The following is a 72089-nucleotide window of genomic DNA, read 5'->3' as shown; positions in this document are numbered from 1 at the left end:
GAGGTCGATAAACGTTCAAGTACAAGCAATCCTCTGAGCCAAAGCTGGGAGAAGCAGGCTGAATGTAGTCCTTTTGTACGCAATCTGGCTTCGGGACTTTTGCTTTAAGTGTTCCATTCCAAGGTTTGGCTTCTTCTGGATTCTTTAATACATTTTCAAACATTACATTATTTCAATTGCTTAAATGTTCTTTGTGTAAAAGCTTCTCTCCCACTTACACTAAATCTTAAATCACCAATTGGTGGTTGGGCGTATGGTATGCCCAAGAAAGCTTCGAATAGTTGAGTTTCAAAGCCACGCATATATTTGCCAAGTACACAATTCGACTCATCGAGACAAACTTTTGGTAATAGTGCTCGTATTGGACCAATATTTGAGCAGTATAGGAAAAATACGAACAACAAGATGTTTCGCTTCATAACGGATTGGTTAATGTTTGAATTTAACTCAATACTTTTATACTCTTGCGGAAGTAATTAACGAAAGGGTGCATGTAAATGTTAAGTATGTGTGTATGTACATATATCGTCATTATAGATAATTTAAATTTATGCAGTTGCATTGCACAATATAGCAGATAAGGATATACAAATAATATATGTAGTTCTGCTGGAAGAACTTTTGCTTAACCTGTTAATTGCTGCTTAATTACACTTTTCTTAATATTGAATATACCTTGAATGGAGGGATATATAATATTTTCGGTGTCCAAATAAAAATAGTTTTTTAGCAAACACCGAACCCGAAACAGAGAGAGCCTTCTCTGAAATGCGATGCAAATAATAATTGGGATACGAAAGGAAATTGTATAACAAAAACAAGTTGTCTGCATTCAAACAACACGTTAATTGAAATATTGGACCACTTGTAATATAATTGTTTGTTATATCAAACTAATGGGAGCTCCATGTAAACAAAAACTCACCATCGTGTATCGTGTACGTGTGGAAATGAAAAATTTTGGATGTTCCGTAAAAATGTGTCAGCTGATTGCTCTTGTTGTTTTTGCTGTTACAGCAGCATAAACAATCCTCATACATACCTATACTGGGAATGCTGCTGAAGTGACAGTCCTTGGCTGGAACTGATTGCTCTCTCACAATACATTTCACATACATACATCTCACTGCCGAACAGTACATTTTGAAACCAATAACAAAATAAACTTATATATAATTTAAATTTTTATGGAAATAATTTACAAACAATCGATAAATTTAATTTGTTAATAGCTGCATAAAGTTGCCGGCCCTTAGGGGTCGTAAGGCGGGAGCCCCAATATGTGTGTTTTGCGTTATAGTCACCTCCAGCGAGAAGCTGCTTCCTAGGGTTAAGAAAACCTTTTCGTACTCTTCTGATTTAACTGCATGCTTGGGCGGACTATATATTGCTGAGATTATAATTGGGCCTTTCCAATCTTCAACAGTAATATTAGTCGCTTGAATAGCTTCCGCGCAGTAGGAGTTAATTAAATTGTGTTTAATGGTATTTTTAATTAGAATGGCTGATCCAACATGTGCTTTTCTGTCGGGGTGCAATGTGTGATAGAGTTTATAATTTGGGATTTGAAAATAGTTCTTCTCTGTGAAATGAGTTTCCGATATTAGAAGAGTATCGATATTCTGGGTATTGAGCAGTGCTGTAATCTCAAGTACGTGTTTAGATATCCCTTTAGCGTTCCATAATATGATATTTATGGGATCGAAGATTTGGAGTTTTTAGTCGTGAGGGAAGCAATTAAGGTCATCATTGACGTCATCTGCTGCATAAATTGTTTTAGGAAGACAATCAAATCTTTCATTTCAGTTGGAGCTCCAGATGTGTTTTCTTTAAGGTGTGGAGTTGGGTTATTTGCGCTTGGGATATTTGTCGTGTTTTTATAGCTTGTGCATATGCGAGTGTATTGTAATTCGGTAGTTGAGTAGCTGGATTGGGGCGAGGATTGAATTCCTGCTGTTGGAAGATAGGCGCTGGATTGAGTTCTTTTTTTCTCAGAGGTGATTTTTTATTTTTTGCAAATTTTTGTAAATTATACAGCCCTTATAATTTGCTGGGTGAGTTCTTTCACATAATGTGCATTTTACGTCCTCTGATCTGGTCTTGCGCAAGCAGTTTGCAGAGGCATAGAGGCGCATTTAATACACACTGGCTTCCTGTGGCAATACGTTTTAGAATGTCCGTACTGTTGGCAATTCGCGCATTGCAGAATATCACGAGCCGGGCGTGGGGGCTCGAAGACAACTCTAGTATGGAGCAGATGTTGTATTTCGTGCGTTTTTTAAAGGTGGTTTTAAAATTAATAAAAAAGATGTTCAAAGTATTTATTAATAAATAATATATTTTTCTTCATTATTTACAATGTCTTCCCAACATTTAGGCAAATTTTTAATTCCCTGCTCAAACAATTTTTTGTCCTTGGAGCCAAAATACGCTTCGATATCCCTTTTTATAGCTTATTTTGAAGAGTAGTTCTTGTTACTCATATGGGATTGAAGGTGATAATCACGAGGAAAAGGTGATAATCACAAGGTGCAATATCCGGAGAGTATGGTGGATGCGGCATTAGCTCCCATCCGAGCTCGTTCAGCTTACCTAACGTTTGTCTTGCGGTATGAGGTCTTGCGTTGTCGTGGTGAGACAAAACTTTGCGTCTATTCACTAAAGACGGTCGATTTTTGCAAAGTGCCTCATTCAGGTTTGATAGCTGATGGGAACAATAATCAGCAGTTATCGTCTGGTTTGGTTCCAGAAGTTCATAATAGACAATACCGGCCATGTCCCACCAAATAGATAGGAGAATCTTCTTGGGGTGAAGGCCATCTCTAGGGGTCGGTTCTGGTGTTTCATCTTTATCTAACCATTGGCGTTTGCGAATAGTATTATTGTTAAGGACCCATTTTTCATCACCAGTAGCGATGCGGTTCAAAAAACTTTAATTTTCAAGCCGTTGCAGCAGCTGAGAACACACATTCACTCTCTGCCTGAGGTTGGCGACGGAAAGTCTAAGCGAAACCCATTTTCCCAGCTGTGAAACCTTTCCTAAGTGAACTAGGTGCCTATGAACTGTTCCATGCGATGAATTTAACCTCTGAGCTATCATATCGACTGTCAAATTGGCTCAGCTTCCACGAGTTCGAGCAAGGCGTCGGAGTTAAAGACTTCAGAACGACCCGCGCGCGGGGCATCCTCCACGTCGCAGTTACCACTTCGGAATTTTGAAAACCTTTTTTGCGCGCTCCTTACACTCACGGTATCCTCTCCGTGAACACTGTTTATTTCTGCAGCAACAGTTGTTGCTTTTTACCACTTTTATAAAAAAAAAATACAAAATATGCCTCTTATACGCGTTCGAAGATTCCATTTTATTTTTTAACAACAGGTACTTCTATCCGTGATTAAAATCACTTGTTGAACGCAATATCAAAGAAAATACAGGGTGGCTGATGAATTTTGCTACATTAAGAAACTCAAATAACTTTTTTTTTAGTGTATGGAATTAATTTATTTTTTTTTCCAAGTTGAAGGTCATTAAATTTTATTAAATGTAGCTTAACTAGTTTCAAAAATAATCGAATTTAAATGCCCCCCAACGAAATTCGGAGTTTCTTGAAATCAGTTTATTGGGAAATTTTCGTCGCAACTCTGTCATAACAGTCTGGGCTATGTGAGACGTTGCCCCATCTTGTTGAAACCACACAGAGTTGAAAGGAATTCTCTTTCGGCGTAGTTCTGGATAAAAACATTCTTTCAGCATTTTCAAATAACGGTCTCCAGTAACCGTAACGGTGTGACCATTTTCTTCAAAAAAATAAGGCCCGACAATACAGCGTGAAGAAACCGCACACCACACTGTCACGCGAAGAGGATGCAATTCCGTCTCGTGGAGTATCTGTGGGTTAGAAGTACTCCATATTCGACAATTTTGTTTGTTCACATTGCCGTTTAAATCGAAATGGGCCTCATCAGACATGAAAAGGCAGTTTAACATGTTTTGGTCTTCTTCCACCATTTGCAGGATCTTTTGGCAAAATTCCAAGCGAATCGGCAAGTCTGCTGCATTCAGTTTGTTAACCATTTGAATTTTGTAGGGAAATAAGTCTAAATCTTTGTGCATTACTGTTTGCAAAGACTGTCGGCTGACACCAAGTTGAGCAGATAAGCTTCTTGTTGAAACCCTTGGATTGCTTTGTATAGCTGCAGCTACAGCAGCGGATTGTATCGCGCAAATTGCGTATAACTTGCTGTAATATTCCTGCAATCGCAGAAAACGGAGCAAAACTTTTACATTCGACCGAATTTGGCGCGCTTTTTTCGGTCTTGGTTAGTTCGGCAGCTTCCATTGAGATGATTGAGCTTTGGTTTACACGTCATAGGCATAAACCCACGATCTGTCACCAGTTATGACCCTCTGGAGCAAATTTGGGACGTCGCGGACAGAGTCCAACATCTCATTAGCAATGTTCATGCGATGCTGCTTTTGGTCGAAACTGAGCAGTTTTGGTACGAATTTTGCGGCGATCCGTCTCATGCCTAAATCGTTGAAAAAAAAATCGAATGGCACGAGCCAAGCGATATGTCTAGGTCCTCAGCAACTTCTCTAACGGTGATTCGACTATTGGCCAATACCATTTTCTTCACTGCATCAATTTTTTCGTCCGTTGTTGAAGTGGTCGGGTATCCGGCACGCTTTTCGTTGTACACATCGTCTCGGCCTTCTGAGAACATTTTGTACCACCGATAAACGTTGCTTTGGTCCAAAGTAGCTTCTCCGTATGACACAGTCAACACTCGGAATGCATCCGCCCACTTAATTTCGTTTTTCACACAACATTTCTTACAGGTACTTTGATCCATCTTTTTGAATAGGTAAAAATCGAACACGAGCCGAAACACGTGCAAGCAAAGCAGCTGTCAACAATTAACGGAACATTCAAAATGGCTGAACTCGTCGGCATGAGTGAGAGACATGAGTACCAACATATTGCCACACAAAAATCGAAATTCGAATATACGTAACCTGCGAAAATTCAAAATTCGCGATCCTTTTTGAACGCACCTCGTATGCTTCTGGGGAGAAAGCCTAGATTTTTACATGTTCATTATTTACAAGTTTTAGGTCGAATGAGTCTGGGGCTGATTCTGTTACCAATATTTAATAAGGGGAGAGATATTTGTAACTCTATCAACAAATATTCGTGGCGGCTTAGGAAGTTTTGGAATAATTGGCTCATTTTCTTCGATTTCCAGGGCAGAAAACCTATTAGCCAATATTGGTAAATTTTGGCTTGCTTTTGAGAATTTTTCGGCTTGCTTGGGCTTTTTCTTGGCCTCTGCTTCGATTGGACCATTTTCCATTCCTTACCTTTGGGTTCAGTTGAAGGGGTTCGGGGAAAAATATTACCATTTTGTTGGCTATAAACATAGATGTTTGAGCTGTTGTAGCAATTGCTCGATTTGATGCTGTATATTTTGTTGCTGGGCATCTTTCTGCTGATTCCCAAGGTTATCAAAATTGTTGGGTGAATTTACATTGGGTGAGATGCATTGTGGCAGTAGTTGCTGTTGCTGATGTTGTTGTTTTTGCAATTGTTGTCGCTGTTGTTGCTGTTTCTGTAGTTGTTGTATATACTGTCAAAACCGATTTTTAGTTAGATATTAGATTCTAATATTTTAGTTTGATACCTTTAACCGGCCACTCTAATTAACTATAATATGCAGGAGCTTACAAAACATTTGCATATTTTTAGGCCGAGCAGTTTAATGTAAGAATATATGAATTCAGAAAGTAATTTTGTGACTGAACTGCTTTCTTCTTTGTTTATTTAATTATTTATTTTGTTGTTGTTGTATATGCTTTACTTCGAAAAAAATGTTTGTTTATTCGCTATTGTCACCAAACTTCACATACTACCGTATGAGGATTTTCTCACCATTCAGATTAGCACAATATAAATATATTGTATATATATATATAATTGGCGCGTGCACCCTTTTTGGGGGTTTGGCCGAGCTCCTCCTCGTATTTGTGGTGTGCGCCTTGATGTTGTTCCACAAATGGAGGGACCTACAGTTTCAAGCCGACTCCGAATGGCTGATATTTTGAGGAGATATTATGAGGAGCTTTTTCATGGCAGAAATACACTCGGAGGTTTGCCATTGCCTGCCGAGGGGCGACCGCTATTAGAAAAATGTTTTTCTTAATTTTGGTGTTTTCACCGAGATTCGAGCCAACAAACTTAGTGAAATGTTCACTTTAGACACACCGATTTTAAAATGTTTAATTATTTGCTTAATTGTTCACTTGCTCGACGTTTAAGGTTGCCGTTCATAAAAAAAAATTAAAAACGATATTTAACTTTTTTAGGCTTTTTATTTAACTTCTTTTACATATAAAATGAAAAACATTTTTTTTTTATTTTAATTATTTTTTGAAAGTGGCGCTGAAGCTGACCTTCCCGAAAAATTGGACCTAGACGGTGTGGTCCATTTTGGCTCTTCTGTTTATTTCAAACACAAAAACCAAAAAAATTATTAATCAGTATGACTGTAGCTATGTCCCGTATAACAAAATGGCGCGGGTTTGAATATGACACTCTAAAAATCAGGGTTTTTTCAGTTAATTTATTATACAAATAAAAAAAAAATAATTTAAATAATAATATGATTTTATTACGGGCGAGAGACATATTACAATTTCAAACGATTCGGTTGAATAGCTGTTTTTTTTGACAACGCTAGGCTGAAAAAAGTCGTTTCGACATAAATGAGTTTAAAGTTTGAGATACAGGAGCGCGTAAACCTAGTTAATGGACAGTAGAAACTATAAAATTAGGAAGTTCCGCATGAAAATTTAACAGTATATTCTTAAAATACTATAGTACTTTCGAAATATCGAAAAAACAAAAAATCGATTTTTTGAAATTTCTAAACCACCGCGTACCGTCAATTGTATATATATATACATATATGTATATATATATTTATATATATGTATGTATATACAGTCTGTGACAGAAGAAAGCAACCGGTTTTTTCTTGTGACTTCAAGATATATTTCGTTCTGCTTTTTGCTGCTTAATAGTCCCACTCAGGGGCTAGGACGCCAGTGCTAACTCACGCGAAGCGTTTTGAGGCGGTATTTTTATGCACGCATTCTCTGTTACTACGCCAAGCAGGATCAGTTCTTGCTTAAAAGGGAATATATGTGAGTATCAACACCATCGCACCTCAAATGAAGGAGGCGGTAGCATCATCAAAACCACTGCTCTCAGAAAAACACATTGATAAACAACAAAACAAGAAAATGGCGTCACAGTATTGGACTGGCCTTCCCAGTCCCCAGACGCCAACCCCATTGATAATATGTGGGGAACTATGAAAACGCATCTTGCCGGAAGGCCAGTCCATGATTTAAAGCTACCCGTGCGTTAAGTTCGCAAAATCTAGTCCTGTTTGTCGATGAGCTACGCAGAAAAGCTGGTTCAAAGCATGAAGAAGATGCTGGGCTAAACTCGACAACGATGAAGACTACATGGCTTATCGTCTCTTCCTCATCTAGAGAGCTTCTGCAGAAGTCATGTTCTGCACGTCTGGGCGTGTCTGCCTATTAGGCAGTGTCCCGTTATAACGAAAATTTGTGTGCTAAAACTATGTTTATTTTGACTTCGCAGAGGTTCTGTGCGTTTAGCATTAAGGGATGGCCACAATAGTTGGGCGATTCTGCAGGTAGTTTCGCTCGCTGCTCTTGTAATTTCCTCAGCAAGTCTTTTAAGTCTATTTGACTATGTCATTGTCTGTGAACTCATAAGTCAACTTGGTGCCGAAGGTTGGAACATTGCAACGACAATTATAGACAGGAGTGTATAGTTCACCAGTCTGGGAAGCTTCGAAGCATCTAGCCTAGGTAGGATATTTACCGTGGCCGCAGCCTGTGCTTGACCATTTACTTAAGAGGTTCAATCTTATTGCCGCAATGCAAGTGATATACGTTCTGCTCAAATATGAACGAGACGTTATCAATAAAACGGTCCGCGGATGACATATGGCAAAAATAAATTTTTTGTTTTTTGGTAGGACTGTTATAAGCTTACATGGCAAATTTCAGCGTGATATGTCACATAGTTTGTTTTCTGTGCTACTGTAAACAAGTCAATTTCGAGTGTGTTCTTCGAATTTAACGATGGAAATTCAAGTTGAACAAAGAATTTGTTTGAAATTTTGTTATTCCAACAAAATTTCGGCTTCAGACGCCTTAAAAATGTTGCAGACAACCTATGGGGACTCTGCTCTATCGCGTGCACGTGTTTTCCAGTGGTACAAATCGTTCAAAGAGGGCCGTACATCGGTTGAAAACTTGCCTCATGAACGTCGTCCAGCAACATCACTAAACGACGAAAACATCGGAAAAGTAAAGGAAATTGTGCTTGAAAATCGCACAAATCGCAAAATCGGTTAACGCTGAATATTATTTAGACTTTTAAAGCGTTTGCGGGTGAACATTCGTCTTAAAAGGAAGGAATTGTGGGACAACAAGTCATGGTTCTTGCATCACGATAATGCACCAGCTCACACATCACGTCTTGTTCGCGATTTTTTGAACAAAAATAATGTTGATATCGTTTCGCAAGCACCGTTATTCGCCTGATATGGCTCCATGTGACTTTTTCCTGTTTCCCAAGCTCAAGTTGCCGCTCCGTGGAAAACATTTTGAGACAATTGAAGTCATAAAAGAGAATTCGAAGAACACACTCGAGCTTGACTTGTTTACAGTAGCACAGAAAACAAACTATGTGACATATCACGCTGAAATTTGCCATGTAAGCTTATAACAGTCCTACCAAAAAACAAAAAATTTATTTTTGCCAAATGTCATCCGCGGATCGTTTTATTGATAACGTCTCGTTCATATTTGAGCAGAAGTATGTATGTATCTTACCTGCAGATCCACTGGAAGTAGGTTACGAAATTACCCTATGTTGAATTGAAATGGCCTCCCCAATCTCCAGGCTATACAACCTAAATATTTAATTCAGTAGAATTAGAATGAGACTTCGGATATTGAGGCATAAATTATTACACCGTATTACAGTTCGCATTGGAGCTGGGTATTGGCGTTGTTGAAAGGTTTTGGATCTAAAGTAGGGATAGTTTCTTTTCAATCAAAAATAAAAACAACTATTATATTGCTCCTTCAGCAAATGCTGAAGCACTTCTATGCTTTCGTGCACATTGGTGTGCGTAATAAGCCTTGCGAGTGATCCAGCACAAATAAATAAAATCTGGTATGCTCAGGCAACATTCACTCAATCCACTGGTTCCGCCATAACAACTTTTCAAAAATTCCCAGCTTTCATTTGAGCTTAATAAAAAAAAGTCCAAAATGTAGAGATGAAAAAAGAAATTTGTTTGCCAAAACAAATTTTCGATTTTGTTTTTAATTCTTTTATTTGAAAACACGGAAAAAATTCATTAAAAATTTTCAAAAATAAAAAAGACTTGACCAAAAAAATTTAAAATTTTGAACCCCTAATCTCGATGACCTTTCGATATTTCTTCCGCCTCCCATGTGCACAATTTATGCTACTCTATACGGCTGCTGTAGCTGACAATATATCTATATTTTTTTTCATTCGACTGCTATAGTATTTTACCATTCATATATAGTATTGTATATACATATATAGAATTTGTGCGTACACCCTTTTTGGGTGTTGGTCCGAGCTCCTCCTCCTATTTGTGGCGTGCGTCTTGATGTTGTTCCACAAATGGAGGGACCTACAGTTTCAAGCCGACTCCGAACGGCAGATATTTTTATGAGGAGCTTTTTCATGGCAGAAATACACTCGGACGTTTGCCATTGCTTGCCGAGGAGCGACCGCCATTAGGAAAATCTTTTTCTTATTTTTGGTGTTTCACCGAGATTCGAACCTACGTACTCTCTGTGACCTGAAAATGTGTAATAATATTTTGATGGAATATTTTGTCCCAATGGCCCAATGGGTAATTTTGGCGTTTATTTTTAAAAATCTACAAAATATGTAGTTTAGAGGGCCGATGGAGGGTTAAAATGCTCCACAAAAATATTCCCCGGAAAAATTAGAAAATTAATTAATTTGTTTCTAACATTATTATACTATAAAGCTATGCTATGCAAAAGTATCGCATGATAATCTCAATAAGCCCCAATAAATGTTCAAAAACTGCTTAAAGTTTTGAGTAGTTTTGAAGTTGCCAACATACTTTGAAATTTGTTTAGCTATGGACTATGTACTCATAGAACAAGCAATGTAAGAGTATGCAATGAAATTACACGTGCTTATGACCCAGATTCAGTCGCTTGTGTCCGGTGGCAGACGCTTAATAATGCGATTGTTGTTGCTAAAGTGGGTGGAGTAAACGAAATTGATACTCTTTTCTCTTCTTTACATGCAAACATCCATGTATGTCTGTATTTTTTTATAGATATACATATGCATCTATGTATACGTACGCATACACCTAAAAGAGCGACATTGAAAATATTCAAGCGCACACGCGCATGCAAACGCGCACGTGAAAAGGGCAATAAGCGTACAAGGCGCTGCAAAATTATCTGCAAGGAGACATTGAATTTTTATGAAAAAAAATTAACCGAAAATATTTACCATAGGTTCAATGCAAATGAATAAGCGGTTCAACAACGAATTGTTATTCAGAAAATTAAAGAAAATAAAAATGTACGCGTAAGTATGCACACACCAACATACCATATGTGGTTTAAGTAATTGGTGCATCTGCTTGATGCGGCGATCATTCCGGTTCATTTTCAAGGACAAGTCTGCTGATGCACTGTTTTTAATTTGTAAGTATGGATGTATTTATTTACGCACTGTGGAAAGCAAGCACGAAAACTGCCTAATAGATATTCGAGATGAGCAACTAATAGGCCCATCACTAAGTGTCCGTTGCGGTAACGAATTTGACGAATGTGACAGCTCTATAAATGCTGGTCGTACACACGACAGACGGGTCTAAGCTATACTGCGTTTAGACATTTATTTCAATTTATGATATGAAAATCTTACGGATTAAATTGCATAATTTCTTAAAAGTAACATAGTCTAAATCATAAAGATTAGATTACAAGTCACTTGATACTGAGCCTAAGAATAAAACGATTGAAGCATTGACTTAAAAGCGAATCTTGATAATGAAAATTCAATGTCAACGCTCTTTGAGAAGTTAGTAAACTCCGAAAGTCCTTTAAAGATTGGAGCTAACTAATAAATAATTAACTCTAGCTGTGAAAACTTAATGTATCCACAAACTAGGTCGAAGTGAAACATTAGAAACTGAAAGATTCTTCTTCTTTCTAATGACTGTAACTTTATTAGTTGACAGCGAGTAGGATAAGATGGAAACGGGTCGGGAAAAATGAGAGGCTGGAGAGCAAAACGAAGGTACTTTCCTAGATTATTCAAATCAGTCTGCAAATAGACGACATCAGACGGATAAGTTATTCTAAGCAACAATTTAAGATCATCGGCGTGAAGTAGATATCTGGAATATTTGAAACAAGCACCAATATCAATGATGAATAGGATGAATAAAAAAGAGCCCAGGATGTTTGCTTGTGGAACACCAGATTAAGCGATAAATTCTTTGTATTTCGTATTTTCAATTTCAATAAATAGAGTTGTATCAGTAAGGTAAGAAAGAATAATAGGATTAAAGCCAATATTTTCGAGAAACCGGCTTAAACACTTTTAAACACTGAGACACAATAATCTGACAACACAATAATCTCACAAAAAAAAACAACACTAAAGTGGTAACAGTAGAACGGTGACAAACGAAACTGTGTTGATGGGAATCAACTATGTATTTGGCGCTTACACCATTTTTGGGTGTTAGGCCGAGCTACTCCTCCTATTTGTTGCATGCGCCTTGATGTTGTTCCACAAATGGAGGGACCTACAGTTTTAAGCCGACTCCGATCGGCAGATATTTTTTATGAGGAGCTTTTTCAAGGTAGAAATACACTCGCAGGCTTGCCATTGCCTGTTGAGGGGCGACCGCTATTAGAAAACACTTTTTCTTCATTTTGGTGTTTCACCGAGATTTGAATATACATACGTTCTCTCTGAATTCCGAATGGTAGTCACGAACCAACTCACTCGGCTACGGCGCCGGAATAGTTTATCTTTAACTAACTTTATAAAAAGTTTAGAGCAGACTGTTAATTTTGAGATAGACCTAAATATTAGAGATATTATATCATTTCTGCATGTCGACTTAACAAGCGGAGTGATCAATGTCCCCTTCCAAATTCATAAATACAGCAGAAGAAAGAGAAAGAAGGAATGATTTCAATAGTAGAATACAATTTGAAGGATTACACTTTTTGAGGAAATATGTGCAAAGCTTATCAATATCGTATTTGAGAGACGACTTTATGAAGGAAATTGCGATGGTAATATTGGTTCCGATATATGAAGCTTTTGAATTGGACAGCTAGTAAAAGCAGTTTCAATGGAATTATCGTCGTCCTAGAAATTGGATTTAAAGAAATCCGAGAGAGACCGAGAAGCTTCATTAATGTTGGTACATTTGAACACCCTCTTTTTGAGCGAAATTCCGAAAAGCTCTGTTATTATTATTAAGCTCAAATTCGAACCGAGTGACGTATTGGTTGTAGATAAATTTTCCAAATGGTACAAACATTTTGCTTTAAAACTATTGCCAATTTTGTGAGCATTTTATAATTTGTGATATTTGTTCGTTTTTTTTATTAAGTTTTAAATTGAGTTATTGACTTTGGTGTTCACACTTGGCTTTTTGTCAATGTAATCGGGTAATCGGCAAATCATGAGGTCTGTTACCTGGAAGGAACTCCTGAGTCTACACTTATGTATATGATAACCTCAATTAGTAGTTTTACATTTGCAGCTTTCTCGAGTATTGATAGCGTGCAAAGCTTATTACTACACTTCAAAGGATAGTTGGTGTGTGTTGCTCTGGAGCTTTCATTTCAATGGGCGCATTGGGGACCAACATACATGCACATACAGGGTGATCAGACTGGAGGTACTTTTTCCAATAGGGTCTTTTTGACGGGTCAAATTTTCCAAATCGTCCAAATCGTCATAATTTTAGTCGTTGGGCTCTTGAAATACTCGCCGAATTTGTTTCAGTGATGAGTTCCACTTTTGGATTAATAGCTACGTCAGTAAGTCAAATTGCTGTATTTGGGCTGAAGACCAACCTAAAGCCGTTCAAGAACAGCCATTACATCCATTGAAAACAACCATTTGGAGCGGCCTATGGGCTGGGGGAATCATCGGCTCATATTTCTTCAAAGAGGCTGGCGCCAATGTAACAGTGGATGGCGAATGCTATTGCGCTATGATAAACGACTTTTTGATGCCGACTTTTTGATTGAAGCCCTTGATCGCCACAGCATTTGGTTCCACCAAGATGGCGCTACTTGCCATACATCCTATGAAACAATGGATTTGCTGCGTTGTCGTTTCGGGGAACAATTTATGTCTCGTATCGTACCAGTGGATCGTGTGATATCACACCTTTGGACTATTTGTAAGTGTATGCAAAGTCTAAATGCTTTGTGGATAAACCAGTTTGGATTGAGGCACATTACTAAAGTTATTCACGAGATATCGACTGAGTCATTTAAAATAGGTCTTTACAGATGCCCGAATAACGGCGTGTTTCGGCCAACATTTTAGAGGAATTAGTTTAAAAAATTAATGTCATGAATGGTTCTACACAAAAATAATAAGGATTGCCCAACAATTTGAGTTTTCGTTGTTTTATTTCAGTTTAAAATCCGACACCTCTAAATTAATCACCCTTTACATACTTCAGAGCAATGTCCCACCATTGCCTTAAATGATGTAATGCGACAACGTTGAGTTCCTTTAGGTTCCATGGTGGCTTGATTCGCATATCAATAACCTATTTGAATGAAGCTTTCAAAGCTCTCTCTAAGGTCGGAACTACTTCAATTTCGAAGCTAGTACTAATATGCTCCACTTGCTTGTTTATTGTATATGCTTGTTTGTGTCCAAGTTTTTGCCGTTTACCTTTTCAGTTTTTATGCTACTTCCGGACATCCTCTCAGATGCTTCTCATTGGCTGTACAGGGTTGTATGATTTTAGAAAAATAGTTTTCTATTTCACAAATAAGTTTCTTACAATCGGAGAACAAAATAGGTGGAAAATGAAGAAATATAAATGAGCGATGAGTATACAATAGTATTTTGGACAGTGTCGTCAATTCATCTAAAAATTGGTTTACTTGTGGGCTTAATGGCCGGTTGAACCGCACACAAGATCGTACGGTAAATAAGGAGTATGACCTTGATGTTGTGCGCTGAAGTGCACCGAAGTTATGCGCGCGGAGCAATATGAAAAAAACACCCGGAATTGTGTATGGCTTTTGCATCATGATAATGCACCTGCTCACTCATCTTTGCTTGTGAGAGATTATTTGGCCAAAACAACACCGCTATCATACCTCTGCCACCGTATTCGCCTGATTTAGCCCCCTGCGACTTTTTCCTGTTCTCAAGATTGATTGATTGAAGAGGCCAATGAAAAGACAAAGATTGAGGAGATAAACACCAACTCGCTGCGAGAGCTCAAGACGTACAAAAAAATGCATATCAGAACTGCTTCGAGGATTGGAAAAACGCTGCCACAAGTGCATTATAATATCTGAGAGCGACTACTTTGAAGGAGATAAAATATAAATTGATGAGTAAATAAATCTTTATTTTTGAGAAAAATGAAAATTCACCTTATTTTTTGAACACACCTCGTATATATGTATAAGTATGCATGTACTTGTCTATTACGCCCGTTTGCAAACTTATCTCTTAAAAATTCTGAACACAAAATAATTCTTTTACCCAAACTATTTTCTGAAAAAGTATATTTTGTTCAAAAAAATTAAAAATGTTAAAATGACTAAACCCATCTTCGGTTTAACTTTACTTCATCCTCACTTGAAAAAGCTCTATGTCAAAATTTCAAAATTAAATAAGTTAATAATAATTTATTTTCAACAATTAATAAATCTCAAAATGACTAATTTTTTTGTACGAAACGTACTTCTTATTATACACCACACGAAAAAATTGTGAGAGCAAGATGATTATGATCATTTCCACTAAAGAAATAATGGAAAATGCCCCAATACCGTTTCGTTGATTGTATGTTCAAACCGTATTTCATAACAGAAATTATTGCGCATTTACTGCTGGTATTTTAGTAACGCGCAAATTATTATTCTGTGCTTTTAATTTAAAAGTGCACAGTATAAGTTATTGCGCTAAAATTATTATTTTATAAGTGCTTTTAATCTCTTTATCTAATATAGTTCTCTTATTTCTGTGTCAGTTTAGAAACAAAAGTTATAAATATATTATAAATAATTTAATACCCATGATTATACAGCTTTGTACATATAAATATTTATCCTGCTGTCTCAAGTATAAAGAAATGATTTTAAATAAATTTTCATAAGTACTCTTTAGAGTTTAAATAATAGTTTGTGTATTTTATAATACAACTTTTGAACCTGAATTCTTTGAATTAGAAATGAAGAAAATTGAGTCATCATAGTTATTTTAAATTATTCCCACTGACAACATATCAATGTTATAGTCGTACGCCCTAAAAGTTTTACGTACCCATTGTGAATATATGATTAACTTTTTAAAATAAATGAATTAAAAAATAAGAACTAACTAACTAAATCAAAAATAAGCAAAACTTGTTTTGTATTACCTCCATTTGAAAGAAAAATGCTGATGTTCCAAGAAAAGTAGTAGAAAACCAAAACTAAGCGCTAGAGATGTTCGGAAACCAAACGATTTGGTATAAATAAATCAAACAACTCTGTTGAAATAAAAAAAAAAACACTCTTGATTTGGAGATTTATCAAAATATTGTATTATAAAAAACTTAATCGAATTGATGCTTCGGCGGCTTCAGCAAGTTATAATCAAAGGAGGATCCAACACAAATTACAAAGATCCAAATTATAAACTCACTCCAAGAATTCTCTTTGTTTATTTTAAATAAAATAAATAAAATTAGTCTTATACTTTTCTCGTTTTATGGATTTTACTTTTCTTAGTAATTAATTTAAGTTTCGCGAAATGTGTGCTTATTTCTTGACATTTTTAAAACATTTATCTTCAAAAGTTTAAATATTCAAAACATAAATCGATAATAAAAATATTAGAAATTTAGTTGGTCTTATAATTTTTCCGTATGGCGAACTTAAGCTTTCAAAAAACCAATCTTTAGAAGAAGTGCCGACAATGTCCAAAATACTTGGACCACTTGACACGGAATCGTACAAATAGAAGAAGAAATAGAACCAGAGTTATTCAATATTTCATTCGAACTTAATAAATACTAAACAAAGAGGCCATTCATATGGAATTATGTAGTCTCTATTATAATACTAATTAATTAAAAAAATAAAATAATTAATTAATAATAATTAATTTAAAAAATAAAATATTGTAATTAATTATTATTTTTTCAAATTTACATAAAAAATTTGTGTACGCTTCTATCTGACTCATATTCATATGGTCGGATCATAATATTACGACGTAAAGGACTTACTGAAGGCTCACCAATTTATTACTGATAGGAATATTAAATGACACTCCTTATTTTATTTGAACCACCAGAATTGCTGATTTTGCTTTTGACCATCAAATTGGAAATTCTTGTAATGCAGAGCAGGGTGATTAAATGCGTTATTAAAAAAGAAATAACCCGAAAAACATTTTTTAGATGTGTTATCGATTCTCATCTTTATATACAATAGTAAAAAATGGGTTCGGCTATTTCAACCAGAAGAGAGACCTGCGAAAACTGCCACTGCCAGCCCTCACCCTCGCAAAGGGATAGTAGTGACCTAAGACAATGTCTTGGCTGATGGAATTTAATTAATTTATAGCAGATAACAGAAGAGCTTCAGATTAGCATGGAAGGAATTGGAGGGATTTGACAAGATTTGCACATGAGAAAATCTAGTGCGCGTTGGGTAGCGCGCATGTGATGATTGAAAAGTGTACATTACTTAGATTTTGAGGGATAACTATAAAGGTACGGAATGCGCTAAATTCGGGCACTACAGTCTAGTGAATTTTCAAATTTAAGGAAGGAGTTAAGGGAACGGCGATTTTCTGACAACAGTGAGATGATAATCCAGAATATTTTTAATAAATATGATTTAAAGAATATTTTTTAGTAGCAGGAAGGCCACTATTTCACTTGAAGAATATTATATTGAAAAATAAATAATATGAAACCATAATTTTCATTCACCAAGTACTTTAGGTCGCGAACTTATCAGCCGTTGGTTTTTGAGCGATGACAGTCCACTTGGTCACTCACCGTTAAACATGTGCATATGTATCCAAATCCATGATCAGAAAATACAGGGAATGTTTAAATAAAACAACACAAAGTTAAATTTCAGGCAAATTTATTTTATCTCCTTCAAAATATGACCCGTCTGAAGCAACACACATGTGCCAACGTTTAACCCAGTCCTTCATGCACTCCTGGTAGGCCGACGAGGGGATGGCCTTCAGCTCCTTCGTCGCATTTTCTTCGACTGAAACCTCGTTTCACAAAGTGGTAACTTCAACTTGTGAAACAAAAAAGAGTCGCGCGGGGCCATATCAGATGAATACGGTGCTTGCATGATGACATTTAATTGGTGTTTGGTCAAATAATCCAGCACAATTTGGGATCGGTGCGATGGCGCATTATCATAATGCAAAATCCAAGAATTGTTTGCCTACATTTCCGGCCGTTTGAGACGTACAGCATCTCTCAAACGCTTCGATACGGATAAATAATATTCATTATTGACTGTCTGGCCCGAGGGAAGGTACTCATGGTACTCGAAGAAAACAGTCAACATCACCTTCCCGGTACTTTTTGATCATAGGGTATGTATGTATGTATTTAATTCAAAATTTTGCAGAATATTTTTCATTAATGCAAAGATAAATGTTATCGGTGTTTAGCCCAATAACAATTGCGAGGTACTTAAATATACGCAACACGTGCAGTGATAAAATTCCCATCAATCGAAAATTAAATTTTTAAAACGCAAATACAGGGGTGGTCAAGTAATTAACACATCCTCAGAAACTGGAAGAATATTACCTACATTTCGATAGCAAAGATTTCTTTAATAAAGACTTTAGTTCATTATTATTATGCTGAAAAAAGAAGTTCCGCGAATTAATCAATAAAACACAAAATATTTAATATTCATTCAAATTTATGGTATTCACTTCAAGGTAGGCCTCTTCTGAAATAATTTTCCACACCTATTTTCTGGAATCAAGTTTAGTTCTAGCCGGAAATTTCTTTAATGTCTTCGACTAATTGAAACGGATGTCTCGCAGCGGGGATTTGACTATTGAAAAGAGAAAAAAAAAACAGCCAGATCCATTTCAACTGATTCGAGACTTGTCTGATGATATTTGTTGAGTTCTCGCTCGAAGCCTTGTAAGGTAATGCGCAATCGATGATTTTGCATTGTAAAACCCCACATAAAACATTATTGCGGTCTGACATTTTTTCCGTTTTTCCTAACGTCTTAAATTGCGTTTTTAAATTATCAACTTACGGTGTACGAGGGTTGCTCTTTATATTTTGCAACACTACATGTGATGAACTTTAATTATTATGTTGTTGCATAAACATTCCCCATACATATATGGAGGTATCTAAGATTGATGGAACTCCAAATTTTGTGGATCTTTACGTGAAACAAGATGCCGCCTATGGTAAAACTTCAAAGACAGAACTGCGATGGCTTTGACACCGAAGGGAACCCGCAACATCTTTAAGATTGCATTAAATTTCGCGCTTCCAACAGCAAAAATTAAAGAATTGACAAATGTTGGAGCTTGCAAATTCGCCTTTTGAAGGGCTTTGGTAAAAGCCCCGCATCTGCATAAAAAATTACAAAACCCAACCGCCTTTAAATAAATTTCGCAAAGCATGCCACCTCGATTTTGTAAGGGATCACATGGCTTGGAGTTCTGTTACAAATAAGCTTTTTCATGGCATTACATATGGCAGTATACTCTGAGGGTTGCGAACAGTAATCACACATCAACCAATTCGGCTACTGCGGCCGCTGAGCAGTGCTTACTGATTGTAAATTTGATCTCTTCCTTTGTATCTCGTCGGCAGTGCGCTTTGCAGTCAATTTGCTTAAGAACTTTGCCACATTTAATTAAAATATTCGAATAGGTACTTTTACACTGTCAAATTGCAGCTTGGTTATTAGAGTATAACGTGAAAAACTGTACTGAAATGTATTCTCATAAAAAACTCGCGTAGTTCGAAGAAGTCAAACCATACGAACCGTCCGTTTCTAAAGAAGATTCGGTCACCAAAAGTTTAACACAATAAAGTGACACTGGTTGGGTCTGGAATCTCTTCGTTATATTATATGACTTCTCTTTATATATCTATTATTTATATTTTAATTTTTTCACCTATCTTTAATGAAAAAATCAATGCTAAAATCTTGTTTGCTTTTAAAGTCCTCTATTTTATGACTTATTACAAAAATGTATGTGTCTAGTGGGGTGAGGTCGCAATCATACAAAAGCAGCAATAATTATAAGTATATTCAAAAACTAAATTCTTAATAAAGCTTTTGGAATGGGTCTACATACGCACTTATGGACGAAATAAACGATCTCCCCAAAAGTCAAGTTATATCTTATATTTATATAATAATGAAGTAAAACACGTCTTCTTTAGTCAAAGAACTTTATTTCACTCTCATCTTTACAAAAACTCTTCTTAACTTAAAGCTTAACTAATATTTTACATTTAATGAGAATGGGAGAAAGTAAAGCTAGCAATGAATGTAGGAATGCATGTTGTGTGTATGTTGAGTGCGTGAGTAAGCGTGTGGGTGTAGAGTGTGAGAAAGTATGTTGTTGGTTTACATAAGAGTTAGCATAAGTAATTAAATATAAGAGTAAGATTAAGTTAGAATTAAGAGTAGGTATGATATAGGAATAGGTGATCATGTAACTAAGTATAGTAGTATGTAACATTATAACAGCTGTGCCAGCTCAGTATTAGCGTCAGAGAAAAATAAAATGTCGTTGCTTCAGCATCAAATAGAGGTTTTCAGACACGTCCGACATAGAGCCGTTTTTTACCATCAGTTCTACCTCAGCATCCGTTACGTGTCCGTTCCGTGATTTTTTTATACGTCGGCAATGATATGTTTGTGATATAATTTTCACTTACAAGCTGACATTATTGCCTTGGAAGTTCACTGAAAGTACAGGGCAAACTGCGGATGTGTACGAAATATCGGGAACAATTTCTCTCCTGACATGACTGTAAGTTGCAATATGACTCCCTCGGCGCTTCAGTGAGGTGGGGTCTCGTTTTCAAAACACGCCAAGCATGAGACAAGTGAATAATCGATAGATTCACGCTGGATCGAGTTTTTAGTGCATCCTTAACGAGTGACTCTCAAGTTCGATCGAATAGCGTCATCAAATTTTGTGTTTAATTACATGACGTAAAACAGCGTCGTGTTGATTCCCCAACCCTTTCACAGTCCTGACTTGGTTGCAGAAAGACTTTTTCGTTTTTCTAAAAGTAGGATGCTCTCGCAAAGGTGACCCCAGATGTCGCCAAAGAAGCTTGCACATGTCGAATCTTCAGGTCGTTGAAAAGCCGCTACCAAAAGTGGCTAGGCGAATTTTAAGGTGAAAGAAAATCAAGGTTTTGTGGCAATATCTGAAATAAATATATTTTTCTGAATTTGTCTCCATACAAACTCTTAACGCGAACTGTATTTCAGGTTTGGCGTGCGGAACGTAAATTTTGGAAATAAATTTTCACACTGAACCGATATAGGGTTTCATATGGTAATTTTCAAGGGTAAAGTGAACAGAAATGTCAAAAATTATATCGTAAAAATCTTCTCTTTCGTTAGAAATATACATTTTATTAAAACATTCATAGCGATGTGCAACTTCGTATTCTTTGATATTTATCAAATGGTTCGAAAATATTTATTTAATTGTGCTTTATGGATAGTGAAAGCCTGTGTGGGCGCATAAAAGGTACTGACTGGGCCCCTTAAGGTGCTAACACACAATTAGTTAGCCACAGGCGACAGCTTCATAGCCTTGCTGATAACTTGATTGCGATGCGGCTAATTTAAAATCAATTTTTTTTATATTAATTGCAGGCACTATTGTATCAATAAATATTATCTTTTCATTTTCAATCAGATTGATAATAATAAAAATTTCTTTTCGAACTTTTTAAGCGCAGACATATGTATATACAGGCATATTTACATACATGCATACATGTACCAACACAACTTTGAAAATGGTAGGCTCGTTTGATTGTTTACGCTAGTCGAATTATCAACTGTGGTATCTTTTGAATGTCAAGTTGATGGTGATAGCAAAAAGGTGTAGAGTGTTTGTATTGAAATCATTTATGAAATAATTTATTTATGCTATATTGTTAATACATATATAAAATTTTTACTATCGAAAATCAGAACATGGTAGGGAAGCAAATATTTCGTTCAGTACAAGTACACGTATACTCGTATACCATATTTTACTAATTTCAACCTCTCCCCTGCTCATGTCATGACTATCTTCAGAATGTGACAAGCTAAACAATTAAGGCATGCAAATTGCCCTTCGTGCACTTTACACTCTCCAACTGCACACAGATTCTGATTAGAGTCGTAATGGACAGATAGGGTGATTTGCTCCAATTTGCTCCAAGGTGTACTTTAAATAGTTTAAAAAATGTATTTCAATATTGTCATCAAACAAACGCTGCCTTAAAAACTTTACTTTCTGATTATTTTTGTGTATTGTTACCAGGACCTAAAATTAAGTCAAATAAGTAAAATCAAATATGACACTATTGCTACCAAGCGAAATGTGTTTAAGAAAGTTTTCATTTAGACGCGTTTTTAATAGGGTTACCACCCACTTAGGTGAAATAGACCAAGATGAATATTAAAATATTAGTAACAAGCTAAAAGTGTGTGTGAAAATTTAAATTCAGACAGCTTTTTCAATAACGCTTAATTCATACATATTTTTAAAGGGTTATCACCATCTAAAAAATTAGTCAAACAAATAAAATAAAATATTACAATATTGGTATCAAATGAGTAATAATACGTTCACATATGCATAAATCACCTATAAATGCCCCACATTTGAGGTTTTTGAGGTTTGATTTTGAGAGGTTTTTCTTCATCGAAATTATTTTGGTGTAATATTTTGGTGTTTTTGCTTTCTTTAATTATTACTAACGATATGAAGAAAATACAAGGAGAAGGAATAGCTAATTTAATTGCGCAATTGGCTGCTAATAATAAACAGTTGTAGGAAATCTGTATGCGACGTTTACTGAGGTTTCAAAAAATTATGGCAGCAATACGCATTCGAAATTCTATATTACATTTTATAATAAGTAATGAGAGGACAAAACGTTTATGAGCACACGCTTTTTTCTGTAAAATGAATCCGTAATTAATAATATTTAACAAACTGCTTTCTTTGCCGGCATCCATTTTATTTAGTTTTTATTTTGATGTTTCTCCTTACATTAGTAATAATAATTATCGACAACATAGAAAACAGAGGGTTGTATGTCAAAAAGTATCGTTATTATCTAGGATTATTTTATAATCCCAAATTTTGTATGGGAAATCGCGCTTTTTAATTACGGATTTTGAGTTAAGCGCGAAAAAATAGATCACCTACTTATATATGTGAACGTATTAAAAGACTTCATTCAGACACACGTTGTAATAGGGTTGGCACCCACTTAAAAAATGTATCAAGATATACTTATAGAAACAGTGCACTTCAATTTTTCTAATGGACTGTATCACTTATATGAAAGTTGTTTTTGGTAAAATTGTTTACAATATGTGATTAGTGGTTAACGTTTTTTTGTATTATATTCCATTTTCTATTATGTCGCATTCTTATTTTGGAGATACGTGAGTAAACAAATGAGTTTTGTGCTTGGAAAAAATAATAGAAACAGCAGTTATTTGGTGAAAGTAACAAATCTCAAACGTTATAAATTTCGCTCAGTTGCGCTTAAAGATAAAATAAATTAACTAAATTTAAGTATTGAATAGAAAAAGCGAGCTCAGTGCGGAGGAAGAAGCTAGATTAATGAAATATTTAAGAAAACAGTTTTTAATGCCATACATAGTGTACCAAAAGCTGAAACTCGAGTAAGAATATATAAAATTCTACGAAGCGAAAACAAAAAACTCATCCGTTATAGTAAACCTAAACCTTTTTGTCATCAAATGAGCTTAAAACTGAGCTAAATTTGCAAGTTAAAAGTCGGACATTTCGTTACAGGTTGGTAGATTGTAGGATTAATAGCAAGAGCACACAGAAGAGTACCGTTGTTGAGCTTACAGAACAAAACAATTGCAAGAAAACACCTCTTCAGCCGAAATTGGAAAATTGTGCTATGGACAGATTAAACAAAAATAAATATGTTTGGATCTAACGGGAAACTATAGTTTCGCCGATGTACAGCATTTGATCCCAGAAATACCAAATAGCATGCAGATAGATGCATGTTAGACGAGTAGGTTTTAAGGGGCATGTGAAAAGGTGGTTAGTGTCGTGCTGGCTGCCTTCACATGCCGGACATATGTTTGGTATATCGGCGTCAATTCTGGATAAGTAGGAGTTTAACCTACTACAATATCCAGAACGTAATTGTGCCAGTGTTACGCGGGTCTCACGGGGAAGTTGGAGCTCTTCATCTGTTGTAGCTGGTGGTTGGACTCCGATTACGGCATTCGGTGGTCGGGAGTTTAAGTAAGTGGTAACGGCCTCCCTGTGAATGTCGTTTAATGTCTGTCTAAACGTGTTTGGTCCCATAGATGTCTGTTAGTTTTGCTCTAAATCTCGTTGGCGTAGTTTAATAGGTGCCTTCTGACGTGCCTGGGAGGTGGCTCTGGCTCAAGCAGGTGTCTGCAAGGGTGAAACCTGCGGTAGCACCCTAACAGGAACTGTTTGCTGAGCAGTTCATTGTTGATTGTTCTCCATTATAGGGAGCATCTGTGTCTCATTGTGAAGGTGTTGAAGAGGGGACATCAGGAAGCAACCCGTCGCTGGGCGACTAGACAGGCGCAGCACAGTTTAGAACCGTCCGGCCAATTGCCTTAAATGTCGAAAGCAACAATTCTTTGTCTTTGCCCCAAGTGCTGCCGGCAAGCGATTTGAGGACCTTGTTGCGATTTTGGACTTTAGTGGCAATTGCGATTGTGAGCGTAGAGAAGAAGAGCAAACTGTCCAAGGTTACACCCAAAATTTTGGGATTGCTTACAGTCGAAATTCGTGTGTCATCGACTTTTACCTTGAGTTGCAGTTTTACCTACTTTGTCCAGGTGGTAAAGAGTGTCGCCGTGAACTTAGTGGGGGAAAGTTGGAGATTCCGCGAGGTAGTTGTTCACTTTGGAAAACAGGCCATCGATGTCATTGCCCGACGCCATTATCGTGCAGCCGTCGGCGTATGAGATCAGGGAGACTCCCTCTGGTGGCTAGGGGAGTTTCGAGACATAGTAGTTGAACAGCAAGGGTGAAAGGACGCCACCCTCCAGAACACCTTGCTTGATCTTCTTTACTTTGCGTCTGTTTTAATGTTTGGTCTCGAAAAATCACTGTCGAGTGACGACCGCTCAGATAGTTGCGTGAAATCTTACTTCCAATGGTCCCAGGTGCTTCAGCATCAGTATGTTCAGTCCGCCCGGGCCAAAGGCTTTAGATGATTTGCATTTGTCATCAGCTCACTGCACCTCATCACTAGAGAAAGTAAGTGGCGCACTATCGTTCGACAGTTTGTGCAGCCGTCTGGTGGCACGACGCTTGGTTCTGTCAGCCGGAGAATGCAGTGTAAAAAGTCGGCTGAAACTGCTCGCGCATCTCTTCGGGTCCGACGACGTGCAACGGTTAAAGGTGATGACCACCTTGTCATTGTGCTTTGTCGGGTTCGACAGAGACCTTACAGTGGATCAGAGCTTACTCACACCAGTGGGGAAATTGCTGGTCTTCAGGTACTCAACCCATTTGGTTCACTTGTGTTGATCCACCAGTTGCCGGATGTCCAAATTGAGATCTCTTATGTGAGGATCCCCGGGATTGACCTAGCGTAGGTGGTCACGCTCGGTAGCGTGTTTGTGAAAGATTTTACTCTGACATAGTTTTAAATAATATTAAAATTAAGTCATATTTTTGAACAGGTTCACATCCTTCCTAAAAAGTTATTTAAAACATTAAATAATTTTAGTAAAATTTTACAATATTGATATCAAAAGAAAGATTTCAGAGAAAGTTTTCATTCGGACATATTTTTAAAGAGTGTTGCCATCTTTCTGAAAATTTGAAATTAGTAAAATTTGGTGATATATCGTAATGTGGGTATGAAAAAAAGGTGTAGCTAGCAATATTTAGAAGTGGCAATAATGTTTTTATAATCGCAAGCTATTCAAAAATACTTACTTGTAGAGGAAATTTTCTTCCTTCTAATAAAAACTTAGAAATAAATTAAAGGCAAAGTATTAGATTAAGAGCATTAGACGGCATGCATTTAAAAAAATTAGTAACAATTTGGCGGCGTTGCAACATCTTCTTAATATTCACCACTCAATTATATTCGTTATTAAATATAATTTCAATCCGGACCCCCAAAGCTTATTACGTCATATTTTGGAACATACAAATTAAAAATTTTAATTCAATTCTGCCGCTAATAGCGATCGAGTTTTTTTTTTGGATTTTAATAGTAGCAAATTTATAATATTTTCATGCACGATTATTAATGGAAAACTTTGGTGCTGCTCCCAAAAATCACGGCAAGCTCTAAATGTTGTGCCTCTGCTCTAACCTATCGATATTTACGGCAGTAACTCTATCAAGGCCTAGATTAAACAATTGGTTTTTATGGATATAATTGACCGAATTTAAAACTGTTCTGAAATTATCAAAGATAATTGAGACTGCCTGGGACATGACGCTGCGCAACTTGACAGTTGCTTTTACAGAAATACGATAACCCGAACTAATCATCTAAGAAAATATCTAGGTTCGCATCAGTTCGGAACCAGTAAGTTTCCCTGCCGGGTGTGGTTACAAGTACCTACTACTACTTACACAAATAGAGCAGTTGGTATCCTCATATTCGCACATATATGCATTTGTACCTCATTACACGCTTTTCGATCAGGCACTCCAGTAGTTAATAAAAGGCAGGTTCGAGTCAAGAAGCTTTTCAGTAACCAAAGTGTGCGCACAGCTATTAGTTACGATACTTGTTGAGGCAATTACCAATGCATCAAGTGCGGACATATGTACGCAGTGAAAAGTGAAAGCCCATGTAATTGCTGAACTGAATTGAGATAAGCGGACAGTTAATTTTAAAGATTACAGTGATATCGTAAAGTTGCACGTTTTCAAATGAGAAGTAAGCAAAATAGATTTTTCGAAGGTGATTATAGCCTTAGAATTGCGCATTTGAGTTTCTACCGGCCAAAATACGAATTAAAATATGTGTTAGAGGTTTCTTGTTGTGCTTTTAATTCAAATTAAAGTCAAAGTGGGTAAAAGAGAGTTTGGTGAATCATTTGGTATTCAGGATAAATCAAGTGCAAAATTTTATTTTATTTATTTATTTGTTGTATATTATTATTATTATTTATTTTTAATAAAAGTTCTTTCAACTCCGTTACTATGTATTCACCGAAAAAAAACCTTAAAAAAAATTTAAACTGAGCGGTTGAATTTTTATTATCATATCTTAGTTACTTGATTGGTTGATGTGGGGTGATAGTTTCATGATTACAATTAGCGTTTATCAAAACTTGCAAATAAGGCCGAAAAATAGTGAAGAAAAGAAATTTATAACAGTTAGCGAAGTGAAACCCCTTTTTCTCGTTAAATTCCACCCATACTGCTTGAAAATCTTTTCAAATTTAATGAACTAGCACACAGTACAAAAAAATTCTAAATATTTGATTATACCAAAAGTTAATGAAAGGGAGTTGTACCTTAGCAAAATCCCTAGCTTCTTGAAAGTTTTGGTAATTTGTTGTTTTTTGGACCCGGTAATTAATTTTTTAGTTTCACCTAAAACTAGGTAGCGTTGCCGTACAATGTTTTCAATATTTTTTATGGGTTTTCTGGAAAAAATTATTTTTAATTTTCTAATGCTGATAAATCCTTTTTATGTCTAATTGCATATCCTAAACTTATTCTTGATGACGATAGAAAGATCATTTCATTATTTTTTATTTATTGCACTATTATTCGAAAAAATAGCAAAAATAACATTTTGATAAGACAAATATTTTTTTAAATTAAATAAATTATAATATATTTATAATTAAATATAGAATACGTTTTTATTCATCCAAAAAAATTGTGGCTCGAAAGTACCAAAAACAAAAAAAAACAAAAAAAAAAATAAGTGCAAGAAATATGAAAATAAAATCCCGAAGAAAAAATGCCATGAAAAATATAATTTGATCGAGTTTCACTAAATTTTTCCATTATACAGATAGTTTTTTGTATATAAAAAAATTGTGTATAAAAAAATTCAGATCTAAAGGCCTAAGAATTCATTTGGGAGGTGTAAATTTTCATTTTCTTTTGATTTTAACAAATACGGTGACATAAATCCCCATTTCATACCATTGCACAAGGTGGCGCAAAATTCATCGGACGTCAATCATTTTTGACACTTGTGAACTCGACAGCCTTGAAACAGACAAGCAATGGAGCGCGTAAAGACCAAAACAAAGATTTCCATCACTCAAAATCATTCATGTCCGTGAACCTTATAAATGTGCGCTACGCTGTAATCAAAGCCCTCAAGCAAAAAAAAACGTACTTATCGGTAGCCATACTTAATAAGTTAAATGGGCTTAGTTAGAACGGCCTACTTAAAGGTGACATAATTATTAATTATATCTATCGTCTATTAAGTAATGTATTAAAAATAGTCACCATATCGAGGCAAACATAGTTTTTAGAATAGTCTATTCGAAAAATAATTTTTTTTATAGCGTTGCCACCTGAATTTTATTGCAAAAATATCAATTTATCACACATTTCACTTGAATATAAATATACAGGTACACAATTAGAGCTTCAAAACAAATATTTTTTGCTGGTGTTGTCGCTTATCTTTTTTAATTAAGAAATTGGTTTCAGAAATATATTAATTATAAAGTAATATGCATACTTATATATATGCATACCAATGTAAAGGTAAATATAGTTTTAATATAAGAATATAATATTTCTATAAGGCATTGCCATCTAATTTTAAAGAAATATTTAAGTAAACTATCGATCAAAATGTGTTTGAAATACTGAACAATGCTTTAATAAAAATTATTAGTGTACGGCGTTGCCACTCAACTCTTAAAGTACAAATGGGGTAAACAGTAAACAATAATTAAGTATTTGAGTGTGCGTATCAGGCAAATTGTGATTGAGAACTCCTAATTAAAATTGTTTTATGAGTGACGTTGCCAGTTCTTTTTAATTCAAAATGTATTGGAAATTCCTTATAATGTAATAATAAAAAACATAAATTATTTTCCTATCTCTTTCAAAAATTTAAAGTATTTAATTTTGTACAAAAGCGAAGTTTATAAATAAATATTATTGGCGCGTAAATTCTGAATTCTCGTTTCCAAATTGTGGAGTGTGTCTTGATAGTGAACTACAATTTAGTATTATAGGGATCAACGATTTCCATCTGATAGCGCTACTATCAACGTCTATACGTCTAGGTTTCATCATAATACTTCGTTGCTTTGAACGAGTTTTGTAAGATTGTTTTAAAGTAACAGAGAGAAAAACAATAGCAACAGTAGCAATAAATTCTATGCATTCTAAAAAACGCCTTTATAAATCTTTTAACAAATATAATAATAATAAATACTCTTTATTAAAATATTTAATAATTAAATATTTAAAATATGTAAAAATACAGTCAAAAAATGTTACTCAACACAAAAAAACGCTAATAATTGAATAAAATATGTTAGGTTAATAAAATGGCATGCTGATTATGAACACACAACTTCAATCCCGCCTACGTAAAAAACTGATCTTAAGATTATATCAAATGTGTTTTGTTTAAATGACAAGGATGATAGATTACAAGATTTGGCCATCCGAAGCAAAGTTGTGTCTGCCAAAATGTTTCTAGTCAAATGCAGCATACCAAGGTTAGATCATGTGACTTCTTTCTATAGGGTCCGCCATATAACTTTACGGAATTAAAAATGCTATTAAAAAGGAACTACTCAATATTTTTCCAAACTGTTTTTTTATTTTGAAGTACAATCCTTCCGGTTAATGATGGAATACAACTTCATTCATATGGCTGCCTCGGCTACCATACCAAAGCCTTTATGCAAAATTCGTCTCAATGATGTCTCCGAAATGTCCAATTGTTGAGAACGACGGTGAACTGATGTTCCTGGTGATTCACGAACACTCTCGGCCACAGCAGCAATATTTTCGGGTTTACGGACGGTTTTTGGTCGATCACGCGTTGGTTTGTCAATAAGCAACCCAGTTTCTCTTACTTTTTTCGCAAAGTAACGCACATACGCGTCCGCCGTAGCCGAATGGGTTGGTGCGTGATTACCATTCGGAATTCACAGAGAGGTCGTTGGTTCGAATCTCGGTGAAAGCAAAATTAATAAAAACATTTTTCTAATAGCGGTCGCCCCTCGGCAGGCAATGGCAAACCTCCAAGTGTATTTCTGCCATGAAAAAGCTCCTCATAAAAATATCTGCCGTTCGGAGTCGGCTTGAAACTGTAGGTCCCTCCATTTGTGGAACAACATCAAGACGCACACCACAAATAGGAGGAGGAGCTCGGCCAAACACCTAACAGAAGTGTACGCGCCAATTATTTATTTTTTTTTTTAACGCACATACGCTTCATTCGGTGTTTTTCTTCTTCCCATTGCCGTACGTAATTATCGTACACATTCTGCAACATTACCATGATTTTCAAAGTAATGTCGCCATATTTCCCAGCGTTCTTTGAGCGTATACACAACCATTTTCGTTCAGCGGAAGAATAAAACTAATTTTCTGTCAAATCAGATGACAGCTAAGTGTTACCATTCTTCAAATAATACCTAGTTCAAATCCGTAACGATAGATGGAGGGCCCTGTATTTACCCGCACACTTGTGCACAAGGCTATCACAATTTTGTTCATATAACGGTTGTATGTAACAGCATAAAGGAATCGGAATTCGGAATGTTCGGAATGATAAGAGGAGTCGATTAAGCCATGTCTGTCCATGCGTCCGTCCGTGCGCATCATAAGTCGCGGAAAAATTAATATATCCGGTGTAAATATTGTTGCGATGAGTTACATAGTCCATTAGTTCAATTTTTGACTACTTTTTCCAATAAATCTGGTCAATGGTGGCTTGAATATTGCCATGAATCGATTGTTAAGCGCGCTTTACGGCGCCGATTTGTTGGAATCAAATATTGTCGATGGCACTTGTCACTTACTGCAACGGCAGGTCCTTCCTCATTTCATAAGAAATAAGGACCGATGATGTTGTGAAGTGAATTTCCATAATTTGGAAGCGTTTTTCTAGCGTTAAACGATTGATGATGACTTGCCAAACCTTACTGAACAGAAATGTCAACACAGATGGTCCTAGCTGCTTGTTCTCATGGAGCTAAAAAACACCCTATATATCAATGAACTTTGTCATGAAAAATGGCGAAATAATCAGTAACCATGCCCACCTCCCATATAACGGTAGTTTTCAAAGCAGAAAAATAATGATGATATTTTTGTTATAAACGAAGAAAAGTGACTCAAACTTGGATAAAAATGATGAACCCAAAAAGTAAATAAAACGAAAGAAAATTTCAGAAAATGGGCATAGCCACACTTTTATTGCAAAATATATAATTTAGGTGCGACATAAATATTTTTCCATCGGATAAAGATTGCGTCTACTTGTATGTATGTTACAACCAAATTTCCGTCCGCCTGTCTGATGTAACAAGCTATAACTCTCATTGCCTAAGAGTTTATTTGATTCCAAAAATTAACAGCCATAATTTAATTTTATATTACTAAAACGTGCGGGAGTATGAAAAAGTTCGGCCCAGACCGAATTTATTCTTCCTCACTTGTTTAATGTATAGAGAAAATGTTTAAGTAAATTATGAAGCAATTTTTTTGAGACTTCATAATTCATAACTTTTGGCACAATGCTGTACCTATAAATGTGGGCTAGATTCCTTTGGTATTTTTTGCAAATCGTAATATTGTTGCTGTGCCAAGTGCGCGAAGTCGCATACATATGTACATATATGAATTCACATACATATTTCAATTTGCATATGCCATCTTCCCGTGTACCTGGTAATGAAGCAATTCTCTATGAAGGATTTGATTTGGTTGGAGGGAATGCAACAAAGTTTTAACATATGCAACGACATGCATATATATGTATGTATAATACATAATTTTGGATGATTTGCTCTTTCTAAGCCACTATTGAACTTAGCATGCTTGTTTTTTATGATAAATTACCTGCAGCTAGTCTACAGCGTAACATTCTTTGTTCCCAATTACTAACGAATTTTGCTCAACTGCTTTTTAATTTGAACAGTTGAGTATATTTCTGTTAACTTTTGATGAAAAATATGTCTGTGATGAACCACGCATGGTGAAAAGATTTTTAAAAGTGTACTACGTAGCAGACCGTTATTCGGATCTGAGCGAATTTGGCAGATGTGCTGATGTCACTTGGGACGTGCTTCACAAAATTTAGCTTGTGGACATCCAAGTGAAAGTGGAATCTAAAGTTCAAAAACTTTTTTCACCATATCTAACGAGCAAACCTGGTAATCTGCCATCCTTGGTGAACCATGTGCGCAAAACGAGTACCGCTCAAAATTCCATGCGTACCTTTCATTGAGACTTCTTTATACATTAACGTTCTCTGTTTAAGATGACTTTGTATGACTTTGTATGCACTAAACATGCACTACTGTTCCAGGCAATGGAAGATCTCTAGCGCGCGTTATGAGAAAAAAGAGAGACAAACAATAACCCATCAAAACTTTTACCAGTTTTGACAATTTTTCTGCATGGTCATTCGTTTTGTTTAGGAAAACAAAAAAGGTTTCAAACTGTAAACAAAGTTTAGAAAAAATTCATAAATTTCCACGGTTTTTACTTAGAATTTGAATAAAGAGTTTGTATGCAACTCCATGGGCTATTAAATTTTAGTTAAATAAAGTGCAAGTTCGAAAATACTTAATTATGTCGTTAATTTCTTATAATTTATAATCCTTGATTTGGTCGTATTTTAAGTGATAATAAGTGAATAAATATGTCTGAAATCAAAATGAAATGCCTTAGCGTCAGTCTCGTTATGCCATATCTCGTATCTCCATTCTCTCAATATATTCATTTAAGTACTGACTACAAAAAGTACAACTAGCAAAAAATCAATTGATATAAGAAGTCTAAGTAAAATGTTACAAAGTAATAAAGAAATTACAAACGAAAAAAATGTTGTTGGCAATTATTTTAATTACCTTTTAAAATGCTTTTAAGCACCGTTAGGAACACGTACTTTTTTAGATAGATGGAATAGAAAACTTTGCTATTTCAGCTGCATACAAAACTAATTGCCTGTATATAAATAGAACTTAATCGTGTATATGTAAATATGTAAATATGTATGAATGTAGGTATTCGTATAAGTTTAGCTGCACCGCTAAATGTTAACAAACTATAGTTCGATTGGGGAAAATGAGAGAAATGTTGAGATAATTTCGTCATCGTCAAGCATGGCATCCTATCGAGTGCCTTTACCAAATTTTGATCAGCATCGTGGCTTTTCCTTAACAGTTTTCTTGTCTTAAGTTAGGAGGGAGAGTCGCTCGCTTGCTTAAGCACTCGTATCCATATTCCGCACAGATTAGTCGTCAGCGGAGTGTAAATTCCGAAGTGGGAATTAATTTAGCTCTCAAAATTGTGAGTTTCTCATTGAATAATAAATCGTTGCATAATAGCATAACGGGAGCATGCCAAAGTGAAGGCATTGAGTGACAAATTGACCGATGATCACACCGACAACTATTGCGGAACGCACAGCAGGGCCGACGCAGACAACATCACGCGTCCCTCGCCCCCCGTGTTACGACCATTTTCCCGAGGAGTTCCAAGCTATTACAACTGAACTGCAACGGACTCATGAGCAAGATAGACGAGATAGTTGACTTCATGAGCCGTCATGGATTCAAGATAGCTGTGATTCAAGAGACAAAACTAGACGCTAGCTGGGCCTAGCGTTCATAGTCCACCATACAGTGCAGTATCGTGTCATTGATGAAGGCATCGACCGCAGGGACAGCGCCTTAGAATGTCAAGGTATTGGTGGCGGATCAGGCGATACCTGCTGCCCGGTGGGATATCACTCTGATATTGGTGCGCTCCGCAGGGGTGAAAACCGATTGGTAGTAGGTGGCTTAATGCGCATCGCCATCTTTGGCACTCCGATAGATCCGACAACAGGTAACCTAACACAAGCGGACCGAATGGGAAGAGAACTTGAAGTCCTGCAAGCTCTGGTCCAGTGTAAGGTCCTTGTTGAACCCGACGTAGCACAACTACAAGGTGGATATCACCTTCAACGGTTGTACTTCGTCGGATCAAAAGAGATGCGCGAGCTGTTTTAGCCGGCAATTCATTCTGCATCCTCCGGTCGACAGATCCAAACGTCCGCCACCAGACGGCTGTCTGGCATAAAACAGTGCGGCACTTACTTTCTTTCTATGGGGGCCATCAACCATATGAAACCATCCAAAGCCATTGGCTCTGGCGGACTAAACATGCTGATGTTGAAAAAGCTGTGCCCATTGGGAGTAGAATACTTCACCAGGGTCTTCAATATGTCTATCGCCACTCGCATTATTCCTGACAAGTGTAAATCAGGGAGAGTGGTCCCACTACTGAAGTCTGTGAAACCCGCCAACCAAGGGGAGTCTTATCGTCCGATAACTTTTCTTTCCCCAATAGTGAAGACTCTTGAAGCCCTTCTGCTCCCACTCTTAACGAAACACCTGGCCCACGCCCCACATCAGCATGGTTTCCGACGAGTGCATAGCACCACCACAGCACTCATCGTCAATAACACGCAGATAAACCGCGGGATCAACCAAAACCGTTCCTGCGAGAGGAGTGTCCTAGTAGCGTTGCACCTAAAAAAGGCTTTCGACACTGCCAGCCATGCCACGCTACTAGATGACATTTTACAGTGGACACTCCCGCCAGGGCTGAAGAGGTGGACCGCGAATTACTGAGTGGTCGTCATTCGTCGGTGCTATTTCGAGACCAAATATCAAAACAGAGGAAAATGAAGCAAGAAGCTCCGCAGTGTGGTTTTCTTTCACCCTTGCCTTTTAACTTCTACATCTTGAAACTCCCCCAGCCACCAGAGGGACTCTCCCTGGTCTCATACGCCGACGACTGCACGATAATGGTGGCGGGCAATGGCATTGTTGGCCTGTGCTCCAAGATAAACGACTACCTCGACTGTCTTTCTCCCTTCTTCACTGCGAGGAACTTACAACTTTCCCCCACTAAATCCACGGCGGCCCTCTTCACCAAGGTCAAGTTGCAACTTAAGGTGAAAGTCGATGATACAAAAATTTCGACTGTAAACAACCCCAGAATATTGGGAGTTACCTTTGACAGTTTGCTATCCTTCTCTGCGCATACAACCGCTATTCTGACTAAAGTACAGAATCGCAACAAGGTCTTCAAGTCGCTTGCCGGCAGCACTTGGGGCAAAGGCAAAGAAATGTTGCTGTCGACTTTCGGTTCTAAATTATGCTATGCCTGTCTGGTCGCCTGGAACCAGTGATTTGCAGTGGACGAAGCTACAGACCTGCCAAAACACTGCCATAAGAACCGCAACAGTATGTCTAATGATGTCTCCAATACAACATCTTCACGACGAGGCCCATATGCTACCTATGAGTGTTACCGTAGGTCTCACCTATGAAGACACCTGCTTGAGCCTGAGCCACCTCCCAGGCATGTCCGGGGGCACTTCCTCAATTACGCGGACGAGATCCAGGACAAAACAGACCGGCAGCTACTGGATCGGACAGTGTACAGACAGATAATCAACTACATTCAGACCCTTACCAGCTTCTTAAGCTCCCGACCCCCGAATGCCGTTATCGGAGTCCAACCACCACCCATCGCAGACGAAGAGCTCCAACTTCCCCGAGAGTCTCGCGTAACCTTGGCACAACTACGTTCTGGATATTGTAGCAAAGTTAAACTCCTTAAAAGAGCCAAGAGATGCTCGGCGGCGCAAAAGTAGGTCAAGTGACGAATATATTTATAGGACCATTCTTCCTGCAATTATTGTAGAAGGAATTCCTAGTATCGGATGGGTACCATCAAAGGCTCACCAGCAGATGCTCACAACTTGCGCGTTTTTGATTTGATGATATCGATAGATACAGGCATATTTTCTATTCTTTGCTTTAAGAGTCACTCATACAAATCCTTTTCCATTTTAGGATATTCACAATCTCTTATCCGCTAAACGGCATCCTGATCCTAATTTTACATCCGCAGCGAATTTTCTCAACAATGCTTCATTTTTTTAGATCATAAATATTGTGGACTCACAATACGTTCACTTTTAAGTAGATTATCTACTTTTTCGAGTTTAACTCCCCATCCGTAATTAAAAAGCGAGAGTACCCATACAAAATTTCCACCAAACAAATTTTTATAATGAAAAGCCTATCAACACAACAGACAGCTGATTGCCAATTTTGCAGCTAATATGCCATATGTGAGCGGATAGATTAATTTTTCTTGATTTATTGCTTATAATTGCACATGTGAATGTATTTTTGCACTAGTTGTAAATAGTCCGTAAGAGAATTTGCTTGGATAAACAGTCAGATAGTCTGATCTCCAGGGGCATTCTATTGAGGCCAAATGTAAATTATTCCATATATAAATTATTTATGTATATGTATTTCTTTGTTTTCAATGGTAAAATAAATTTTTTGATTTGCTTTAATTGTAGCCAGCTGTTGATGAAAATTTGTTCAGCAAACACTATTAGCTTCCTAACAAAATGAATTGTCTGTCATTCATTGTCTCTCAATTTCTCCTACTTTGTTGGGGTTTTGCGTATGCAAACGCCAAAAGCACGAGTACTTATTTTTGAAGAAGCTGTCCATAAACTCAATACTCTACTCTAGTATAAATATGTATGTATGTATTATGAGCTCGTATATCATTTTTTTCCATTCATTGCATAATTTCTTATTAACTGCTTTCACATTATTACCAAGGGCTCGGATTAGTCATACATATTTACATAAGTACATATGCCGGTGCGGCTTTGCTTACATATTTACATATTTACAAATATAATACTATACGTTAAATGTAAACAAAAGCTTAGTTTTGTTGGGTCGCTTCGTTACTACCGGAAAGTTGCTGATAGCTACATTTTTTAATTGTCCGCATTTTCATTGCTAACTATGCTGCGAATCAGACAAAAAAGAGTAAGAATATACGTACACTTGTATGTATATGTAATGATTAAAAACTCTATTACACCAAATTTGTATACACATTTGTATAAAGTTTAAGAGGTCATAAAATCCTTGTTTACATTCTTGATGCAGGTGTGATAAATGAAAATTGAAACGTGTGTAATTTTTGGTATTACCCACTTGACATTATTTTCATTACCTAGAATTGTTTTTAGCTATGAACTTTTTGTGCATGCATAATAAAGCAAGTGTAAAAACTAACTTATAAAACAGTAAGCAACAAAATAAAAAATAAAAATAAAAATGCAATCCCTAACTGCAGCAGAAATTTTTAAAGGTTTCTTAATTTCTCCGATGTTTTAAAGAGGTAGTACTGCATATCCTTAGATAAGCTTAACTAATAAATGATGACTTTGCCAGTATAAAGCAGTAATAATTGCCTTTAATTCAAGCCCAAAATATTTTTTTTTCAAATCAATAGTTTAAGTACGTAAGAAGAAGCTTGGGAATCTCTTTTTTAAATAAAATAAAGCAACAATTAAAATTTATTTGTTTTTAAGTAGAATTTGTTTGCCATAAATATGCGTGAAAAATCGAAGCGCGTCAAAATTGTACGCTTTTATTTTTATTATAGAGCAAATATTTTCGCAGATAAAGTCAGTTATAATCAAATTAAAAGCTATCTAGTGAATTTAAACGATTTTCATTAAAGCTGTTATTTCTATTGAAAAACTTATGTATTTATATCTATTTAGGTTTTTATAAAATAAAGCCCTAAGGTATGTATGCACCTTAAAGCGTGTCAATTTTTAATTACAATTTAAGAAAATGGTCTATTGGAGTATACAGTGGTTACACAATTTATTCCTACACAGTTTATAAACAGATACACCGGATACAAAATATTAATATATTTGTAAAAAACTACATTTTTATTCAATATTTAAGGAACAAAAACTTCCTTCATGTCTGGAATTAGAGAACTTAAGATAATAACGAAAAAAGGCACAGTTTTGTGCAAAAATATTATACGTACATAGTCATGTAAAGAAAATTTCATTAAAAAAATAATAGAAAAAACGAGTATTCAGTACTTTTTTGAGCCGCCTTGAAGCTTTATTAAATGCTTCCAAACGCCGATGCATACTTTTTACCAATCTTGGTTTCATTAGCTGCCATTTTCTCTCACTCGAAAAAATTTGCAGCATTTTGCTACGTCTGCCTGTATTCCTTGGAACCTTTCAGTGTGAGTTGAAATAACGGGCAATTCATTGGGAATGTAACATTCTTACTTAAAATATTGTCACAGCAAATATTTTGCGCAAAACTAAAGTTTTTTATAACCTACGCATGGTGTACGAATAAATTGTGTGACCACTGTGGCTCTAAAGTCAATTTCGGACCTGCCACATTTTTTAAAAAAAGTATGCACAGTATGCCCGTGATTTTGCACAGTGATTTTTGTGTTTTGAAGCCACCCTCTTCCGAAAGCTTTTTCTACATAGATATAAATTGCATCAATTTTTGAAACACACCTCTAAAAAACAAAATGAGTTAAACAATTATAACATTAATTTCCCAACTTCAAGAAGTCAAAAATGCCTCAACCCTTTGGGGCATTGTTTTTTATACTGCAACAGTCTACCTTGTATTAATGAGCAAAAATTAGTTTTAAGTAATGCTATTTAGTATTAAACATAATGAAGAACAACAATGTAGTAAAGAAGCTGCACACAAATTTACTTTATATGAGGAAAATATTATATAAATTATTAGCTTTCTTCGATTTTTAAAAATTTTTTGAGACAGTTTTTTTTTATTTTTTTAGAAAAACAAAACTTAAAAAATCGCAAAACGTATGCCTCATCTTCTTCTTGATTGGCGCGATAACCGCTTAAGCGATTTTAGCCGAGTTTAAAAAAGCGCGCCAGTCTTTTTTTTTTATGTCGTCTATTTTTATGCCTATTTCACCTAAATGATTGATGTGGAGAACATTTTGTTTAAGTACGATCTAATATGAGTTAAAGAAATGCTTTATATAATATTTAAACATAAAAAAATTTTCTATCGATTTTCACGGTTTGAATTATAGTACAAAAAAAAAAAATAAAAATAATAAAAATGATGATTCGGGATTCATGTCGACCAGTGTAATCAGCTATAAACTCATTAATTTAACGGTAACTTAATCTGCATAATTGCACAGTGTATCACTTTTGAAAATTACTCGCTCATAATTTAATAAATATTTTAATATAAAATACCCGTATACTTATACATACATATATACATACATAATGAACTTTCTCATAGGAACAGAGCATAACTTTTACAAAGCTGGATCGAAGAAGACTTGGTGCTTCAAATGATCTTGAAATATCACATTCTGTAGTATGTTGATTCAAATTCATCCACTATTACATGGAATGCACGGCATATCTTTTGGGCAGATTATTAAGACCAAAAAGTGAGGGTGTCCTCTACAATAAAAATATATGTAAATATCGAATGACATTTTAATATTGAAAGTTCATATAAAATTTGTGGGTAAGGAAATTCAAATTCTTCTTTAGATCTAACCAATCTTTACTTTCCTCGGTCACCAGCAACATTTAGCGCAAATAATGGTTTTAGGGTTTGTTTGCTCTACTTATACGATATGACCTAGCCAGTGAAGCCGGCAAGTGGATAAATATACGCTTGGTGTATCTAAGAATATTTTCAATATACATACATACTTATATCATCTACATCATCATAGCATCACCGTTACAATTCACCTCTACGCCACTCGGTCATGAGCTTTTCGTTTGATATGCCATAGCTCCAAAGTCGCCTTCAATATCTTGTGTAGATTTTCAAAAAAATTGTGCCTCCGAGATCTATATCAGCTATAATAGCATGTAGTACCAGGCTGAAAAGCAGGGATGAAAGCGCTATTTTACCTATGATGTATGATATTTATTTTATTTTATTTATTTACATTAAAACATAATTAATTATAAATGGATATATTACACAATTGTAAAATAATAAAGGGTGATTAAGTTTCAAGGGCCGGTGTTGATTTTGAATAAAATACAATTTTTTTAGGAAATTATTGTCATTTCTCTTAAATATGATAATATTGGTATGGTTCAATTACGTATATCGGCCAAATGGCTGCCGCGGCCTCGGCGGCAAATTTTCGATGACGCTGAGGCATAATTGAGGTTCTATGCCGTTAATGTGCCAATTATCTCATCCTTTAGCTCTTGAATTGCTGGCTTATCGATGTACACCTTTCCTTTCAAATAACCCCAAAGAAAAAAGTCCAACGGTGTCGTTGACGTTTAGGTGTGGTTCACATTCAACATCGGCCCTTGAAATTTAACCACCCTTTACAATACTAATCATTTAAGTATGAACTTTTCGTAATCGAAGCATCTTAAGGAATGGGCGACCACGCAAGTCAGGTGTTGTGATTTTGGAACACTTTTTGTACCTGAACCAGCGTGATATTAATTCGATAAGAATATCTAATGTTGAAAATGATTCAATAACTGGACCGAACGGCAGGACACTTGCAAGTAGTGGCACTTTAATGTCTAGAAAATGACTTTGTACTACTTACTGGACTATATCATTTAAAATCATAGAGTCAATCTTCGCCAAGCGCAGGATTTTTAGCCTTACTTTTTTTGGTTGGATTGCGGAATTTTACCAAATTAAAAGCTTACTAGTTTTAGTCACTCACAAGATATCTGTATTCACATAGTGCAATCTGCCGAGAAAAAAATAATTCCTTCATTGATGAAAATTCTGATTTTTCACAAATTTTTCGGTGGTTCTGTTCTGAGTCAGACATTTCAGGATCTGCAGAAACTTCTAAAATATTTTTCTGTTATCAAACTTTACACATCACTGTTGATGTGCTTTAAAATTTGTGAAGTCCTTGTTGCGTGATTTCAATCCTTGTTCAAATAACATATTTATTTGGTATAATATCTGTCTCATGCATTACAACTTTGTGAATATACGAGTAGCTATCGAAATGCCTGTAATCGAAGCGAGAGTTGAGTTTCGGACTGCTTTCAGGACCTATGTACAAGCTCCTGGTACATATGAGGACTTTGGAAGCGGACTTTATTGCACTGATGATTGCGCTGCGGATGGCGGTGAATGCAGATGTAATGTCTGATAGTATTTGCATTTTTAGGACGTGATCAATTGTGTCGATAACTGCGTAACTGGGGGATAAGTATTTAGACTTGGAGCCATCTGTGTTCTATAACGCCCATTTTTTCGTTTCATAACGAGCTTTGCATTCCAGGAATGACTGGCGATAGGCATCAGCAGAAACATTGGACTTTTTGGTTCTTGAAAGACTGGCGTCACATGACGCTTTTTTAATAATCTGTGGTGGGTGGGTTAAAATGTGGTTTTCCTCGGGGCAGGGTAAATTTAAGTTCTTTACCGTCTTTACGGCGGCCGCCGTAGCCGAATGGGTTGGTGCGTGACTACCATTCGCAATTCACAGAAAGAACTTAGGTTCGAATCTCGGTGAAACACCAAAATTATATTAAGAAAAACATTTTTCTGCCGGTCGCCCCTCGGCATGCAATGGCAAAACCTCCGAGGGTATTTCTGCCATGAAAAAGCTCCTCATAAAAATATTGCCGTTCGGAGTTGGCTTGAAACTGTAGGTCCCTCCATTTGTGGAACAACATCAAGACGCACACCACAAATAAGAGGGGGAGCTTGGCCAAACGCCCAAAAAGGGTGTACGCGCCAATTATATACATATATATACCGTCTAAGGAACTAGGAGTAAGGTAGAGGGAATACTTTGGCTGTTTTTTGTTAGCCGGATGTGTTTGATATAGTTGACAATAACTGAGTGTAATGAAAATGTTATTTTAGGTACCAGGTGAGCGTGGATTTCGCGTATTCTTTCCTGCAGTGTTGGTAGGCTTCTGCCACAATGTTTTTAAGGGCCTAGTTCTGAAGACACGAATGTCGGAAGTAAAAATGAATTCAGAATATAATATTTTCCCAAGATGTTTGTGGAAAATATAATGTAAAAAAGTAACTGGAAAATAATCAGTTTATATTCATAACCTGTATATATTTGTGTATTCATTATTTTTATTTCAATGACTGTGTGCCACTGTGATTGATTTATTACTTTGTAATTGTAATATGATGAGGGAAAATCACAAGTAAATTGATAAACTATATAAGTATGTTTACTTGTGTATACGCAATTGTAGTTCTACAAATATTTAGATACATGTGCACTATTGTTTGTAGATAAATTAAAGTAATTTTAAATTATGAATTAACCGCATTTATTTGAGTACGAAGTTAACGTGCTTTAGCTTCGAATGCAGATTTACTCACAAACAGGTCAATTATGCACAGACCTCTATTTCCGGCTGAGGTTGGTACTCATCGATTATTCTCAATAACTGATCAACAAGAAAAAAAAACAATGTTCCATTACGGCCTTATTAACAGTACTCCTTACTTTCTTAAATATGTGATTAAGCGCGCAGTGAGAGAACATTTGTTCGTAGTGTATGTATGCATGTAAATATGTGTACATTTTTCAAATATCTGAAGTAGCTGCTGCCGATGTCGGTTTGTTTTTGCTGCTGTGTGTGTAAAGACCCATTACGTTTTGCAGCTATTAAAGAATAAAACCAAATGGACTAGGTCTTGAATTTCTCAGATGTTTGCGGCTAGCCATAGTAAACGGTTGAGGTGAAAAGTAAACGATCTGTGTAAATCTGCGCGGTATATTTTGATTGAAGAAAAAACTATATTGTAATAAAAAAATGTAAACAAAAAAGAAACTGATATAATAATAAAAATTCATATATAATAATAAATATATAACAACAAGAGATACAAAAGGAAAAAAACATTTGTGGTAGGAATTGGAGTGTATTAGTTAATGAAATATAAAAATTGTGAGAAATTGACGTTTTATCATTTACAATAAAAAAAAAAAATTTATGACCAAAGGTAAATAAATAAATATAATAATCCAGTCAATTCAAATGTCAAATTATAAATTTTAATGGAATACGTCTTCAAATATATATATATGTAAACACATACATACGTACATACATATGTGTATACAATTTAAGCTTAATGGATACATCGGTTCGTAAACATATTTTTTTTTTGGTGAGTTTTAAATTACATGAAAAAAGTTGCTACAATTTTGTTTGCGGGATGAAATTTCTGCTGTAGAAAATTTGAAGTTGTTACAAAAGGATTTTCGCGCCCATTTCTTGTCAAAAAGGCAGACAAAAGGATCAAAACATGTTTATATATTCATTAAAACAAAAGGAAAAACAAACAATTGGATAACTTGGGAAAAAAATCAATGATTTTATGCTCAAGAATCGTCAACTGAGCATTATATATAGACACTAGCAAACCTGGCCCCCTTCGCTGGGCACACTAAAATAGAATAGATATGGTTTAGAACAGAAAATATATCGTTTTCATATTGTTTATTTCTTTATTCAAGCGCTTTGGCATAAACAATATTTTTTGTTTTTCTATTTGTTTTTGAGTAAATATAAAATATAAATTGAAAATCAGGAAAAAAGAAGATTGTTTTTAAATTTCAAATCAACGCATATGAATAAACAATCGTCTTTTTTCCTGATCATCCATGAATTTTTCGTTTCAATTTATATGTTTTATTAAGCATTGGAGCTTTTTTAACCATCATCCATTTATATTTTTCAAAAAAAAAAAAACGAAAAAAAAATTTTTTTCCACGAACACATAATTTCATTCGGATTTCACATTAAATTCTCAAATTTCGTAAGAAATTATTCACTGTTCCAAAATCCACTCCAAAAAAATTCACAAACAATTTTTACATGTTGCACTTACGTTTTCTCCTTATGGCATCCAAATCAGAAAGAAATATTGACAGTTCAGTTCCGCCCCAAGCGTTAAAAAAGTAAACGACATTATGGCTGGCTCAAAAGAACGCTGTACCCGTTGCCACTGCTCCGAATTACAACCAAACTTTACGAAACCCATTTTCAATACTTACTTAACAATGTGCATAAGTTTGGTTTAATTCGGTGCAAAGACACGGCGGGTCCACGTTTTGGCATATATTTCGAGACCCTAGTCATCAATAGGTATGAAAATTACCCCGTATTAAAGCACTTATCAACAGCTTCCATTTGATACCCATATTGTACATACACATCCGAAGGTTACCCGGGTCGACGTTTTGACCTATATCTCGAGACCCTATCTACCAATAGGTATCCAAACTATACGGAAACCATCTTCAATACCTCCTTAAGAATGTGTGTAAGTTTGGTTTAATTCGGTGCAAAGACACGGCGGGTCCACGTTTTGGCATATGTTTCCAGACCCTAGTCATCAATAGGTATGAAAATTACCCCGTATTAAAGCACTTATCAACAGCTTTCATTTGATACCCATATTGTACATACATAACCAAAGGTTACCCGGATCCACGTTTTGACCTATATCTCGAGACCCCAGTTACGGAGCGGCATGAAAAATACTCTGTACTAAAGCATTCACCAACAGCTTCAATTTGATATCCATATTGTACAAACACATTCTAGGGTCCACGTTTTGGTCTCTATCTCGAGACCCTAGTCACGGAGCGGCATAAAAGATACTCTGGACTAAAGCATTTACTAACAGCTTCCATTTGATACCCATATTGTACATACACATCCGAAGGTTACCCGGGTCCACGTTTTGACCTATATCTCGAGCCCTATTTCCAAAATAAAATATGATCCATGTTACTCGTGGATGATGTAGCTTTCGAATGGTGAAAGAATTTTTAAAATCGGTCCAGTAGTTTTTGAGCCTATTCGTTACAAACAAACAAACAAAGTTTTCCTCTTTATAATATTAGTATAGATAATTGGCGTTTACACCCTTTATTGGTTATTTGGCCGAGCTCCTCCTTCTATTTGCCGTGTGCGTCTTGATGTTGCTCTACAAATGGAGGGGCGTACAGTTTTATGCCGGCTCCGAAGGTTAGTTGGTTTTTTGAAGAGATTTTTCATGGCTCAAATACTCTCGAAAGTTTACCAAGTTTGTTTTTGTAGTTGTAACATTATAACAGTGGTATCACAACGGACCTGTGAGGTCTAAGTGAGTTGGTCATATGGACCGACTACGACCATAACCTAACCTAACATCATAAAGAAATTTTCCATACATTTTTTTGAAAACCTGCTAAAGAAATAAATTTGGGTTGTTGTTGTTGTTGTAGCAACATAAAAAATCCTCATACATATACAGGGAATATTGCTGAAGTGACAATCCTTACCCGGATATAAATCCGGCTCGTTCGGTTACGTGGACTCGAATGTCGTGAGAACTAGTAATTTCGGTGGCTTAGAATCGAAAATCGTGGCAACGATAGTTTGTCGCCTTTCGTTTGATTCAAAAACTCTAAATTCCTTAAAAAAAGAAGGCTTTGCATTAACCATCGAGCGAATAACGTGCCAAAGATGAACAGGAAATGTACAAAATCATAGTAATGTTGGTCAAAAATTAAGGACAAGAAGTTTTCTTAACTTCTTAAATTATCATGGTGCAGGGAACTATCAATTTATTTCAGATGTCCAAACTGTTTTTTGCTACAAAATTTGCACTGGAACATTTGTCCAGAACCTCAAATCACATACATACTTCTGTATATTGTTTCACGGCCATCATATATTTATTTAGCTCCGTGTAACTTCGTAATTGACTAAGCGGGCCTCCTCGCGGTCACCGTTTCAAATCCACAGAAGATGTACAAGTTGAATCATTGAGTCAGCTGTTGAAGGAGCAAAATACGTAGTGTTTAAGGGGGGAGCCTGGTTTATAAGGTCAAAAAAAATATTTTTTTTTTTCGTTTTAAGCGATTCCTAATATATTTCAGAATATTCACACAAAGTTACAGAGCCTAATTCTCAATATTTCCGTAGATACAAAGCCAAAGGTAGGCGAGGGTTAGGTAGTTACGCTGTGACCGGACAGCTATAGTCTATAGTACAAACTTTATCTTCTTTTCTCGACTTTTCATTTTTATGATTTCTTTGAATTGGCGTACATGAATGAAAAAAAACTAATGAACCTTTTGAAATAAATCATAGCTTGTTCCCTTCAGTATTAAATTCTCTTCTATTTGAACTAACAAAATAGATAAAAAAAAAAATTTCAAGATTTGTATACCAAGTTGAAGTGAATGTTTTTTTATAGAAAGGCATTTTTTTCTTTAAAACCCCCAAAAAGTTGAAATTTTGGAATTTCTCTCAGTTTTCTTAGTTCATCTAGAATAAAAAATCATGATAATTAGAAATCCATTTGAATTTTTTGCTTTAGATATTAATTACGAGCTGTATCTTGTACGCCAGTTGGAAACTCCAGCGTTGCAGCGCTCTACTAATTTCTATGTTAAACGTTTTTTTCAACTTATTTTAACCAGTACAAAAATTGTTTATACTTTTTAAATGTTCATTAAAAGATAGAAAAAACTTTGCAGTGCTAAATTAATTTTTTCCTTAAAAAAAAATTGCAAAGAGACGCAATTTTTAGACCTCATAAACCAGGCTCTCCCCTTAATACAGGGAGGCCAACCTGCGACTCTTAGAAAGAGTATTTGTGGTTCTCGATAGGTGTACCCGAGCATCCTTTTCTTTTTTTTACTATTATATTGTTACGGATTTCTTACGTCTCTTGGTTTGTTTCTGAATCCATTTGAAAATAACAGAATTCAAGGTGAGTTTTCCGTTTCCAATATACTTATAAATATGACCAAAAAGCATACAATAATATCAAGTTCTACAATTAATATATAATTCGACGTCTGTTACTGAATTTTGGAAACTTGTACCAGAAACCAAGTATCCTGAATTAAAAAAGGCTGCTTGTCGAATGATTTCAACATACAGAACAACGTACGTATGTGAATTATTTTATACCACTTTAAATTCATGAAATCCAAACACCAATCAGTATTAACTAACCAGCCTTTCAAAGAATTACTGAGAAGTGCTGCCACCAATTATTGCATCGAATTTTCTCTTTTTTATCTTTATTATGCGAGTTTGCAATACAATTTTTTTTATCGAATAAACTAGTGTCAAACAACTTTTTTTGAAGCGTTATGCCACCTTTAAATCAGTACAAGGTAAGGACGACCAACTAGCTGTAAGGTCGTTCCCACGACAGTCGGTTCTACGTAACCGGAGTGACCCGGAATTATATCCGGCTAATTACTGTAACTTCAGCAGCATTCCCCGTATACTTATAGGTGGTCCATGCTGCTACAACAACAAAAACAACTTTTCGTGTTTCGCGAGCAACGTACATTCAATTACCGATCGTTTTTTTGGTACATACAATATTTCCGGAATACATAAATGTTTACAGTTTGTGGTGTTTTTGTTGTACTCATCGATTTTCGGCTATAGAAAAAATGGATTACAAAAATCTGACCGACAGTTCCGAAATAATGCTCCAGCCGTCAATTTCCAATTGTAGAGATATGAGTAAAGGCCACATCGTTGGAAAAGCTCAAGCCATACCAAATCGATTTTCGGCCTGTTGTTGTTCGAGGATTGCAAAACGCTTTGGCACGAGTGTACTATATCTGAGAGGGACTACTTTGTAGGGAGCGAAATTTATCTTGATGAACAAATTAATATTTTTTGAGAAAAATGAAAGTCACTTTACTTTTTGAACACACCTCGTATCTATCGTGAGATATGGTACGCGAAATACATCTAGCGAAAAGCTCTCAAAACTATTTAATTCATCGCTACTTTGTAGAATCCAATATTCCAGGCCAATACTTCTTCTTACTAACTTTTTGATTTCATGTAAATGTACATAAGTATATAAGTATACACTTCTTTCTTAAGCTGACTTAGGTTATTGTTTGTGACAACAGCACAACAAATGTCCCAATAACCTAGTCCGTGAAGTATTTTAAGTATAAGTATGTATAAGTATATTGTATAATATACATATATAATAGCTGTCTAACGTGAATTTAGATGAAGGCAAGATATATATATGAAGTACAAGATGGTCCAAATACAAGTTTCTTTTCTAATCGTAGGTGGTTTCACTAAAAGCACTTTTTTGCTTGAAAGCTTGACTCTCCGTAAGCCTCATACTTCTGCGGAACGACATGGTTCGCGTAACAGCACTCTAGAACTTTACAAAATCAACTTTTTTTGGTTTGGGAAATAGTTTTGCATCTTGAAAATAATACAAACCTAAACTCCTGTGATGGGCAAATATTTATTTATTTATTAGTTACATAAATACAATCTTTTAAAATACTTCAATTCGTTGCTATTCGTAAAAATTTAAAAAAAATTTTTTGTTTTTTTCGGCCAGAAATGAAACAATTTTTCAAAAGTGTACCATTTTTATAATTAAAAAAACTCCTATAAACTTCAAAAAGTAAAAATTTAGAATATAAGATTTTTCTATTGTACGAGAAATAATTCCGCCAGTGAAGAAGTTTAAAAAACGGGCGATTTCACAGATTCAGTCTCAATACTTATTGAATAAATTTTTTGAAAAGAATTTTAGGTTTTTTTCTATACTCAAAAAAGGAAAGAAAAGAAAATAGCAAAATTAGAGCTTGTTCGGCTATTGTTGTGATGTTACCTCTTGCGCTGGAACAATGTTCGAAACTTAATGTTATTTGACTCCACAGTCGTTTACCGGTTTGAGTCGCATATGTATGAATATCTTAACTTAGTATTTTGGGTTTATTGAAGTAAAGGGTTCTGCGGACGTGGATCTTCGATCGGTATAAGTCAACATTTCAAGCACCCTTATAAGAATCGAAAACAAACAATCTCCGCATCATAATTTGGCGAAAATTTATTTCCTAGCCATCTAGATTTACCATTTCGTGTAGAGAATTCTTTTAATGAATTGGAAGATTTTAGTTCTGTGGAAATAAGGCATCTTCTAAAATTTTTGAAAAATATACATTGGTTTTAGGAGAGATAAGGAAAAGTTCTCTACGAGGCATCACAATGGGCTATGAGCTTGAGTGCGCCCCACAGGGGCCAACCGTAGCAACCTAACCTAACATAGATTAACTTGGCTGATCAACAGGGAACTCTTATATTTACATATACCATCACATATATAATCAGTACTTACGCCTACATGCCAACAAACAACATCTGCAAACAACAATATCGGGTAGTGATACCTGAAGGCCATTTTGTTTTGTTTTTTTTTTTTTTTTTTTTTCAAAAATGCTGCTGGAAACATCATTTCTATCAATTGTTAGTTCTACGTTCCTATTAAAATGTGCAATAAAATGGGGCACAAAAAACGCCAAGAATGCAGTGAAGCAATTATAGTATTATAGAATATTTGATCATCTCTGTTTTGTCCATAAGCGTCACATTTTTTTCACAGTGTATTAAGATATTCCTTATTCGGTCTCAAGTGGATCTAAATAAATTGATAGAACTCGTATAAAACTACATTTAGCATTCATATTATCTTTAAGAGTCTATTATAAAATTTAATGGCATATTTTTGTGAAACATTTAAGCCCAATATTTCTTATAAATATTAAGTTTGTAGGGCCAAGGGAAGATTTAAATGTTCCACTAAAATATTCAACGGGAAATTTTAGTAGAGGCCTTTTTAGACGAAAATAGAGTGCGATAATGGAAAAAAGTGCACCATTTATTTATTTCTAACCCTATCGAACCTAACTATCTTCTCTAATGAATTATAACATGTTCATATGTGAATCTACAAAAACTCTTTCCTGCACCACATTGCTTTAAAATCTTATAAAGTCTAATTAATTCTGTTTATCGACTTTTTCAGCGGAAAAATTAAAATTGAGTGGTATTCGGTTTCAGCAAGGAAGCCCTATGCCACACTGACCAAAACACAATCATTCCTTCCACATTAATTTCAGTAAATATGCAATTTAACTCCGCTAGACCTTTTTTATCATGTGGGACAGGAGACAGGGACAAATAGGTTAGGTTAGGTTGACCTCGCTGGATGAAAACCATCACGTATTGTTGTTGCAGCAGCATACTAAACCCTGTCAGTGCAATGTAGATTACCGGCCGTCTTCGTCTAGCTCATCTAACGGTAGGCCCAGTAAACTTGCTGTTTCGACAGGATGGGTCCAGAGGTTGAGGGGTGTTAGATGTGTGGTTTTGATGGGCCATGTGAAAAGGTGGGTAGTGTCGTACGGGGTGCCTTCACGTGCCGGACATATCTTGGGGGGTCGAAACAGCAAGTTTACGGGGTCAATTCTGGATAGGTAGGAGTTTAGTCTGAATGTAATTGTGCCAAGGTTACGCGGGTGGGTAGTGGTTGGACTCCGATTACGGCATTCGGGAGTCGGGAGCTTAAGAAGGTGGTAAGTGTCTCTCGATGAATGCCGTTAATTTTCTGTCTAAACACTATCCCATCCAGTAGTTGTCGATTTGTTTTGTTCTGAACCTCAGCGGAGCAGTTGAAGAGGTGCCTCCTGGTTGTGATTCAGGTGTTTATATGGGTGAAACTTGCGGTAGCACTCTAGTAGGAAGTGTTTGCTAAGCAGTTTATTGTTTTCCTTTACAGGAAGCATACGCACCTCGTTATGTAGGTGTTGTAGTGGGGAAATTAGGAGGCATCCCGTCGCAGTCCGAATGGCAGTGTTTTGGCATGTCTGTAGATTTGTTCATTGCATATCACTAGTTCCGGATGACCAGACAGGTGCAGTATAATTTAGAACCGGCCGGCTAATTGCATTAAATGTGGCGAGCAACATTTTTTTGTCTTTGCCCAAAGTACTGCCGGCTAGTGATTTGAGGACCTTATTGCGGTTTTGGCCTTTAATAGCAATTGCGGTTGTGTGCGTAAAGAAGGAGACCAAATTATCGAAGTTTACTCTCAAAATTTTGGGGTTATTTACAGTCGGTATTGGTGTGTCGTCGACTTTGACATTAAGCTGTAGTTGGACCTCCTTTGTCCAGTGGGTTTCCCAAGCTTCAGTAGTGAGACCACTATCACTGATTTACACTTGTCAGGAATTATGAGAGTGGCCATAGACATATTGAAAACCCTCAAGAGGTACAAAACCATCGTGTTCTGCTTTCTTTTCTATACAGGGCTACTTCGAATCTACTGGATTTATCTGCATTCTTTCACGTTAGTTACTAGATTCCTCCAGAGTAAAGAAAACAAAATTTGACACAAAAAAAGACAGACCCAAAATTCGTGTTGACCGGTGTAATAAGCAAACACTTGTATCTTAACCACCCTTTATAATATAAGTATATATATAAACCACAAAATTGGCACAAAAGTATGTAAATTAATTTCCTATATTCAAAAGCATTCATCATTTTAAGTGATTATGAAGCAAAGAATTTATGTGTTTTTCCATTTATCTGTCGTATAATAACTAAAACTATTTTTAAATTCCTTGAAATAGCCTTGTGCGCCTCAATACATAATACAACATAATTTTACTGTATATTTATATCATAAAAACAAACTAAAATAAAATTCCAAAATAAATCGCATCAAAAGGAAGACTACAAACAATTAATATGTTAGCATACATTTCTATGAATAAATTTTTTAATAAAAAAATGCAGAAAATATTAAATATTTTAAATAAGATGGATGTTTAATTTTAAAACCAACTGTTTCTGCACTGGCTAAGTAGTGTTGGGTTTCACATGTCTTCTGTTTGTTATTTTCCTTACAGCTTCTGAAGGGTGACCTGTAATTTTTTTTGAGCGATCAAGTTTATGACACGAAATAAATATAATAATCTTCTAAATGTGTATACAAACACGCATGCATAAAATACTATACATACACACACATGTAAACGGACCAGTCTAGACGACTTGGCAGCTGCTAACATATCTAGGCGAAAAATTCGACTTGAGCTTTTGTTTGAGGTGCGGCACAGCTCAGACAGTCTTATTACAAAATTTAATCACTCACACACGTAGTAATAGTAAATACAAACATACTATTAGTATTGCTGCTACAACAACAGCAACAACAAACATACTACACATAAATATATGATGACGTCGCTGACGATGGCGGAGGCGGCAATGGCGACCTTTCTCTCTCCGATTAATCTCTCATCACACGTTTGGCAGACACTTTTTATTACCTTTTTGTTGGCATCATTATGCTTTCGAGCAAAAACAACAATAACAACAATATCAACAACAATGACAAACAAGTCTTGTGCTGAACAGTCTATAGATATGATTAAAATGGATACAACGAGAGTATGCGGGCATGATATGGGTTGTTTGCAGGGCAAATATATGACAGGCTTTCAGACGAAACGCTTTCAGGCCTTTCTAGGTATACCCTATGCTTTGCCACCAGTGGGTGAGTTGCGCTTTGCGGTAAGTTGGTTGCAGAGTGAAATGATGACTCAAAAACAAAAAAAAATGTTTTACTTTAGAATCCCAAAGTTTTTCCACGCTGGTGGGACATCTTAGACGCAACCAAGCCGAAGCAAGATTGTGTGCAAAAAAATTATATACTACCTAATCCTGTGGTGCAGGGCATTGAGGATTGCCTTTATTTGAATGTTTATAGGCCATTGGTAAGTGGTAAAAGGGCATTATTTAAAAAATTCTAGCTATGAAAAGTTTATTATTCTTAGACGAGCGCTCAGCAGCCGCTGCCAGTAATGGTTTACATACATGGCGGTGGTTGGTTCAGTGGCAGTGCGAGCCCTCTTTTACAAGGTCCGGAGTATTTTATGGATACAAAAGAGGTTATATTAGTGACAATCGCTTATAGGTTGGGCCCGTTTGGTGAGTATTGAGTGCTTGAGAGCGGAGAGAATATTGGAACTATTGTAATGCTGTGTCAACATTTAGGTTTTCTCTCAACTGACGATGCCAATATGCCCGGCAATCTGGGACTTAAGGATCAAAATCTTGCATTACGTTGGATAAAACGAAATATCGCTGCATTTGGCGGTGATCCAGCAATGGTAACAATATTTGGCCAAAGCGCCGGTGCCGTTTCCGCGCATCTGCACATGTTGAGCAAACAATCCGAAGGTTTTTTGCTAATTAATATTTTTATTTTTTTGCACTTCATCGACTATCTACTATTAGTATTCACTCTTCATACAATTTTTTTATATTTTGCAGGCCTCTTCGACAGTATTATCACCATGAGCGGCACTGCAAATGTACCCTTCGCCATCACCGACCATCCGCTTCAACAGACCCGCACAATGGCCAAACTTTGTAATATCAGCAACGCGGATGAGATGAGTACTGTTGAATTAGCACGTGCTTTACGTGCTGTGAACGCTATCGAGCTGTTGGAAGCGGGTGATAGTCTAAAATATTGGAATGTTGATCCCATGACGAATTTCCGACCGATTGTAGAAAAACATGCCGATAAGGATGCTTTCCTCACACAGCATCCGGTGCAATTATTGGCTAAGGGTACTTACAAGCCTGTGCCCTGGTTGGCAGGCATGGTGCCAGGTGAGGGCGCAGTGCGTGTACTATCGATTTTGGCAAACCAAACATTGAAACAACAATTCAATGATAATTTTCATGAGCTCCTTGAAAAACTACTCGAGTTTCCAGAATCCTTCAACACCGCGCAGCTGGTGGCAAAAACACAACATGTCATCGATGAATATTTCGATGGACAAGCAGAAATCAATAATGCGACAGCGCGTGGTTTTCTTGAGGTGAGTGAATGGGATGGCTGCGACATTATTGCTATGGTGATTTAAAAAATAAAACAATATTCATTGCTTTTCCCAGTGCATCAACGATCGGGCTTTTCATCAACCGTATTACAATGCTATCGATGCCTATGTGCGTACAGTAGATACCCAAAAGTATCCGATCTACTTGTACAAATTTAACTACAGTGGACCCAATAGCTTTGCCAATATCTACACAGGTGGTGTTTCGATTGGCGATTTCGGTGTAATGCATTGCGATGACCTCATTTATAGCTTTCGTGCGCCAGTGCTATTTCCAGATTTTCAAAAGCTTTCGGTGGATGCTTCCGTTGTAGCGCAGTTCGTTGGGACTTTCGTACACTTTGCGAAATATGGGTGAGCTGGCGTTTTGAATTTAGAATGAAAATAATTTACATGTTTATATGCAGCAAGCCGCAGAACGCGGACACTTTACGGTCATGTAATGAAACCACATTTGATGCCAAATCGGAGGCAATCTGTGATTATCAGGAGTTCCGGAACGCTGGATCCAATGCTTTCAAAATCTTCACAAATAATGAATTCAATGTGAGGCGAGCAAAACTGTGGAACAAGATTTTGGAAATAGATGACGGTTCCAAAATATTTGCCTAACATTTGAATAAGTGCTCTTTTTTTGAGGAGTTTAAACTAGTTTTTAAAAGATGTTTGTACTGAGTACTGAGATTTTAGTTAGTAATAATATTAATAAGAAGGAAACTTTTGCAATCTAGTGGTTATTGAAGATCATATTAAGATTTTCGTTAGGTTCTATATATAAGGCGTAGTTGATACATCGGGTATATACATAAGTAGGGGAGGGGGCCCAGTTGTGACGCGGGTTTTGAAAAAAATTAAAATTTTTTCCTCAGTTCCGCAAATTGAAAAATGAAGAAGTTTAACATTTAACTATTAACCAAACGCAACTTTTCTCCAAAGAAAGTATGTTTATTTGAGTTACTCAAAAAATTTTGGAACAAATTTTTTCAGGATAACTTTTTTTAGGACAAAAAAAAAGTGACCCAGTTGTGACGCACCTCAAGAAATTTACTGGAAATGAGAAAATATGAAAGGAATGTCACACCAATTGTTGTGATTTAATGATTTATTTATTTTGAAGGCTTTCAATGGCAAAAATAATGAAAAATACAAAAGAAAATGTCCTTCAATGACCATAAATGACAACGATTTTTATTCATCATCGTCATCTAAATATTCCTAGTCGTCGTCCACGTCACTTTCGCAGTGTTTGCAAGTGAAATAACTTGCCTGCATGTTGGCGCACTTCAAATGAACTGGACGCTTGCATACGTTGCAATCGATCGAGTTGGCAGTTGGTTTTTTTTAAACAACAACAAAAATGTAGGAATTCGGCAGTTCTATATGATCGTAGTGCAAAAAAAAGGTGCGTCATAACTGGGCCACCCGCTGAGTCACAACCGGGTCACGATGCTATTTTGTGTATGACAAGCAAGTTTTTTATAGACACCACATAATCACATAAATCCATAGAGAATCACAAAATATACGGCAAATACAACATTTTGATGCATTACACTCGCCTTTTCACTTTTAATTTCACAAAATGAAATGAATGACACATGATTGGCAGGGCTCAAACTGTCATTTTCATACCGCATGTCAAAAATATTTAGCTGCGTCAGAACTGGGCCTGCGTCACAACTGGGCCCCCTCCCCTATATATTATAGTATGTACATATATATGTATATATAAATTAAAATATGTCGATAAATATGAGAATTTACTTTTTGTACTTTTTTCAAAAGATTTGTTTTGGTATACTACTATGTTTAATATTATTTTAAACATTCTAAAGTTTTATTCTTATACAAATAATTCATAAAAACAAATTCAATTAAAAATTATTGCCGAATAAAAATTATATTCATACATAATGCAATACACTCGTAAATTCGGGATGCTAATTTTATATGCCTCACAGATTTGACTGACCTTATTTTCTTATTTCAGGCTGAAATCTAGAGTAGAATAATACATTTTCTGTATGACGTTGATTTGCATATATAATTGGCGCTTACCCTTTCTTTGGTTTTCTATGGGTTTCTATGGTTTTCTATGAGGAGCTTTTTCATGACAGAGATACTTTCAGAGTGTTACCATTACCTGCAGACGGGTAACCCCAATATTGAAAAACATAAAATTAGTTGCTGCAATGGATCTTCAACATAATAATTAGTGAGTTAGTAATTCTGCCGTTCAAAGAGGAAAACATAAAACTCTTCAAAGAGTGTTTTTAAGACTGACAATATCCGAAGAGGTGCCCCTTGAAATGCTTGGGAGAAAGATTCCGCGGAAGATTTTTGGACTTTTGCACGTAGGGGACGGCGATTATCGTAGCCGATGGCACAATGAGCTATATGAGCTTTATGGCAACATATGTAGACACATAGCCATAGCGCAGCGAATAAAAATCCAGTGGCTACGTTGGTTGGGTCATGTCGCCCGAATGGGTACAAGCACTCCGGGTCTGAAAGTACTCGATACGGTACCAGCTGGTGGTAGCCGAGGAAGAAGAGGGCCTCCCCTGCGTGGGAAAAATCAGGTGAAGAAGGGCTTGGCTTCACTTAATGTGTCCAACTGGCGCCGATTAATGTGGTTATTAATTAATTGAATACATTTTTTTCGAAACGTTTGACTTGCAATCCCAACGAGTTTTTGAGTCGGGATGAGACATAGAATGATCGCAACTCATCAGAGACTAAGAAAATGTAGATATTCTCATAGTGCATAGTCGAAGAAAGCCAAATTAGGTTAGTCAGTAAACCAAGTCATACAAACAGTTTTTTAAGACAGTCAGGAGGCACCGTCTCAATTACGCGGACGAGATCCAAGATAAAACAAACCGACAATTGCTGGAACGGACAGTGTACAGACAGACAATTAACGACACTCATCGGGAGACTCTTACCACCTTCTTAAGCTCCCGGCCCCCGAATGCCGTCATCGGAGTCCAACCAATACTCATTGCAGACGAAAAGCTCCAACTTCCCCGAGACTCCCGCGTAACCTTGGCCCAATTACGTTTTGGATATTGTAGCAGGTTCAACTCCTACCTATCCAGAATCGACCCCGAAATACAAAACATATGACCGGCCCACGTACGACATTAACCACCTTTTCAAAACCCCATCAAACCCACTCATCTAACACCTCCCTCCATCTGGACTCAACCTGTCGAAACAAAAGTTTCCTGGGCCTACCGTTAGATGAGCTAGACGAAGACGACCGGTGATTTATATTACACTGACAGGGCTAAGTTAACTGCTACAACAACAACAACAACAGTTTTTGAAGAATATATAGTTAATGCATAGTAGTGCAAGCGGGTGATGTTATGCAGAACCGTTGCACGAATTCGATGGCAATTGAAAGCAAACAACGACAGCATTTGGCGAGCAAAAAGTTAGTTTCCACCAGAAAAGCGCGTCTGCGCACGAGTTCTCAGTCGCAATAGGAAAATTACATGAATTACGAGTGGGTTACGAATTGCTCACAGGTGCACAGGCTCTAATGCTGTATGGCAAGCAATGGCAAGCCTCGGAGTGTATTTCTGCAATGAAACGGCTCTTCCTAAAAAAATTAAAATACTAGTCGAAACTACAAATCTTGATGATTTATCTAAAAACTCTTACCTTTTTCTGAAAAATAAACGCTTTTTGAAATATTGAGAAAGATAATAAATTCCTTTAGAGAGTTCAATTCAAAAACACACGACTATGACTATACTGTTTTATCTTTGAAGTAGGAACGCACTATTTCTGTGGTCATCTAACGCACATTTTCTATGGACAAACATATAATTTTTGTATGCGATAATAGACATAAAACATCAAACATGTATAATATATAACTATAAGGCGCTTACATCCCTTATTTGGTGTTTGGCGGAGCTGCTCCTCCAATTTGTGGAGAGCGTCTTGATATTTTTCCACAAACAATAGCAATAAAACTAAATTTAATTTATGTTTTTTAATTACTTTTTATTTATTTGTATATAAATACATATTTTAACTCGACCAAAATCGCTTAAGCGGTTATCGCGCCAATCAGGGCGAAGAAGGGCGTATGAACGCTATGCATCATTCGTATTGTTTTGCAGCAGTTTAAATGCGTTTTTTTAATTTAGGAAGCGTTTTAAGAGTTTCGCATTCTATTTTTAGTGCATATTATGCCTTACCCTAGTAATTATTTTCCCTTACAGAAAATATATGCGATAGAAAAAATATATTTATGTATTATGCAAATACATAGTGCCAGATAATTTGCACTTGATTGTGAACTACCATAATACTTTTTTGATTGAATATGAAAAATATTTCACTCATAAATATTTCATGTATAAAGATATTTATTACTTTTATTATAAAACCACTGTGCAATAAAATCAAACAATATTTTACGCAAAAATAATGGATTTCTTTTTCCCTGAACTAATATTATATATTAGCACCATAAAATGGAGACAAAGAATCCAACAATTTCAACGTTATAATCATTTCAATAAGTGTTCGGCTTTATTTAATTTTTTTTTTTAATTTTGCTTTTTTCGTTTTAAATTTTAACTTTTTTTCTAAATTTGGAAAAAGAACATTCGTCAATATTGCAAGGGTTGCAAATTAGTTTGTATGTGATCACACTTTTCAATAGATACATATTATATGTACTACTGTGGGGAAAAAGTAAGGTGAATTTGGTTGTAAAATGAAAACTCTTTATTTATTCTTTCAAATCAATTTCATCCCCTTCAAAATAATCCCCTCTCGATGAAATACACTTATGCCAACGATTTTTCCAATCCCCGAAACATGCCAAATAGTCCATTTCCGGTATAACCATCAGCACCTTCTTCGATTCAGCTTTTATCTCTTCAATCGACTCGAAACGCGTTCCCCGGAGTGGTATCTTTAGTTTTGGGAATAGCCAGAAGTCACACGGAGCCAAATCAGGCGAATACGGTGGTTGCGGAACGATATGCGTGGAATTTTTGGCGAAATGGTCACGAAGAACGAGTGCAGTGTGAGACGGTGCATTATCGTGATGCAAAAACCAAGAGTTGTTGGCCCATAATTCTGGTCTTTTTAGACGAATTGCTTCACGTAAACGACGCATAACGCTCAAATAATATTCCTTATTAACAGTTTGGCCAGGTGGAAGGAATTCATAGTGCACCACACCACGAAAATCGAAAAAAACTGTCATCATGACCTTTATTTTTGAACGACTTTGACGTGCTCTTTTCGGTCTGGCCTCGCCTTTAGCGCGATACGAGTATTCGCTTGATTGGTCGGTTGTTTCAGGGTCGTAAGCATAAATCCAAGTCGCATCTCCCGTAATGATGCATTTGAGCTTGTCCTGATAGTCTGAAAGCATTGTTTCACACACATCAACGCGACGACTTTTTTCCAAGAAATTGAGAGTTTTCGGTACCAAACGAGATTTGACTTTTCATAGGCCCAAATGGTCTTTCAAAATTTTTTTCACAGATCCTTCTGATATTCCGATCATATCAGTAAGGTCTTTAACAGTCAACCGACGATTTTTGAGCACTAACTCCTTCACTTTATTGACGTGTTGGTCATCTGTTGACGTCGATGGTCGTCCGGAGCCCTACCAGTCATCAACACGTTTTCGACGCTCTTTGAAGTCTTTGTACCACTTATAAACATTTTTCTGCGGCATGGTCGAATCGCCAAATGCCTTCAGCAATATGCTAAACGTTTCCGCAGCTGAAATTTCATTCCGCAAACAAAATTTGATGGCACTTCTCTGCTCAATCAAATCAGACATTGTAAAAATCGAAAAATGCACTCTATTACTGATAATGACATTCACATGAAAGTTGGTCCAGATGTTATTAACAGTGCTGCCAAATCATGAAAAAAATAACTAGAGCGAAATTTTAATCCCGCGAAGTTTGACAAATAAATTCACCTTACTTTTTGCCCACAGTAGTACATATGTACAGCCATGGACAGATAAATAGCAGAAATGTGAACGTTATACGTTAAGTTAAGATTTTAGTACGAACTCTGCTTTGATAAAATAAATTTGTTTGTTTACATTTATTACCGTTATTAAGGTTACATTTATGCGAGGAGTGTACCGTTTTTTTTTTCGATGGAATTTTTTACGTTCTATTTTATTTACGCTTATTGCTGTTTTGAAATATGTAGACACAAAAGTAGGACATTTTAACTTGTGTAGCGGAGAGTAAAACTTTAATATTGTTTCAGCGATTTTTAGTATAAATTTTGTTTCTTAAATAAAATTTTAAAGTAATTACTAAAAATGGGACGTGAAAAACATTGCACACCGGGGAAAAGAGCTCTTATATACCGTATGAGTGAAAACGGAAAAAGCTATGCAGAAGTAGCTGAAAAGATGATGTGCTCTCGGAAAATGGTTTATAATGCTCTTAATTTAGCTAACACGTTCGCGGATGTGAATGCTATAGCGTTCATTTTTATAGTGATTCAAAATGACGTGGATGATACAGCATTCAAATTTTAAAGACAAGTTTTGTTCATTTAATTTCATGTAACTTTAAGTTTTTGTCTATACTAATATTATAAAGAGGAAAACTTTGTTTGTTTGTTTGTAACGAATAGGCTCAAAAACTACTGGACCGATTTTAAAAATTCTTTCACCATTCGAAAGCTACATTATCCACGAGTAACATGGATTATATCTTATTTTGGAAATAGGGCTCGAGATATAGGTCAAAACGTGGACCCGGGTAACCTTCGGACGTGTATGTACAATATGGGTATCAAATGAAAGCTGTTGGTGAATGCTTTAGTTCAGAGTATTTTCCATGCCGCTCCGTGACTAGGGTCTCGAGGTAGAGACCAAAACGTGGACCCTAGAATGAGTTTGTACAATATAGACATCAAATTGAAGCTGTTGGTGAATGCTTTAGTACAGAGTATTTTTCATGCCGCTCCGTGACTGGGGTCTCGAGATATAGGTCAAAACGTGGACCCGGGTAACCTTTGGTTGTGTATGTACAATATGGGTATCAAATGAAAGCTGTTGATAAGTGCTTTAATATGGGGTAATTTTCATACCTATTGATGACTAGGGTCTGGAAATATATGCCAAAACGTGGACCCGCCGTGTCTTTTCACCGAATTAAACCAAACTTACACACATTGTTAAGGAGGTATTGAAGATGGTTTCCGTATAGTTTGAATACCTATTGGTAGATAGGGTCTCGAGATATAGGTCAAAACGTGGACCCGGGTAACCTTCGGATGTGTATGTACAATATGGGTATCAAATGGAAGCTGTTGGTGAATGCTTTAGTTCAGAGTATTTCCTTCCGCTCCGTGATTAGGGTCTCGAGATAGAGACCAAAACGTGGACCCTAGAATGTGTTTATACAATATGGGTATCAAATGAAAGCTGTGGATGAGTGCTTTAATACGGGTTAATTTTCATACCTATTGATGACTAGGCTTTCGAAATATATGCCAAAACGTGGACCCGCCGTGTCTTTTCACCGAATTAAACCAAACTTACACACATTGTTAAGGAGGTATTGAAGATGGTTTCCGTATAGTTTGGATACCTATTGGTAGATAGGGTCTCGAGATATAGGTCAAAACGTGGACCCGGGTAACCTTCGGACGTGTATGTACAATATGGGTATCAAATGGAAGCTGTTGGTGAATGTTTTAGTTCAGAGTATTTTTCATGCCGCTCCGTGACTAGGATCTCGAGATAGAGACCAAAACGTGGACCCGGGTAACCTTTGGTTTTGTATGTACAATATGGGTATCAAATGAAAGCTGTTGATAAGTGCTTTAACACGGGGTAATTTTCATACCTATTGATGACTAGGGTCTGGAAATATATGCCAAAACGTGGACCCGCCGTGTCTTTGCACCGAATTAAACCAAACTTACGCACATTGTTAAGTAAGTATTGAAAATGGGTTTCGTAAAGTTTGGTTATAATTCGGACCACTGGCAACGGGTACAGCGTTCTTTTGAACCAGCCATAATGTCGCTTACTTCTTTAACGCTTGGGGCGGAACTGAACTATCAAATTGACAGTGTGAGTTACAATGCATCAATATTTCTTTCTGATTTGGATGCCATAAAGAGAAGACGTAAGGGCAAAGTGTTAAAATTTTTTGTGAATTTTTTTGGAGTGGATTTTGGAACAGTGAATAATTTCTTACGAAATTTGAGAATTTAATGTGAAATCCGAATGAAATTATGTGTTCGTGGAAAAAAAAAAATTTTTTCGTTTTTGTTTTTGAAAAATATAAATGGATAATGGTTAAAAGAGCTCCAATGCTTAATAAAACATATAAATTGAAACGAAAAATTCATGGATGATCAGGAAAAAAGACGATTGTTTCTTAGTTATTCATATGCGTTGATTTGAAATTTAAAAACAATCTTTTTTCCTGATTTTCAATTTATATTTTATATTTCCTCAAAAACAAATAGAAAAACAAAAAATATTGTTTATGCCAAAGCGCTTGAATAAAGAATAAAGAAATAAATAATATGAAAATCATATATTTTCTGTTCTAAACCATATCTATTCTATTTTAGTGTGCCCAGCGAAGGGGGCCGGGTTTGCTAGTAATTAATATACTTATATCAATACTTTCATTAAGTACTTTCTGACTACTCTTATTATATATCTATAATCAGATTTGGGATATTGCAACTAGTTTCATAAATAATTGCCTGTCCATTTTTGCAGCTCCCTGAAATTTTTAGTGTCCGCGAACGTGTTAAGAAAGATTCAGCCTATCTAAGCAAAAAAAAACGGAAAGAAAACCAAAGCCGCGAACAATTGATGTTAATGTGGTTAGAGATATAATACGCAAGAGCAAAGCAGACCCTTTTAAGTCGGCACGGCAAATAATGCTTCAAATAAACCAAGAATCTGGTCTACAGGTGTCCAGAAAGCGTGTAGAAAGGCGACTTAACGAAGCCCAGCTGTTTGGCCGCATAAGCAGAAAAAACCACTCCTCTCAAAAATATATATCAAACACCGACTTGCCTTTGCAAAGCCGACGCATTCTATTCAGTTTTGGAAAAACGTACTTTGGACCGACGAAACCAAAATAAATAGGATCGGACCAGATGGGAAAACTATTGCACGTCGTCCAAAAAATCAAGCGCTAAATCCTAGGTTCACAAAAAAGACGATTAAGCACATGGTGGCATGGTGTGTGGGCCGATTGTTCGCGGGATTGGTAAAATGGATATATTTCAGTATATCTGGATATACTCCAGAATAAAATGGAGCCATTTGCGTTTGAGTTTATGCCATTAAACTGGACATTTATGCAGGACAATGATCCAAAGCATACTGCAAAAATAGTGAAATTAATGTATTGGATTGGCCGGTGCAGAGCCCTGATCTCAATCCAATAGAAAATTTGTGGAATGACGTTAAGGTCAAAATCGCTTACAAAAATTAAAAAAATTTGATTTGTGAGCCGCAATTGAGGAGGCTTGGTACTTGATTCCAAAGGAAAGATGCCACAAGGGTGGAGCGACGGCTTGAAGAAGTAATCAAAAACGGTGGATATAGTACAATACAAAATACTAATCTGGTAGCGCAATATTATTACTTAACTATCTGATTTGTTTACTATTTTTGCTTTTATTTAAAATTTTTTAGGATGTGCTATTTATGTGTTCAGGAGGTTTTGTGAGTTATCAACGTTTTCGTAAATTAAATCAGAGCTGAAATTCTTTATGACCATTTTTTTGTTTTAAACAGGTAGTAAATGAGATTTTTATTTTTTATGTTGCTTTTTCTCCAATAAAAAATAATTATTTAAAAACATATTCAACTCTTTGCTTTCAAAGTCTAAATGTGCTATTTATATGACCATGGCTGTATATATGACTACCGGTATCATTATGAATCTTTAAAAACAAAAAAAAAGTGAGCCTACTAACATGTGAAATTGCCCATAGGCAACGTTGGCGTCGAATGGGTTAAAACACTCTATACCTTGATTAATTGAACTAACTTTAATAGTTCACTGTCAAAAAAACAAATTTTCAAAAAATACCAAAAAAAAACAATCTATTGGAGAATCACAAAAAACAACAGTGCTTTAGTTCAAGTTTTAGCAGCAAAGCCCGCCAGTGCCATTACATACACACTTACATATATTTGTACATATACATACACATTGATATGTACGTTTATATGTATGATATTCTTCATGCCCTTCAATCAATATCCATTTCATCCACTCTGCTGCGTACGCGATTTTTCTTCTTGGTCTTCTTTGACGGCGGTGGTGGGAGAAAACTTTCCAAAAATTCTATGGTATTTAAAATAGTATCCCTGCTCACATTGCCAATGTGATCCTTATCGAAGAAAACAACTGGTTCATTAATCAGATTTGCGCATGTGCAAGGAGTAGAACGTACCGGGCCAAGCCTTTCAACATCAGTAGCCGTGACCGTTGCTGCGTGAGCACAGAGGAAGTTTAAACAGGTATAAAAAATTGAATGTATTTTCATATAAAATTTTATTTTATGCACATCTTTCACACTCTTACCAAAAATGGGTCTAAAGCACTCCTTAATCTGTATCCACTTTTCACAAAATTGCTTGATGGAGCTATCGTTTTGTTTGAAGAAGGTGCGTGCAGTCGCATCGACGCGTCCCTGTATGAAGTTTGGTATGAATGGCCACTTGCCTTTAGCGGCAAAAAAGCAAACAATATCTGCAAAGAAATAAGAAAGATTGCAATTTTGTTCTTAAAAATTATTAGCAATTCAAAAATAATATATCACCACCTACAAGGTATATTGAATATATGAAAGAAACTACGTCGCTGTTCCAGACTAGAAATCGCATGGATGCCTCTCCCTTCTACGCCTACCATCTGCCCAACCAAACGTCCCTCATTTAGATGATTTTCATCGGCGTTGTCTGCCAAACTGAATGGAATATCCGCAATACGTACGCTACGCATATATGCCTCAGTGAGCAGCACCTGATAGAGCAGCAAGAGCAAGAATATTGGCAACACACGCCCCAGCAGTTGTGCGCGCAGTGACTTCATTGCACTGTCTTTCGTTTGACTTTACCAAAGTTTAAACTGAATTATTGAGCGAGCGCCCCGCTTACATGCAACAAATAACGAAATATAACTGAACTCACTATCCGCAAAGGTGCGCAAAAGTCCTGGCCTATCCAGGCATTTCCTGTGGCTAACAATGACGTGTTATTGATTTTAATTGCAAATGTACGATGAAAAATCTATGCAAAATGTACGCTTTGCATGTCAGTGACTATTTTTAATTTGTATGCATATGTATGTATGTAAGCAAGTATGAAAGCGATAGCGGGTGCATTTTCCATGTTACATATGTATTATATTTATAGGGGCTGGCAAGCGCGACAAATTGATTATTTTTTTGATTGTATGATATGTTGCATCGTCTAGTTCAAACCACATATTGTCAGTGTACATAGAATCAACAATAGGACAAAAACCTTTGTTAACATATTTCGATATTTCATCCATTGAAGGTAAGCGCATTTTGATTTCCTTCAATACTTTACGATAATTTGATTTTCTTTCAATATTTTCCCTTGTAGACAGTAGCGAAGGTACTCGCCGGTATTTGTATGACTTGTACCGAGCAAGTCGACCCAAATTTTCCATACCCACGGCAGTCAGTCCTACGTTACAGGATCGACCTAAATTTATATCCGACCTAGGACTATCACTCCAGGAGCATTCCGCGAATTGTGCGGGGAATGTTTATGATGCTATTTGCCATATGATGCAGCTGATATAAATAGTGACATTCTTAAGGGGTGAGGTACGGTGCATTAGAAAGGGCTAGTTTACTGGGGCGGCAGCCCTTGGTCGAGAAAACCCCGAGTCATTCCGTTAACCTAGAACCGAACGCCATGGGAATGTAATAACATTCTTCTTATTAATTAGTTGGAAGTGTTATTAAACTGAATAGTTGACGGTATATGTGAAGCACGAAATTTTAATTTTTTGTAGGATGCAAGAAAAAACAAATTAAGTATAAAGCGCCTTTTATTAAAAAATATTTAAGTTTTGTTTTTAATAAAATTTTTTTTTGAAACGGTAAATTTATATAACAATGATCTACTTATCTTATTCTTAATTCCATATGAACCGATCCACTTTTAATGAAATCCTTGGCAGCTTTGTATGAAGGCAGTGACCCTACATTCTTCAATACAATATTGTCTTGGGTAAAAATTCTGAAAGAATTGTGCCACAAATTCTAAACAGTCTACATTTATTTAAGCCACAATTCAGTATTTTTAAAATTCTGTAAAGAAAAGATGATGTAAAATTAACACTCCGGGTCATAATTCTGTATAAAAACTTTCCGGCAAGGAATTCTGGTAGAGGGGACAAAGTAACATGCCAAATTTTCTAGCCTTTACACATTCCTATGGAAATCCGCATAGGAAACTATTTGATTCTTACATTTAAGTTTTATGATGGGTTCAGTAGTTCTACATAGAAAACAGTGGAAAATATTTTTGTGGAACATTTTAACCCTCTAACTACTCACTAGATGGACCGTTTTTATGGTTTGCGAGAAAGGGCAAAATATACTCACAACAGGGCGATATAACGGGTTAAAATGGGTCACAAAAATATTTAACACGAATTTCTTTACCATAAGTTCTGTGAGATCACAGGCGTGTAAGGCAATGCTAAAATTCATTGTTAGCTTCTTTAATAAAAAAAGGAAAATTTGCTGTGTATTGTTCATTTGCATGTGATAACACTGACTTATAGTCTTTATAGATATCGAGTACTTTATATTTACTCCTTATTGGATTAAGCCTGACGCAATGAAACACTTGGTGTGTATAAAAGTTTACCTTTCCGCACTCACATAACCCTGAATCGATGGCACGAATCATGTGCAAATAATCAATATTCTTTTGCTAACCAATACTCTTTTGATGAGTTGTATATCTTTGGAATCGATGTTACAATTTTCGAACCAGGTCTTTGCTGGTAATTTCTTTTGCGATTTGATTTACTTTTTCATTAATTGGTATACCAGAATGACCGGGAGAAGACACCACATGAACATTTGAGAATTCAAACTTTGAGAGCTTCGCGTAAAACAAAGCGATGCAGTTATTGCTGGAACAATTGTTTTTTATGAGCTTGCATGCTGTTAAGCTCTCCGAGAAAATAACAACTTTATCCGCTCGCGCCTGATGATCAACATCTAATGTCTTTAACAATGCTCATAACTCTCCAAAGGTGGAGGATGTGCGACATTCTGTTTTAAAACCAAAACTTCCTTTTTAGTTTTGATGCCAGACTCCGCAGCCAACCGAATTGGCCAATACCAAAGGGCAAGCAGCAAAAACATTGAAGCCATCAGTTAAGTAAACATTTAATTTTTGACCAAAGGTAGCTCTAATTTGTGCTGTAGTCACCTGACTCTTAACTTCCGGGAGGATGTGCGTGTTCACTCTGAAGCTTTCTACAGCCTCGAAAGGATCACTAATCTTGATGTTGCTGAAAACATCTGAAACTTTCTTAAATACACAGGTGTAACTGGATTTCGAGCCAGCTTTGCTAGCAATTGTGTAATACATTTTAACATTGAATTGTTTAAGCTTTATGATTTCTTTGGCTGTGAGCCACATTCCTCTCTCAGCTGTAGGGAGCTCGTGCGCAAGCACATAAAGCAGCGCGACCGGAGTTGACGGGGCACATCCAAACTTCTCTGAAGAAAGAAGTTTTGAAAAGTAGTAAATTTTAATTATGGTTTCGCATACTAAAGTTGTCGTAGTTCTACAATACTCTATTTTCGTTCTAACAAAACTTCTATACATTTTTAGGGTTACTTGAGGGTGAAGGCTGAAGGTGAGGGATTGCTTCTATTATATTGTTGTCAGCAAATTGAAAATATTATATTATATTTGTGTTTTCACTCCTCAATTAAATCATCATAGTGATCTTTTGCTGCCAAGAAAGAAATGCCTTATAGACTTGACCTGCGGAATCAAACTGTGGTCGAAACTGTTGTTGGCCAAAAAATTGGAGCTATGAGCTATCTGCATGATGCTGCATTTTTCTAAATTGAACGACAGATTAGCATTAAAGGCGTTTACTTTAATAGTGGGGTTACTTCCAATTCTTGTATGTACGGTAACTTACATATGGTACGTACATATATTGTATTGTAATTATACTAAATTCTATAAAGACAAAATATTGGAATTAAAATTAATTTGGGTCATAAGTCTGTATTTGTAAAGCATTGTAAGGAAAAACCGTGTATGGTTGGTACAGCCGGAACTTGTGCACTTCCGAATGGTAGTCATACACCAACTTATTCGGTTACGGCGGTCGCCAAAAAGCATTGAAATAATTTGGATATTTAAAAAATTGTCTCTATAAAGTTGAAACAACAAGTACTTTCCACCAACTTTGTATCCAACATTTTTTAAGCGTTAAAAGCGCAGCGCAAATTTCTTTGATACAAATCATGAGTGACGCTTATTAAAAAAGACGTTTTTGCATATTTGAAATTTGCAGTTCTGCAAGTCTTATATATTTGAAAAACAGGTTTGCGCATCATCTGTTAGATGACCATAAAGAGCAACGGTATTCACCCTTTCGTCAAAGAAGTTTTTACGGAACCATTTGATAATAGATATTAATTATTTTTATACGATTCTCGATCGAAATTACACTAATTTTAGTCAAACGCCAACAGCTTTCAATTGACCCTGTAGTGAATTTAAATTATTTTTATGCGGTTCTCGGATTACAAAAAACAATGCTAAAAAGTAAAATCGAACTTGAAAGACCCTATACGCTCATACCTATGTGGCAATTTTCATTTTCGAGAAGGATTTGCCTGGGTGCACCAGTGGGTATAAAGGGCAATGAACTGTTGACGGAAATCAATGCGAATGGTGGTGTTTGTCAACAGCGAACGAACTTTTCAATTAAAATTATACAAGAATGTATGTAGTTTAATCATTTCGACTGTTACTATATTACATTGGAATAAATGACGCTCCAATTAAATGTTAATCATACGACATGTACGACGCGAGCGAAATTACTTATATGTACACAAGCAAACATGCCCACAAACGTACACATATACCTATATTAGCATATTTTTTCAGAAGTCAGATTACTGTGAATTTATAAATAGACACATTTATGTCGCTTTTGTAAGTAAGTAATTTAAATTTATTAAAGTAATGAATCGATACACAACAGATTTGTTTCTTTTATTTCTTATAGAAGCCAGTTGGAAGGTTTTAGTTTAGAAGGTAACATCTTGTTTATTTAGTAATACTTCTGAGCTATCGAAAAGGTCATGCTGCGCGACGAAATCAGGGAACTTAACAACTGCTCCTATTAGTCAGTTCCGATCTCTACTATCAGCATCTGGCCAGATTGAGACAGACGATAGACCAGGAGAAGTATAGGAAGAGTTATACCAGTCTAATGAAGTATGACCATACTTGCTAACGGCGAATCTTGTTCGATAACTTTGTTGTTGCTTTCGCATGCAAATTTTTCGTTAAGTTAATCGAGCATAAAGATAGCGAGCGGAAAATAGCGAATAGAAAAGAGACCTATTGACATTTCTTTTTTATATAATTTGTGATGCGATTGATTTCGCCATTGTTACTTGATTAGCTTGGGAAAAACCTTGCGCACTTACCTTCGCCCATACGAGATTTCCGTTTTCGGTGACTGCCACTAAAATTGGCCACTATAAATTTCTGTAGAACAATTTACCTTCTCGACTGTCTTTTTTAATAGTCTTCCTTTATTCATATTTTAAAACAGGGTAAAAAGAGACTGAGTATGCCATTAAGGTAGAGGTATGCTGTGACATTTTGGTTAGTGAAAAAAATGAAATGAAAACGTTTTTGAAAATACGAGGTGTGACTATTAAATACCGATTCTGATGATGCAAGCACTTTTAATTGGATATATGCTGCTCGCAGAATATCCCTCCGTTAACCCTTCCGTCCAACTTCGAGCAAATCGTGAGCATATTTCCCATATGCCCAAGGGAATATGAATGAAAAAGGTATGTGGTGCGGTGATCAGTCACCACGAGGATGAACTCAAAGTGTGTAAGGATACGGGAGCATCCGAAGCTTGATTGCAGCACGTGCAACGGCGATGTCTACAGGTACAACGTTAATCACTACATTAAGTGCTGGTTCCAATGAGGACAGACCTTTAAACTCACTCCACCTTACTAAACGTTGTTGCTGTATCAGCATAAACATTCCGCATATATTTACGGGGAATGCTGCTGGAGAGACAGTTATTGGTTGGATATAAATCGGAGTCGTTCCGGTAGCGTAGAATCGACTGTCGTTGGAGCACCTTTAGTTATGTTGCCCTTTCGAGCGAGTTACACCAGATGGCAATACTGCTGTTTCCGTGGCGCCGCAATTTAATGGCGGATTCTTATAGAACTCGACAAAAGAAAACGAAATGAAGGAGTAAACTTTTTTCATATCTCGCTTAGTTTTCGAGATATTAAATAAAAAATAATAATAAATAATAATAATAATTTTTTCTTCAGTTTGGATAGAATTCGGCGAGAGAAGATAAAATGTAGGAGTAAAATTTTTCAATATCCCGCGCTTAAAAAAAATAACCCTCATCAGTCCAACTCAGGCTACGCAATCCACAGTATTTTTATTCAATATCTCGAAAACTAAGCGAGATATCAAAAAAGTTTACTCTTTCATTTCGTTTTCTTTTGTCGAGTTCTATAAAATCCGCCATAATATTGCGGCGCCACGGAAACAGCAGAATTCCCCACCAGATGAATACTTCTTACCGTTATATCATATTTTATTCGTTGTACTCAGTCTATAAGAATTTGTAGACCAAATAAATAAAACTAAATAAATGAAAATAAATAAAAAAACAACAACAAAAAACAATAACACCTCATTCACGCCTATTGTGTGTTGCAATTTTTACAACATATTTAAAATTTTTTTTTTTTTCTTCTTTTCAGCTGTTTTCTTACTGGCAACAGATTTTTTTACCGAAATAAAATGGACGCCGGAAAAGAAAAAAGAAAAAATGTGTGTTCATAAAAATCAAATTAGTGTACTCTCAAGTATTCAAGTATAATTTTGCTGATACTCTGCATATATCTCAACGCTATCATACCCTTAAACCTCAAATATGCCTCCAAAAAAACTTGGCTCTCACCAGCATCACTACACATGTGGTATTTGCTCAACTATTATTAATGAAAGAACGGAGCCCAGCATTCTATGCTCTGGATGCCGTACATGGATTCACTCAAAATGCACGGGACTTACCCCTGATGAATACAAAATATTGGCTAGGAGCATTATAAAGGATGGTGTGATCTGGAAATGCGCTACTTGCAAATTTGAGGTTAGTGTCACCACCCAAGAAGACCTGATGTCAGATGATGCCCACGACACAGTCACTATGGACAAACTGGAGCAATTGTTTAACAATCAGTTTAACCGTCTATCTCAGAAACTAGAAGCAAAGATTGACAGATTCAAAGCTGCCATCGAGGACAACATAGCCGATCTCAGAAACGATGTAACTAAAATCGCTAAACAAAACACCTCTTTAACTGATACTTGTGCCCGTCTCAACAATAGGCTAACCACAGTCGAAAATAAACTCACATCCTACACCGTTAACTCCACGTCTCCCGAGGAAGTATTTGCTGAGTTCAACGAACGCAAGCGGGGTGAATCAAACGTCGTAGTGCTCAACGTCATGGAGTCGAAGAAAGCCTCTGGGAACGACAGGCTTGAAGAAGACAGAACACAGATATCTGCCATCCTGCCACCTAACCTATCAACTAGCATCGACAACCTAAAGCTACGCAGGCTTGGTCGCCCCATAGCTGGACGTTCGCGTCCTTTGCTAATTGAAACTCCGTCCCCAACTATTGCCTTAACTATTCTAAAATCTAAGCCTCCTACTACAGTTGATGGAACCCAGATAGCTTTCAAATCGGACCTTACTCCTGCTCAACTACTTCATCTCAAGAACCTGCGCACTCAGTTGGACACATTAGAGAAAAATGGTGACACTAATAAGACTATTAAATACATAAACGGCACCCCTAAAATAGTCAACAAGAATTTTCGCTCGCTCAGCAAAGATCGCAAAACCCTCAGCAATAAGAGTGTTGTATCAGAACGTCAGAGGCCTGAGGACAAAATTAACCAGATTTCTGACCGCTACGGCGATCAGTAACACTGATGTCATCTGTATAACGGAGTCCTGGCTTCACCCAGCCATCCTTGATGGCGAAATCATGGATGATACATTCACTATCTTCAGGAGAGACAGGGATTTATCTACTAGTGGGTGTGAACGAGGTGGAGGCGTGCTTGTTGCTACTAAGCGCTCTATCCAAGCAGATCGCATAGCAACTGCGGACACAACCGTTGAACAAGTGTTCATCAGGATAAAGTGTAATAATGCGGATCTCATCGTCGGCTGTGCCTACCTACCACCAAGATCAACCCCTGTATCA

At 36.2% G+C, this 72089-nt stretch overlaps 3 protein-coding genes across 3 annotated transcripts in view; 1 reads left to right on the top strand and 2 right to left on the bottom strand.

The window, feature by feature from the left end:
* LOC129243759 (juvenile hormone esterase-like) overlaps positions 1–447 on the bottom strand; it is a 2311-nt gene extending 1864 nt beyond the window's left edge. Inside the window, exons 1-2 of the mRNA XM_054881039.1 lie at positions 219–447; positions 1–142 (exon numbers count right to left, since the gene is read on the bottom strand). The exon at positions 1–142 is cut by the window's left edge and continues 2 nt beyond it. Of these exons, the coding sequence (XP_054737014.1) occupies positions 1–142; positions 219–419 (343 nt within the window). The 5' untranslated portion in view covers positions 420–447. The remainder of the gene's footprint in view (positions 143–218) is intronic.
* A 25959-nt stretch (positions 448–26406) lies between these two features.
* LOC129243757 (juvenile hormone esterase-like) lies at positions 26407–54284 on the top strand. The gene is made up of 8 exons (XM_054881035.1): positions 26407–26571; positions 51486–52152; positions 52212–52355; positions 52416–52569; positions 52636–52821; positions 52915–53471; positions 53548–53846; positions 53900–54284. The coding sequence occupies exons 2-8, from the start codon at positions 51814–51816 to the stop codon at positions 54102–54104; spliced, it is 1884 nt and encodes a 627-aa protein (XP_054737010.1). The 5' UTR covers positions 26407–26571; positions 51486–51813; the 3' UTR covers positions 54105–54284.
* A 9462-nt stretch (positions 54285–63746) lies between these two features.
* LOC129246356 (uncharacterized) lies at positions 63747–64615 on the bottom strand. Its single transcript, XM_054885108.1, has 3 exons — positions 64327–64615; positions 64082–64249; positions 63747–63988 (listed from the first exon to the last, which is right to left on the bottom strand). Exons 1-3 carry the CDS (start codon positions 64589–64591, stop codon positions 63747–63749), a joined length of 675 nt encoding a protein of 224 aa, XP_054741083.1. The 5' UTR covers positions 64592–64615.
* Between the last annotated feature and the right edge of the window lie 7474 nt (positions 64616–72089).

Source organism: Anastrepha obliqua, chromosome 4 (genome assembly GCF_027943255.1).
Source record: "Anastrepha obliqua isolate idAnaObli1 chromosome 4, idAnaObli1_1.0, whole genome shotgun sequence".
Lineage (NCBI taxonomy): Eukaryota > Metazoa > Arthropoda > Insecta > Diptera > Tephritidae > Anastrepha > Anastrepha obliqua.
The sequence above is the reverse complement of the archived record's forward strand: the minus strand, read 5'-3'. Positions and strand labels throughout refer to the sequence as shown.

What these genes read in the sequence shown, in the direction of transcription:
- LOC129246356 (XM_054885108.1), bottom strand. Translation starts at nt 64,591, where the DNA reads ATGAAGTCACTGCGCGCACAACTGCTGGGGCGTGTGTTGCCAATATTC. An exon ending in TCATATATTCAATATACCTT is followed by an intron (nt 64,250 to 64,326) that starts GTAGGTGGTGAT and finishes ATTTCTTTGCAG; the next exon opens with ATATTGTTTGCTTTTTTGCC. An exon ending in GTGCTTTAGACCCATTTTTG is followed by an intron (nt 63,989 to 64,081) that starts GTAAGAGTGTGA and finishes GTGCTCACGCAG; the next exon opens with CAACGGTCACGGCTACTGAT.
- LOC129243757 (XM_054881035.1), top strand. Translation starts at nt 51,814, where the DNA reads ATGATGACGTCGCTGACGATGGCGGAGGCGGCAATGGCGACCTTTCTC. An exon ending in TGAATGTTTATAGGCCATTG is followed by an intron (nt 52,356 to 52,415) that starts GTAAGTGGTAAA and finishes TATTATTCTTAG; the next exon opens with ACGAGCGCTCAGCAGCCGCT. An exon ending in TTATAGGTTGGGCCCGTTTG is followed by an intron (nt 52,570 to 52,635) that starts GTGAGTATTGAG and finishes GTCAACATTTAG; the next exon opens with GTTTTCTCTCAACTGACGAT.